The sequence below is a fragment of the Lolium perenne genome, chromosome 4 (genome assembly GCF_019359855.2).
Source record: "Lolium perenne isolate Kyuss_39 chromosome 4, Kyuss_2.0, whole genome shotgun sequence".
Lineage (NCBI taxonomy): Eukaryota > Viridiplantae > Streptophyta > Magnoliopsida > Poales > Poaceae > Lolium > Lolium perenne.
This window is the reverse complement of record NC_067247.2, coordinates 241,020,246-241,092,334: the sequence shown is the minus strand read 5'-3', so window position 1 is coordinate 241,092,334 and position 72,089 is coordinate 241,020,246. Positions and strand designations below refer to the sequence as shown.

Here is a 72,089-nt window from a genome sequence, read left to right as displayed (position 1 = left end):
GGCATGTGAACTGTTCAGAAGATGGCAAATCCCAGGAAGCGGGTGACAATGTGAAGGGTCAAAATATCCCATCCTGTGGTGCTGAATGTGGCAACGCAAACGAGACCACGGAAAATGCAAGTACTGGACAAAGCCGAATAGGCGAAGATGATGATGGTAAAGCTGAAGATGCTGAGCAGAATATGAAGGTCAAAGTTGATGCAGATTCAAGCAACCATGGTACTGCTGAGGACAATGCGATAGCTAATGGCGACGGCCAAGCCTAGGATCCAAAGGTGGTGAGAGGGTTGTAGCCGAGGGTTGTAGATGTAGGCTGTAGTAGTAGAGAGGTCCAGCTTATGCTGTGTTCTTGTTTCGGCAGTAGTCACCACGTACTCCAGTAGGATGTAGAGTCTGAGGTTTGGCTTCAAACTGCATCAGTTTCGGAGATTGTAGTGTAAATTATGCAGCATGTATAGAGCTTGGACATGTAATCCGGTAGGGTTGTTGTACGAACAAGAGTCTGTATCAGCCATGTTTAACTTGATGAGTATCGGTTCTGTATATTCAGTGTTCTTGAGTTTAGGATTTGCTCTTTTCTTCTTTAGAACTGCTTCATGGATAAGGGTTTTCTTGGTTGCTGGTTGCCTAGTCCTTGTCCACACTCCAGCGTGGTAGACCATGCACCGTCCCACGTGTCACTGGGCCCACACGGACGGCCTGGATATGTCTGACGTGGAGGTAATCAACGGTTGTCCACATGACAAGTGGCACACACTTATCGACTAAGGAACGGCAGGCTCCTCTCCACGTTCACAGCTCGATCCGTTCTTATCCGCGCAATCCAACGGACCCGGCCATTCCCGACCACCCTCTCCATGGCTCCACTCTCTCCTTGTTGCACATAATCTCTCAAGAACACCGACGCCTCGACACTTTTTTCAAAATTTTCGTTGGTTGGTAGATTACACTGACTCGTACACTCGTGCCGAAAGCATGATCGGAGTGGTTTGATGTGACCAGCTGTTTGCTCTGCTCTCTTGAGCCTTCTCTGTTTCTCTGATTTGAGGCAGAGGAGGTAGAAGAGAGAGTGGGGGCCATGCCGGACTCGGACAACGACTCCGGCGGGCCGACTGGCGGCGAGCTCTCGTCGCCGCGCGAGCAGGACCGCTTCCTGCCCATCGCCAACGTGAGTCGGATCATGAAGAAGGCGCTCCCGGCCAACGCCAAGATCAGCAAGGACGCCAAGGAGACGGTGCAGGAGTGCGTGTCGGAGTTCATCTCCTTCATCACCGGCGAGGCATCCGACAAGTGCCAGCGGGAGAAGCGCAAGACCATCAACGGCGACGACCTGCTCTGGGCAATGACCACGCTCGGCTTCGAGGACTACGTCGAGCCGCTCAAGCACTACCTCCACAAGTTCCGCGAGATCGAGGGCGAGAGGGCGGCCGCGTCCACCGGCGGAGGCTCCACTTCCAGCACGCCGCAGCTGGCCGAGTTGCCGAGAAATAACAATGCCGGCGGCTACGTCGGGTATGGCGGCGCCAGCCCTGGCACCGGCCCTGGGAGCGGCATGATGATGATGATGGGGCAGCCCATGTACGGTTCACCGCCGCCGGCACAGCAGCAGCAACAACAGCATCAGCAGCAGCAGCAGCAGCAACACCATATGGCAATGGGAGGGAGAGGTGGCTTTGGCCATCACGGAGGCAGCGGCGGCGCCGGGTCACATGGTAACCAATAGTTGTTTTCCGGTAATTAATTGTTTGTTACTTGATGATGTACGCATGAGAAACTGCTAATCTGAGGCCTGAGTTTTGCTTCAAGTTTTGTCCAAGATTCACGCTGCCCAGTTCGAATCTCTGAGTTCAATGGTTCGCTGTTGCAGTGCTGCTAAAGCCGTTGTATTTCTCTCTTATGGTCCTGAACTTGGTTCCTGCTCTAAGGGCACGCCAAATGTAATCCACAGTGCGTTTACTGTCACACGTGCAAGTGGGATGGCAAGGAATAACTAAATTCTTATCGGTTTTGCTATTCGTGTATTGTCTGAAATCACCCAAGGCCGGAACTGGCCTCGAAGAAATGTGCATCTTTTTAGGCCTTTAGCACGTCGACATAACACAAACATACTCACATAACATACATTAAAGATCGAAGTGAATAGAGCTTCAATATCGACAAAGACACTACAAGCGTCTCATTGTCGATAGGAACCTATACACACAAGACGTCAACAACAAAATATTGTTAATGCCCAAGTCCGGAACTGGCCTGGAAGAAGTGTGCATCTTTCTAAAAAAAAAATCCTAGAAACATACTTGCACAATACATGGTGAAGACTGAAGTTGTGGACCTTTCATTTTCTTTCACTCGAAAAGGAGGATAACCATGACATTACTTGATGCGCACAACCATATTAACAAATTCACTACAAGCACCACATTGTCAATAGGAACATCCCCGTCAGACACACAAAACAACGATAACAAAATCTTGCTGATGCGGCTCACATGGTGTGGGGTGTCGTTGAGGCTGCCTTCAAAGGCGGAGCTAGCTCCCGGCGACCCTGGGCAGCTGTGCGAGCTCAGCTGGGAAAGTTGCAAAGCCCCAACGGTTCTGTTGTGCATGCCAGTCCCTCAATTTATCGGGTTTCCCCTGCGAGCGGCAAAAGCGGGTCTTCTCCCCTCTTCGACTTTGCCACAAGGTCGACGATGTAGACTTCCATATTCTAGCCGATCTAGGTGGAGAAAGCATCTTGCAACACATGCTGGTATGTGCAACCCCCTTCTTCAATTTAGGAGGAAATATGCGGTGACCCCACTGCATGTTGTAGTATGCAAGTCGTTGACATAAAACTAATGAAACACCGTTCCACTTGTATTACATCCATCGGAGTGGTACAACAGAAACATTACGGGTCCAAGACATGTCTATAGGATTACACACATGCTCTTTATAAAAGATCAACATAGCCTCCTACTTTACAATTAGGTAAAATTGCAAATAAAATCGAGAAGAACAACTAGTAAGCTAGACCTAGTACTAGCTCTACCTATAGAGATACTTGGCTTACTAAAGAAATACTAGATGAACGCTAATTATTTAGGTGCTAGAGGGTTAGTGAACTATTTCCTTTCTACTACTAATGTAGGTTTCCACCATGGAGCATGTAATAGTTGACTTTGTAGACTCCTCTGACTAGTTCTTGCCCTTGTAGTGGTTGACTCCTTCGTCTTTGAGCTTCATGGTAACTTCTCTTTTGATGCCTCCAGATCTAAGCAGGAGTTTCAAGAGGGAACGGGTGAGTACGAGCGTACTCAGCAAGTTCAATAATAGAAATAGGTGTATCATGCACTAGCTACAGCCATAGATCAGAAAGTCATAGGCAAATGCAAGTTTTCGTAATCATTTCTTCAAAAGGTTGATTTTATTCTGTAAAGCTATGTTTGTCAGCCTTCACCGGGTGTATAGAATTTCATGGAGTTCCTTTTTGGTCGCGTTCGTAGTTCCTTCTCGGAACAGGGAGTGACAAGCCACAATTTGATACACTCTGCAGAGGTGTGTTACTTTACCCATAAGAAAACTTATCATTGTTGCCAACCGGGCGAATCATTCCCGTCCACACTTCCTTGGTGTGGGGCCCGCCAGTATAAGATCCAATCTAATCATTGTTCTTCTCCACGACCCTGCATACCCACCCTTTTGTGAGTCTATCATGTCCTATATCCTATAAGTACAACCAAGGCATATGTCCTCCCCTTTACCCTAATGCTAGACCGTTATGGACATCCACATGCCCTGCCCTATAATCTATAGATAGCACGACCCAGACCAACCCTTACAATCCATCATAGACCTCTGACAAGTATGCCCTCCCATGTATCTATAGGTAGATCGATCTGGACCGATGTCCTCCCCTTTACACATTATATATATAACGATCCATACAACCCCTATTAATGGCCCGGTGATATGCGAAAGGAAAAAAGATACAACCGACTTCTCCGTCCCACTCCAAATCTTATGGTTTGTACGAGAATTACGGTGCAAGAATCACTGGACAAAATTTGTTGTTAATCCTATGTGAATATAAACCCAGATGCAATGGAACCTCCACCACACTCATATCATGGTTCCATTGCCACCACATAGTCATATTCATAATGGTAAAAGTAATACTTTGATTTTAAATGCATGAATAAATACTATTTTGCAAGTAATTTTATAAAAAATAATCAAATGACATGAGCAAGTGATGAACTTGCCTTTTTGACTGCAAGATTATGCAGGCAAGGACTTCGATACGTGATAACTTCAAATTCTGAAACAGCATAATCATCCGTTAAGGACGATGTTTAAAGAATTGGCAAATATGCTATAATGCATAAGTATGAGATGCAATCATCTTTCAAGGTTGTTATTTGGATATTATCCATGTGGTGTTTTAGAAATTTTATTTAGTTCCATGACAAGCTCTAGCTCATCAAAAACGGATTTGGCATGTATCACTCGTTGAGTTTTTGAGTTTGGTGATTTTCTCGGTTTCTCGTCTTGAGGGGTTGCACCTCTAAAATTCATAGAAAATCACCCCCACTTTTTTGGGGGTATCTCTTGTCATCCTATTTCCAACAAAATTTGTTTCACTCCATTCGGAGTTCTCTAACTCAAGATATCGTGTTTGCAAGTTTGCTCTTATTCGTTTTGAAAAAAAATGATAAGGAAGTTCGCTACTGACATAGGCATCCCAAATGGGCCTGCTGAAGATAGTACCCGGGGTTTACTGAAGGCCCACTACCCGAAGAATAAGAAGATTCGGAAGCCCAAGATATTACTAAGGAAGGTTAGAGTTGTAATAGGAAGCATTATTTGTAATCTGGCGGGATGAGTTAGAAACCGTCCCGGACTCTGTTAACTTGTACAACACGAATCCCTCGGCTCCGCCTCCTATATAAAGGGGGAGTCGAGGGACGAGAAAGGCATCGAATCATTGTCTACAAACCCTAGTTTTCATAATCGTCGAGTACTTTTCGGCTGAAACCTTCGAGATCTACTTGCCCTCTACTTCCAATTAAACCCTAGCCTACAATCCATAGGCATTGACAAGTTGATACCTTGTCAATTGGCGCCGTCTGTGGGAACTAGAGGCGTAAGGATCTGATCTCGATGGCACGTTCAAGATCTTCGACATCGTCAACCGCAAGCAACGCAATGGATCGAGGTAAACAGATCGCTGCTGGTCCTGTCGATTTTGTTCCTCACCCACCCTCCCGTTTGGATGCATATGCGTATCTGGCGGAGCCTATGGAGATGACATTTGGGAGGTTTCGCTTTCGCGTCGAGAAGGAAGGATCGTATCGTGTCGAAATTCCGATTTCGTCGGGATCGTCGGCGGTCGATTCCGATTTTTCAAGCTATACATCGTCAACCGAATCAGGAGAAGAAGAAACTTCGTCGACACACTACGTCAGCACCAGGGCAAGAGAGAAACTCGTCAAGATCTTCAGCGACATGTCGTTTGAGTCATCTGCGGACTCATATATAAGCGATGACTCAAGCAGTGTCGACAGCTACGACTTCATCGACAAATCTATTACAGTGGGCAAGGTCTTCATCAATCTCAACGATGGTGTCACCAAACCCAACATAGATCTGAATACAAATATCATCAGATTTATGCCATTGAAGATCAAGAGGAAACATCTGAGGCTTTCGACGATCTGGGAAATCCATACGTCGATCCCTCCGATCTGCGACGAGGCCTGGGCAATAAATACGTCGGGCCACAGCCGCGAGACAGAGTTCAACTTTCGCAAGCAGCGTGGGATAGAGCCGCGAGAGCTATGAACGGTTCAGAACCAATGGCCACCACAGCCACACCAGAGGAATTGCAAGCATATCAATATAGGCTCGCACGAGCTGCAAGAGAATTGGAAAAACAGACAGCTGAGTTAAACAGAAGAAAGGAGGCAGCTTCTGCATCCAGCAGGAGAAGGGCAGATTTGAGTCGACAATCTAGAACTTCGGGTGATAGCCACAGGGAGGCTCGGAACAGAGGAAGATCAAGGTTACAACACATACCCGAAGCAGAAAGAGAGCACTTGATCCAAAACCTCGACATGTCCTTTATGTCGATAGATACAAGAGGGAACATCATCCCTAAGACACCAGAGGCTGGGTATATGGCGACACAAGCTTTTATCCTCGCGTCTAAACCACCTCCAGGAGATCCAAGGGAAACACTATACAATATGGCGATAGCAGGAGTTGGAGCTATGGGGACAGCGTTTGTATCAACGCCTCCTGAGGGAACGGCAAGGCAAAATAGTCCACGACCTGCAGCAGCAACAGCGGCAGCCCCTAAAGGACCAAGCGGAGCAAGAGACACGACAGCACAAGCAAGGGTCGACAGAGCGCGACAAGGCAGAAGGGAACATCGGCAATCCCCAGAACTTAACGACGAGGATATGTGTGGCTTGCCATGCTTCACGAGGAGAGTCCGAAAAACTTGAGTCCCTTCAGGATTCAAGTTACCTGACAACTTCAAGAAATTCGACGGCCTTCAGGATCCAGAGGACTGGCTAATTGATTATCTCGAGACGGTGAAACTCACAGGAGGAACTAGGGCAACAGCTATGCAAAGCATCCAGGTGCATTTGAGTGGAGCCGCACGATCTTGGATAAAGAAACTTCCTCCAGGATCTATCGACAGCTGGGAAAGCTTCGAGGACGTGTTCGTCAAGAACTTCCGATCCACATGCAAAAAGCCTGCGTCGTTGGAGGAGTTGAGAGCATGTCGACAAAAGCCGGATGAGCCAATGAGAAAATATATCCAAAGGTAGAATATCATCAAAAACTCAGCAGAAAATATATCTGACGAGAGAGCGATAGATGCGTTTGTCGCAGGAATCAGGCGTGGAGATTTTGTCGAGGACTTGGGAAGGACCAACCCAAAGACAGTATCCGCGTTAATGGAAATAGCCAACAGATGGGCAGATGGAGAAGATGCTGTCCACAACAAACGGCACAGGTCGCCAGAGGAAGACCGTGGTCGAAATTATCAACCGAGGCGACGATTTCCTCGGCAGTACCCGAACTATGACGCTCCAGGGCAAATTTCGGCAGGTTTTCGGGCAAACACAGGAGGAAACAATAAAGATGACTATCAGAGAAGCAGTGAGCAGCGAGGCGATAACAGGGATGATTCTCGCAACAACAGGCAAAATAGCGGGCCTAGGTTCCCGAGGCCTTTCGTTTCCCCCGAAGAAATGATGAATGGGCCGTGTCAGATGCACTTTTTCCTCGATAGCAACGGAAAAAGACAGTCAGGGCACTTGCAGAAAGACTGTCGCAATTTCCAGGCCATGCTAAGGTATGCAGAGCACGCTAACGCTCGGGCAGCACAGAGAAATCCTCGAGAACCCAGGAGCGAGATTCACTTGCCACCTCCTCCCGCGATTACAGAAGACAATCGACATCAGCTCAGAATAGCGGCAGCACCTCCACCACCACCTTATGTTGATCCTAACTCTAACAGAGCAGTGTCGATGATTCAGAAGGGAAGGCCATCCAATAGAGCTCAGAAAGTAATCTCACGACAGGTGTTTATGGCAGAAAAAATGCCTCCACCAACTGTCGAGTATCTTAATTGGTCAGGGCAAGATATTGGCTTCACCATAGCAGATCATCCGCAGCAAGTTCCTCGACCAGGGCAGTCAGCACTTATTTTGCCAGCAGTTATTGCGGGATTTGATGTCTCTCGAGTGTTCATAGGCGGCGGCAGCAGCTTAAACCTTATGTATGCAGATACATTGAGGAAGATGAACATATCCCTAGCAAACTTGAAGCCAATAGACACAAGGTTCCACGGTATCACACCGGAGAAACCAAGTTATCCATTGGGGAAGATCAATCTCGACGATCAGTTTGGAACCCGAGAGAATTATAGAATCGAGAGGTTGGAATTTGAAGTCGTGGATTTTCCGTCGCAATATCACGCCCTCTTGGGACGACCAGCATATGCTAGATTTATGGCGGTGCCACATTACACATACCTGTTGTGGAGGTTGCCTGGACCAAAGGGACCAATCACAGTCAAAGGAAGCTTCGCCTTAGCCGATAAGTGTGATAAGGATTTTCATCGAATATCAGAAACTTTCGGGATGCAAGCGGAGTATCTGGCGTCAAGGAGTATGACTGACTACGATGTGCTGCCAGACGTTGGGAGGCCAAATAAAGAACCAACTTTCAACACCGAGAAAAATTCTAAGGAGGTGCAAATTCACCCGACAGACCCGAAAAAGACGACGTCCATCGCAAACGACATGGACCTCGCATAGGAAAGCGCGCTCGTCGAGTTCCTCCATGAGAACTGGAAAATCTTTGCATGGTGTCCAGCCGACATGCCAGGAGTACCCAGGGAACTTGCCGAGCACCACCTAAACTTGGATCCATTAGCGAGACCAATCAAACAACCCTTGCGGCGTTTTTTGGAACCAAATCGCAAGGCCATGCTGTCAGAAATCGATCGATTACGAGAAGCTGGTTTTATCAAAGAGATATTTACAGAAGCCACATGGGTAGCAAATCCTGTGTTGGTGCCGAAGAAAAACACTAAAGTCCTTCGCATGTGCGTCGACTTTACGTGTCTCAATAAACATTGCCCAAAGGATCGCTTTCCCCTCCCGAGGATCGATCAAATTATCGACTCCACGGCTGGATGTGAACGTCTTTCCTTCCTGGACGCATATTCTGGTTACAACCAGATCAGATTGAAAGAAGAAGATGAAGTAAAGACAGCGTTCATAACACCTTACGGCGTGTTTTGCTACAGAACAATGCCCTTTGGTCTAAAAAACGCGGGAGCAACATATCAGAGGATGATGCAGAAGTGTTTGGCGACACAGATTGGGAAAAACGTGCAAGTATACATCGACGATGTCGTCATCACATCAAAAAAGGGGGCAACACTGATCGAGGATCTCAAGGAAACCTTTGACAACCTCGACAAATTCTGCCTCAAGCTGAACCCGACGAAGTGTTCTTTTGGCGTCCCAGCAGGAGAACTTCTGGGGTTCCTAGTTTCAGCAAGAGGAATTGAAGCGAATCCCGACAAAATACAAGCTATCGTAACAATGAGGAAGCCAACAAAGTTGAAAGAAATACAGCAGTTAACTGGGCGAGTCGCAGCTTTGAGCAGATTCGTCGCCAGGCTGGGAGAAAAAGCGTTACCATTTTACGCTCTGATAAAGCAAGGAGAGAAATTCCAGTGGAACGAAGAAGCCGACAGAGCTTTCGAGGATTTGAAGCGAACAATTTCGACACCACCAATCTTGGTGGCGCCGAAAGAAAAGGAACCTCTCCTGCTGTATATTGCAGCCACACCCCAAGTGGTTAGCACGGTGTTAGTTGTTGAAAGAGAAGAAGAAGGAAAACTCCATGGAGTGCAGAGGCCAGTATATTTCATCAGTGAAGTTCTGTCGCCTTCCAAAGAGCGGTACCCGCAGTACCAAAAACTAGCATATGGAGTAATTGCAACGGCAAGGAAGTTGCGCCACTATTTTTCGGCACACCCGATAATAGTAGTCAACGAAGCACCTCTTTCAAATATACTGAATAATCCAGAAGCTACAGGGCGTGTCTCCCTTTGGGGAATAGAACTTTCCCCTCGGGACATCACGTACGAAAAAAGAAAAGCAATCAAGTCGCAAGTTCTGCCAGACTTCATCGCAGAGTGGATGGAGCTGCAAAACACAGGACCCCCAGATTTATCGAGAACCTGGACCATGAACTTCGATGGGTCCAAGAGAGTAGAAGGAGCTGGCGCAGGAGTAGTACTTATATCACCTGAAGGCGACAAGTTGAAATACGTCCTTCGGATGACGTTCTCTAATGCATCCAATAATGAAGCAGAATATGAAGCCCTCATACACGGGATGAAGATGGCGAAAGCTTGCGGTGCAACTCGACTAAAAATCTTTGGCGACTCACAATTGGTGGCTCAGCAAGTTATGAACCAATGTGACGCAGTCAATGATAGCATGATGGCATACAAGGAGGTGTACAATGAGCTCGAGAAGCTGTTTGATGGATGCGAGGTAAATCACATCAGTAGATTGAGCAATGATGAAGCCGACGTTCTCGCAAACATCGGGTCGCAGTGCCTCCCAATCCCGCCAGGAGTATTTTGGGAAGAAATAGCGGAGAGATCCACGAAGCCAAAAAAGGTGCAGAAAAAAGCAAAAGAAGAGAAAACTTCGGCACCCCTCAAAGAAACCACGGAGGATGAAGAGGACCAAGAGCTTGTGATGATGGTACAAATTCCTTGGATGCAAGCATATATATCATATATCCTCAGGAAAGAAATACCCGACGATCCAGTTGAGGCAAGGCGAGTTATTCGACGATCCAAAGCTTTCACAGTGATCAAAGGGGAATTATACAAGTGAAGTATTTCAGGCGTCCTACAAAGGTGTGTCATACCCGAAGAAGGGAGAATAATTCTGAAGGATGTACACGAAGGAATATGTGGCCACCACGCAAGTAGTCGAGCTATTGCAGCCAAGGTTTTTCGAGCAGGATTCTATTGGCTGTCAGCAATCGAGGATGCCAAGGAAATAGTAAGAACTTGCGACGCGTGTCAAAGATTCGCCGCCAAACCTCACTCTCCAGCGGCGGAATTAACACCAATACCATTGTCGTGGCCCTTTGCCCAATGGGGACTTGATATGGTGGGCAAGTTGCACAAAGCTTCGCCAGGAGGATATGAGTACTTGCTGGTTGCTGTCGACAAATTCACCAAGTGGATAGAAGCAAAGCCGATAAATTCACCAGATGCAGCATCAGCAATAAAATTCGTGAAGGACATCGTTTTTCGATTCGGAGTACCTCACAGCATCGTCACAGACAATGGCAGCAACTTTACGTCAAAGGAGTTTAAGGCGTACTGTGCAGAGGTAGGCATCAAATTGCACTTCGCGTCAGTTGCACATCCTCAAACTGAAGGAGATATGCCCTAGAGGCAATAATAAAGTGGTTATTATTTATATCTTTATGTTTATGATAAATGTTTATATATCATGCTATAATTGTATTAACCGAAACATTAGTACATGTGTGATATGTAGACAACAAGAAGTCCCTAGTATGCCTCTTAAACTAGCTTGTTGATTAATGGATGATTAGTTTCATAATCATGAACATTGGATGTTATTAATAACAAGGTTATGTCATTGTATGAATGATATAATGGACACACCCAATTAAGCGTAGCATAAGATCTCGTCATTAAGTTATTTGCTATAAGCTTTCGATACATAGTTACCTAGTCCTTATGACCATGAGATCATGTAAATCACTTATACCGGAAAGGTACTTTGATTACACCAAACACCACTGCGTAAATGGGTGGCTATAAAGGTGGGATTAAGTATCCGGAAAGTATGAGTTGAGGCATATGGATCAACAGTGGGATTTGTCCATCCCGATGACGGATAGATATACTCTGGGCCCTCTCGGTGGAATGTCGTCTAATGTCTTGCAAGCATATGAATGAGTTCATAAGAGACCACATACCACGGTACGAGTAAAGAGTACTTGTCAGGAGACGAGGTTGAACAAGGTATAGAGTGATACCGAAGATCAAACCTCGGACAAGTAAAATATCGCGAGACAAAGGGAATTGGTATTGTATGTGAATGGTTCATTCGATCACTAAAGTCATCGTTGAATATGTGGGAGCCATTATGGATCTCCAGATCCCGCTATTGGTTATTGGTCGGAGTGAGTACTCAACCATGTCCGCATAGTTCACGAACCGTAGGGTGACACACTTAAAGTTGGATGTTGAAATGGTAGTACTTGAATATGGAATGGAGTTCGAATATTTGTTCGGAGTCCCGGATGAGATCCCGGACATCACGAGGAGTTCCGGAATGGTCCGGAGAATAAGATTCATATATAGGATGTCATTTTATGTGAATTAAAATGTCGCGGAAGGTTCTATGGAAGGTTCTAGAAGGTTCTAGAAAAGTCCGGAAGAAACCACCAAGGAAGGTGGAGTCCACATGGGACTCCACCTCCATGGCCGGCCAACCCTAGTGGGGAGGAGTCCCAAGTGGACTCCCCCTTAGGGGGCCGGCCACCCCCCATATGGGAGGTGGAACTCCCACCTTTGGTGGGAGTCCTAGCTTGGCTAGGTTTCCCCCTCTTATGGAAGGTTTTTGGTTCGGGTCTTATTCGAAGACTTGGACACCAACACTTGGGGATCCACCTATATAATGAGGGGCCAAGGGAGGGGGCCGGACACCCCAAGACCACAAGCTGGCCGCCCCCCCTTGAGTGGCCGGCCACCCCCTCCCAAACCCTAGCCGCCCCCTTTCCTCCATATCTCCCGCGTAGCTTAGCGAAGCTCCGCCGGACTTCTCCACCGCCACCGACACCACGCCGTCGTGCTGTCGGATTCAAGAGGAGCTACTACTTCCGCTGCCCGCTGGAACGGGGAGGTGGACGTCGTCTTCATCAACAACCGAATGTGTGACCGAGTACGGAGGTGCTGCCCGTTCGTGGCGCCGGAAGCGATCGTGATCAAGATCTTCTACGCGCTTTTGCAAGCGGCAAGTGATCGTCTACCGCAGCAATAAGAGCCTATTCTTATAGGCTTTGGAATCTCTTCAAGGGTTAGTCTTGATCATCCCCTCGTTGCTACCGTCTTCTAGATTGCATCTTGGCTTGGATTGCGTGTTCGCGATAGGAAATTTTTTGTTTTCAATGCAACGTTATCCTACAGTGGTATTAGAGCCGTGTCTATGCATAGATGGTTGCACGAGTAAAACACAATGGTTTGTGGGCGTTGATGCTTATGTTATCTTTAGTTTGAGTACTTTGCATCTTTGTGGCATAGTGGGATGAAGCGGCTCGGGCTAACTTTACATGACCGCGTTCATGAGATTTGCTCCACGCTCGACATGCAACTTGTATTGCATAAGTGGCTTTGCGGGTGTCTGTCTCTCCTACTATAGTGAAGATTCAACTTACTCTTCTATTGACAACACTAGTATCACCGTTGTGGTTCATGTTCGTAGGTAGATTAGATCTCTCTCGAAAACCCTAAACCACGTAAAATATGCAAACCAAATTAGAGACGTCTAACTTGTTTTTGCAGGGTTTGGTGATGTGATATGGCCATAATGTGATGATGAATATGTATGAGATGATCATTATTGTATTGTGGCAACTGGCAGGAGCCTTATGGTTGTCTTTAAATTTCATGTTGAGTAGTATTTCAAAGTAGTTGTAATAGTTGCTACATGAGGTGAACAACCATGAAGACGGCGCCATGAACCTTGATGCTACGCCGACGATGATGGAGATCATGCCCGTTGATGATGGAGATCATGTCCGTGCTTTGAAGATGAAGATCGAAGGCACAAAGACTAAAGGGCCATATCATATCAAATATGAATTGCATGTGATGTTAATCCTTTATGCATCTTATTTTGCTTAGATCGCGACGGTAGCATTATAAGATGATCCCTCACATTAATATCAAGATAATAAAGTGTTCTCCCCTCGTATGCACCGTTGTACAGTTCGTCGTTTCGAAGCATCTCGTGATGATCGGATGTGATAGACTCAACGCTCACATACAACGGGTGTAAGCAATGTTGCACACGCGGAATACTTGGGTTTGCTTGACGAGCCTAGCATGTACAGACATGGCCTCGGGACAACGGAAACCGAAAGGTTGAACACGAGTCATATGGATGATATGATCAACATGTTGATGTTCACCATTGAAGCTACATCATCTCACGTGATGATCGGTTTTGGTGTAGTGGATTTGGATCGTGTACCACTTAACAACTATGAGGGATGTTATATTAAGTGGGAGTTCATTAGTAATTAGATTAAAACATGAACTAATTATCATAAACATAGTCTGAGTAGTATTTTGAATTAATTTTGTAGTATTGGCATCCGTTTTCTACCATGCGCTAGTCTTGTTATTGAGATAGAAATACTGTTAAAATCTGACAAGAAACTTTACGGTTTGGTACCGTATTGTTAAAGAATCAAGAATTGATTAAGTCCTATTGCAAACTTTTAGTAAACCTCACATTGTTGATTCAAAGAGCTATGGTTTCAATTAGTACCCAAAGTTATCTTGTCTCCGTGAAACTTGAAGTTCAAATCTGTTTGAAAAGTAAGGAGCTGAAAATTTAGTTTTCAGAAATAATCAAGGTATGAGATATATGTGATATCTAAGACCTTATTGCAAGATGATAGAATATAATTTGGTGAGACTACATAAACTCATAAGTTTTATGGGAATGTATGAAGGTTGAAGACGCCAGGCGTCACAATCCTCCAACTATTGGGGCACTAATAATATTCGCATATCCATGAAGTTATCATCCTTAGTATGCACCGTTGCTAAGACTCGTCGTTTCGAAGCATCACGTGATGATCGGGTGTGATAGATTCTACGTGTGCATACAACGGGTGCAAGCCAGATTTGCACATGCGAATACCAAGGTTAAAACTTTACGAGCCTAGCATGTACAGACATGGTCTCGGAAAGTCGTCATGATATAATGGATAAAATTATGAGTGAAATTGTTCATCATATTACAAAGTTACTAATAGTGAAATCTGAAACACTTGTCATATGATGATCAAACTTAAAGTAAGAACCTCAAGGTTATTGGTATTTGACCAACAAATCTAGAAGTTAATAATGTTAAAGTGTTTCTCTGAATAATGTGGAAAGCTAAAAGAGAAACTGCAAAAGATATTTTGGCAAAAAGAAAAGAAAAGACTAGAAGGTCTAGCTCAGGTGTATATAAATGATATACATGTTATGGTTGTATTCCTAGTTAAGTCACACTATGAAATTCTTGGGTATTAGTACTACATTGGTTGGTATGAAGTGTCATACAAAACAACGCAATACAAGAATACAATGGCCTAAGTGACTGACAAGGAATATGATAGGAATACACGTCTAGGAACAAAATAAAGTGTTATTATGTTCGTCGTTGGCATTCTATCTAGCCCTTAGAATTTATAATAAAGAACTTAATAATTGTTATTTTGCTCTGGTCAAATGAAAACAATGAGTTGTTCAAATTATGACATTACTCCATGTGTGATGGATAAGTTATTATAAATCTTAATGGTGAAACACACACACATAATACTGACGCTAAAATGCCATAAGGCAAATGATTTGAATTCCACTTATTTGTGGAACCGCCATTTAGGTCATGTTAGAAAGGAACGCATGAAGGAACTCCACGCAAATGGATTTTTGGAGTCATTTGATTTTTGAATCATTTGGCGCTTGCAAATCTTTTCAAAAGAGAATGATTAAAATACCGTTCATAGGCCAAGAGTTGAACGGGCAACAAACTTAGTGGAAAAATACATAATGATGTATGTGGTTCACTGAGCATAGTTGTGTGCGGGAGATTTTTCTACTTCATGAAAACTTTCAACAATGAATTGAGTATATTTGTGGATATATTCAATAAGGAAGAAGTTTGAAACATTTGAATGGATTCAAATAAATTTCAGCATGAAGTGGAAATCATCGTAATAGAAAAGTCATATATCTATGATTGGATCATGGGGGAAATATTTGAATTACGAGTTTTAGCGAACATCTAAGAGAGTTATGAAATTGTTCTACAACTCACATTTCTTGGAGTATCATAATGATGATATAGTATCCGAGATATGTATCCAAACCTTGTTGGATCAATGATGAGATAAAATATTGATGCCATTATATTTTTGTGGATTATGCTTTAGTGACTACCGCTTTTACACTGAATAGAGCATCATCATGATCCGATGAAATGACATCATACAAGTTATGACATGGGTATAAACCCTAATAGTCTTTTCTATAAATTTTTGGTCTAAGAGTTTACAACCAAAATCGGATGAATGTCTTTGTTGGTTATCCCAGAGATTTAATTGGGAATTCTTCCCACAAGACAAAGACAAAAGTGTTTGTCAATGTTTCTTATTTCCAAGAAATTGTTTCTAGTGAAGTTTTTGAGTGGGAGGACAATATAATTTGATAAGGTTTATGAACCTGAGCATAATGATCAGAGTAGCGCAGCATCGGAATTGGTTTCGGAAGCGGCCACGAAGATCATGGCTCCCATGACTACAAAGTGTTTTAGCCATAGAGATCGAAATACATATTGAACCTTGTAGGTATGGTTTACTTTGTGATCAAATAAATGATTTGTGAACAAAGGATTGATTTTGAACAATGATAAACCAACTACAGACAAAGAAGTTATGATGGGCCCTGACTCCGTTAAAATGGCTATACGCCATGAAATCCAAGATAGATAAATACTTTTTGAAAGTAAATAGATCTATTAAATTGATGGACTTGGATGAAATATCCTTAAAAGAAGCTCGACTTGTCGAAACATTGTTTACGACAAAGTTCAAAGAGTTGACTATGATAAGATTAGATCTTCCGTAGTAATGCTTATAGTCTATATGGATTATTCTAGTAATCACTACATATTTCTTTTATGAGATATGTTAGTAGGATGGCAAAATACACTGCTTAACAGAAGTGTGTATTAAAGGTGTATACTAGATACAACCAATTGTTTTGCTAGTCCGTAGAATACTAGATAGGTATACGAACTTCAATTGGATGAAGTGAGTATTACGGAGTTGGAATCTTCACCAGATGAAATAGTCAAAGAGTTTTTGATTTCATCAGAGACGATGAAGAGGCTTGCGTTTGCAAGAAATTAAGTGGGAGCGCTGAGACATATTTATAATACTTATGTAGATGACATATAGTTGGTTATAAATGATGTAATTATATACTTGATTAAAAGGTTTCATTGAGAAATTAACTTCAATGAAAAGATAATGACTGAAACAAATTTAATGTCAAGATCTATGAAGATAGATTGAAACACAAAATAAGTTTAAGTCAAAGTACATAGAATGGATATTGAAATAGTTCAATATAGAAATATTAAGAAGATGTTCTTGTCATGTGAAGTTTTAACAAGACTTGAGTGTATCTGACACTCAATGAGTAAAAACACATGAGTGATTTTAGATCATGAATAATATGTACACAATCAGATATCTTGTGCTCTAAAATGTTATGAGCATATACCAGAATGATTCATGAGATGATCATTGAAAAACAGTAAGAATATTCTTGAAGTACTTAAGAAGAACCAAGAATATATATAGTTTTGTATGGAGAAATGACAAACAAATCGCTGTAAGATGTTGCACCGATATTTGTTTTGTCACATATGAAAATAAAATTTCAATCTCAAATTAGACTAAGTGTTGTTTTAAAAGGTAGCACAATGAGCTAGAAGTTGTCTATGCTAGATTTAGAATAGTTCTAAATATTGTGACGGATTCTACAAAAGGAGGCAGAATATGTCATTGTTTTGACAAATGACAAAGGATGTTAAAGTCAAGAAGTTCTTTGAAGAACTTGGTGTAGTTCCGACAGAGTCAGAATTTTGAAGCTATATTGTGTGTGACAATATTAGTGACATATTTCAGACAGCGGAATTAAGGTTCCACCAGAAGATCAAACATATTTAATGCCGACTCATTTGGAAATGAGTGATGCGTTGAGACGCAAATGAATTACAAAATACATACGTTTCTGAGCGTTTCAGATCCGTTGACTAAAAACCTCTCTAGTGAGCAATACATGATAAAACACCGGAAGGCCAAGGTGTAATATCTTTACAAATGTAAACTAGATTATTGACTCTAGTGCAAGTGGGAGACTGAAGGAGATATGCCCTAGAGGCAATAATAAAGTGGTTATTATTTATATCTTTATGTTTATGATAAATGTTTATATATCATGCTATAATTGTATTAACCGAAACATTAGTACATGTGTGATATGTAGACAACAAGAAGTCCCTAGTATGCCTCTTAAACTAGCTTGTTGATTAATGGATGATTAGTTTCATAATCATGAACATTGGATGTTATTAATAACAAGGTTATGTCATTGTATGAATGATATAATGGACACACCCAATTAAGCGTAGCATAAGATCTCGTCATTAAGTTATTTGCTATAAGCTTTCGATACATAGTTACCTAGTCCTTATGACCATGAGATCATGTAAATCACTTATACCGGAAAGGTACTTTGATTACACCAAACACCACTGCGTAAATGGGTGGCTATAAAGGTGGGATTAAGTATCCGGAAAGTATGAGTTGAGGCATATGGATCAACAGTGGGATTTGTCCATCCCGATGACGGATAGATATACTCTGGGCCCTCTCGGTGGAATTTCGTCTAATGTCTTGCAAGCATATGAATGAGTTCATAAGAGACCACATACCACGGTACGAGTAAAGAGTACTTGTCAGGAGACGAGGTTGAACAAGGTATAGAGTGATACCGAAGATCAAACCTCGGACAAGTAAAATATCGCGAGACAAAGGGAATTGGTATTGTATGTGAATGGTTCATTCGATCACAAAGTCATCGTTGAATATGTGGGAGCCATTATGGATCTCCAGATCCCGCTATTGGTTATTGGTCGGAGTGAGTACTCAACCATGTCCGCATAGTTCACGAACCGTAGGGTGACACACTTAAAGTTGGATGTTGAAATGGTAGTACTTGAATATGGAATGGAGTTCGAATATTTGTTCGGAGTCCCGGATGAGATCCCGGACATCACGAGGAGTTCCGAATGGTCGGAGAATAAGATTCATATATAGGATGTCATTTTATGTGAATTAAAATGTCGCGGAAGGTTCTATGGAAGGTTCTAGAAGGTTCTAGAAAAGTCCGGAAGAAACCACCAAGGAAGGTGGAGTCCACATGGGACTCCACCTCCATGGCCGGCCAACCCTAGTGGGGAGGAGTCCCAAGTGGACTCCCCTTGGGGGCCGGCCACCCCCCATATGGGAGGTGGAACTCCCACCTTTGGTGGGAGTCCTAGCTTGGCTAGGTTTCCCCCTCTTATGGAAGGTTTTTGGTTCGGGTCTTATTCGAAGACTTGGACACCAACACTTGGGGATCCACCTATATAATGAGGGGCCAAGGGAGGGGGCCGGACACCCCAAGACCACAAGCTGGCCGCCCCCCCTTGAGTGGCCGGCCACCCCCTCCCAAACCCTAGCCGCGCCCTTTCCTCCATATCTCCCGCGTAGCTTAGCGAAGCTCCGCCGGACTTCTCCACCGCCACCGACACCACGCCGTCGTGCTGTCGGATTCAAGAGGAGCTACTACTTCCGCTGCCCGCTGGAACGGGGAGGTGGACGTCGTCTTCATCAACAACCGAACGTGTGACCGAGTACGGAGGTGCTGCCCGTTCGTGGCGCCGGAAGCGATCGTGATCAAGATCTTCTACGCGCTTTTGCAAGCGGCAAGTGATCGTCTACCGCAGCAATAAGAGCCTATTCTTATAGGCTTTGGAATCTCTTCAAGGGTTAGTCTTGATCATCCCCTCGTTGCTACCGTCTTCTAGATTGCATCTTGGCTTGGATTGCGTGTTCGCGATAGGAAATTTTTTGTTTTCAATGCAACGTTATCTTACACAAACCAATGGTCAAGTCGAGAAAGCCAATGGCATCATCTGCAATGGCATCAAGAAACGCCTATTAGGACCACTGGAAAAAGCTCGACATACCTGGCCAGAAGAACTACCAAGTGTGTTATGGAGCATCCGCACAACACCAAATACAACGACACAGGAGACCCCGTTTTTCCTTGTCCATGGAGCAGAGGCAGTACTGCCAATAGAAATAGAGCACGACTCCCCCAGAGTCACAGAGTATAATGAAGAAGCTTCCAGGAAAGCATTGGAAGACGACGTCGACGCACTTGATGAAGCTCGAGACGAAGTATTATCAAGGGTAACCAAATATCAGCAGGACCTGAAAAATTACCACAGTCGACGTTTGAGACCAAGATCTTTTCAAGTCGGAGACTTAGTTTTGCGACTCAATCAAGAGCGCACTGAAAAACTCGAGTCGCCATGGCTTGGCCCCTACGTCATAACGGAAGTAATTGAAGGAGGAGCGTACAGGATAAAAGACAAGAAGACAGGGGTTCCCGAGAAAAGCCCCTGGAACATAGCATAGCTCAGGCGGTTCTACGCTTAGAGTCAAAATATAGTCCTTCTCTGTAAAAATACAATGTACTGAAATGCCCGCGAGTTTTCAGACGCACTCTTTTCCTTTTCGGGGCACCGAGTGGGGCCGAAAAGGTTTTTAATGAGGCGGGCTCGCGGTGCTGCAATATAATAAAGATAGTGGAGATATATTTCTTATTCTTCGATACGCTCGGGGGCTCAACGCTTTCAAGTTTCAAAATACGTACAATATAGACATATTAGACTTACCAAAATATTTCGCCTTGGTACACTAAATACCTCGCCAAATATCGGAAGCTAATAAAATTACAAATATAGTGTACACGCCAAAAAACTTACTGCTCTGGTCCAAGAACCTCGCAACAAAATATAGAACTTTGACACCACACCACTCGGGGGGTTTTTAACCCATCAATGAAAAAACAGAGATATCTTATTATGAGAGGAAGGAAAACCTCCGAGATAGAAAAACAGTATAGACTCCAGCCAAAAGCTCGGGGGCTCAGTGATCAAAAATACAGCTTGACAATATAGATTGTGTTTACAAATATACAAAGATGTATCAATGATAGAAATACAGCAAAGAAGAGGAAGAAGTTTTCAAGGAAAACCTAACACATGATCTATGGTTATCCGTTCAGTAGAAGGACGAGTACTATGTTCAGCATAGCTTCCCTTCACGAAGAATTCAGAATCCATCCGAAGAAGCTCATCCATCATATCTTCAGCAACAGGAGTCACCAAATCGTCAATCTTGCCCATATTTCTCTTTTTCTTTGCCATCTTCGCCAAACAAGTAGGAACAATTTGATCTATGGGCAATTTTGGATGACAAATTTTTATCATCATCATGGCAAATCTTGCGCCAGCAGAAAGTTGAGCTCGCACAAAGCCATGGATTCGAGGAGCATCTCGAAATTTCTCCATTAAAGCTGGAAGGGTTTCTGGCATTTTGTTCCGAGGGAACATGGTTCCATAAACTAAGAATAAAGTCTTCGTACAGAAGTCAAGGAAATCGCGGACCTGAGCCGCACGATCTTGAAATCTGACGATTTGGCGGGTGCGCTCAGGAGTAACCCAAAAATTAGACCCATGCTGCGCAGCCAGTCTCAGCAAAACAGTGGTTCGAGCTTCAACACGTTGGTCTTCGGCAGCAGCATCCAGAAACAAGCCTGACACATCAAACAAAAAATCAAGGAACAAATGGTGAAAAATAATATCCAATATGGTTACGAGCGGGAAACATACCTGTCATGTCCAAACTGGCATCAGTCATTAGCTGAAGCATATAATTCTCGCGAGAAGAAGCTTCAGCAGCCTCAGCAACAGCAGCATCCTTCGCAGCGATGGCCTCTTTTGCCTGTTGAAGAGCAATTTCCTCTCTCTCGGACGCTTGTCGAGATTTTTCCATCATCGCAAGAGTTTGTTTCTTCATGGATTGAAGTTGTTGTCGAAGTTCTTGCAAATCTTCCGACAAGTGTTTGCTTGAAGAACCTTCGAGAGGGTTATCATCGATTAGCATTTTCTTCGAGAAGGAAGAAGCAGGTGAAGCGTCGGCAGAACAAGGATTGGTCGAATAGTTGTCAAATATTAACTGGAAAAGAAAGCGCCAGGATCAATGATAGTGCCAGAGAGAATTTCATTAATTTCTAGACAAATTTACATAGACATTACAAAAGAAGTTTCTCCGAAAGGACTACCAGGATAATGGTCGCCACAGCTAAATTGGCGACAGGGGCAAAAGAGACAGAGAAAGCAAAAAATAAAGAGGCATGCAACTAGACCTCCGGCCTTGATGAGCTAGGAGTTGAACCTGGTTTGATCCCGAGATAGGCCAGGATTTTCTTCGTGTTGGGCTTGGCTGCCTTAATCAACGACCTCCATCTTGACTGCTTTATCTGATCGGTGTCGCCAACCTTCATCCAATCAACAGTTTGTTGGTATCGCCGACCAGGGCAACAGTACTCTCGACAGCAATCTTCATGTTTTCCTGGCGCATCTTCAGTCCAAGGTCCTCTGATGAATTGAAGCTCTGGGCAAGGGCAAGGAAAGTCTTGGGCTCCTCTTTCTTCGGGAAGAAGTAGGGGAACAGCGTCGACAGTCCCGCGTCAGCATTCACCACGCCTTCACGAATTTCGGATCCATGTAACTCCAGATAAGAAAGTGCGTCAAGGAGAGGATCATTGTCGGGATTCTCCAGATCAAACTCTTGGTTTGTTTGGCCTGCCACAGGAAATAAACGTTGGTCAAAAACAAGAAACAGCAGGTTCCATAAAAAATACAAGGGATCGATAATATTACCCTGAATGCGTCGACTTTGCGATTTCAGGCGCTTGAGGATCCCTTGCTCACGAGTGGCCTGTGCGGCTTTGTGCTCGTTTAAAGCAGTTTCAGCATCTTCAAGTTTCTTCTGCAGATCCTCGACACTAGCAGCTTTTGCTTTGGCTTCATCAGCCTCTGCTTTGGCTTCGCTAGCAACAAGTTCGGCTTTCTTGCGGGCCGCTTCACTTTGCTCTAGTTTTTGAGCAAGTGCGTCGGCACGTTTGTTGGCCTCTGCAAGTTTCTCTGTCGAAATAAAAAAGAAAGGTCAAAAATTGCGACAAACGACAGGAGCAAGAAGTTAGAAACAATAATAGCAAAAAAGTTATTACCTTCAGTTCTGCTGGCATACTCACGGTACCCAATGAATTGGGATCCGATGCGGATAAGCTCTTTGATCATGGGCTGTCAAAGAAGAACAAAGAAAGAGAAACATCGGTATGAAAAAAAAGAGTGAAGGCGTGAAAAAGCAACATAGAGGAAATATAGATATCGGCAAGACAATTAAAAAACTTACATCATCCAAGAGTAGAGTAGAAGAGCTACCCAATTGAGGGGCAGGCTCAATGATCGTTTCAATCCTTGTCCTTTTTGGTGAAGGAGCAAGGGGGCTTGATGGCGGAGTAGTGGTGATGACGTTTCGTTGAGGAGGCGAGGATTCTTCTCCTTCAACTAACGTATCAGAGGCAAGTAAAGTATGTGACGTGCTCGTCCGAGGAGCCACGTCAACAGTTGGCATTTCTTCCTCATCATCGCTGTGATTAAAAATCGACAGCATAAAAAGCAAGACAAAAAAAACACTTCGAGTACAGAAATAAGGAGAAATAAAAATGACTTACGAGCTGACGAGGGATTCAAGATAAGGATCGTAAGCTGCCTTCTGATGTGAAGGATCAACTTCTTCGGCTTTGGAAGTGCCGGAGTCTTCGACATCATTCCTCTTCCTTTTGCCTTTCGGGGAGACAGCGGGAGGAGGAGATTGTGCCGACGCAGTACCTTCGGAAGAACCCGCAGATTTTCGAGAATCCACGGGTTCATTCACAAAAGATGGAGCTTCCTGATTGTCATCAGTGACAATGGCCCTTTCTTCGACTTCTCCACCTTCAGGGAGAGGAGGAAGCGAGACAAGGTCTGGATGATTCTGTGCAAAATAAAAACAGGGACCGATATCAGAAATAAAGTTACAAAAATATAGCAAAGCAACAACAAGACAATAGACAAATATTACCTCGGGAAGTGGATTGGCGGCGCTGAATGGCGTCACTCGACAAGAAGAAGGGATAGCATCTTTTTTGCTGAGAGATGAAATTTTTCGGACAAGTCTTTCTAAATCCTTGACCTCCAAATTCACCGACAGCCGATCTACGTCCTTGTCGCCGGCATATTTCCAGAGAGGATGTTTGCGAGCCTGAAGCGGCTGCACCCTAGTCCTAAGAAAGTATGCAGTGATTTGGATACCCGATAACTCCTTGCCGCGAGTATTTTGTAACTCGTGGATACGAGCCATCAAAGTTTCTGTCGACGCCCTTTCTTCTTCGGTGGCCTCCGCGTCCCATGAGCGGTGGCGAAAGATTTTTTCGGCGCCATCAAAAGGAGGGATGTTGTCCTCCGCACATCCATGGTTCTCCTCCTGAATATACAACCACTTCTTGCGCCATCCTTGAACTGAGTCAGGAAGTTTGACGTCGAAGTAGTCGACAGTGGGCCAAACAGAAATTACAACGCCGCCTATATTATAGGCGACATTGGGCGAGCCATTACGGAGGCAGAAGAAAATGCGCTTCCATAACGCCCAGTTAGGCTGGACGCCAAGGAAGGCCTCGCACAAAGTGATGAAAATGGAGATGTGGAGGATTGAATTCGGCATGAGGTGGTGGAGTTGCAAACCATAGACAAAGAGCAGTCCGCGGAGAAAAGGATGAATAGGGGCGGAAAGACCGCGGATGAGGTGGTCGACAAAACTTACCCGGTACCCCATTGGAGGGGTTGGGTAGCTCTCCTCACTGGGGAAGCACAATGCCTTGGGCTTCTTGCTGATCCCCAGCTTCTTCAGCATATTGACGTCTTGAGTGGAAATTTTGGATCTTTCCCACTCCGCCGTTCCAAGATCCACGGCGGCCATGGAGGATTCCGGCGTGCTGTGCCTTGTTAATCGACGCGGTGGCATCAACAATGGTGAAGGGTTTGCAGCTTGGAAGCGATGAGCTTAGGAGATTATGGATCGCAGGAAGAAATTTGCAGATGAGAAAAGGTGGGACGGCACGAGCGGAAGTGTTCGAGGAGGAAGATGATGATCTTATATAAGGGTGCGGTGAAACGACGAACCGTTGGATAAGGAATATGTGTGATAGATGATAACCACGTGGCAACAAGGGTAAAAAAGTAACTTAACACTGGGGAAGTTATGGTGCGTGTGCCCGAAAAAGCGGAGGACGTGTGTCCCCCACTTGCACGACGTGTCAAGAAAGTGGATCAATTGGGCCCGCATGGCAGCGAGAATAGACTTGTCGAAAAATTATGACTAGCAATCGTGGCTATCGTCAGCATTAACGTCATCTTGGCAGAAGGAAAAATTCGATGTACACAACTTCATAAAAGTTGACATGGAAAAATAATGCTGAGCCTTTGATCAAATACAAGTTTTTGACCAAATGCTCGGGGGCTACTTTGGAAAAAAGGAAAAAAAAAAGAGATCTAGAAAGACAAAATAGAAATGGTGTGAGCCTATGACCAAATACAAATATTTGTTCATAGCCTCGGGGGCTACTTCCATCGGGAGCGCTGTTCGCGCACCCGAGAAATTATAAAACTTCGGGAGATAAAAGGAGAATATAGCGGCATGAGGCGTGGAGCCTACAACCAAGAACAAGTCCTTGGCTGTAGCCTCGGGGGCTACTCCCATCGGGAACGCTGCTCGCGTGCCCGATGAAATTATAAAGAAGAAATAAAAGAAAGATAGAAAGAAAGATAGAAGAGCAAAAGAGTATATTTCGAGTTAAAATTAACTCTACATATACTCCCATCGGGAGAACAGTATAAGTCATCTTTGACTCGATAAAATGTGCCATTCCAACAGCCGAAAAAGCACTCGACAATATATTCTCAGAACGCCAAAGTTGCGATCAATTTCTGAATGCCGCAAATTTGCGAAGGTAAGACCCCAGATCCATTCTGCTGGGCGTGGCATCGCCGAAGACTGCGCTCTGCTACTTTTATCCGTATCAACAGATACGAAGAAAAATCCTAACGGACGCGTTAGGTACCCGATAAACTTTACTGGGACTCGACAGAATGGTAAGACCTTAAGCGGCACCTGTCGAAGTTTACACCGGTATCCCGAGGTCATGTCCAGGGACGTGATCTTGAAGTAGGTTTTTGCGGATTGCCACTAGAGCAGTTAACTAGTACCTGATCCGTCAGATGAACTAGCCCCAATTATCATTATCCCTGTACAATATAGATGTTTATGAGAAAAAATATAGAAAAGTCAAAGCTGTCGAATAAAAATAAACAGTGTAGATTTTCCTTGACCCTACGATTCAAGCAAAATCTCGGGGGCTACTGACATAGGCATCCCAAATGGGCCTGCCGAAGATAGTACCCGGGGTTTACTGAAGGCCCACTACCCGAAGAATAAGAAGATTCGGAAGCCCAAGATATTACTAAGGAAGGTTAGAGTTGTAATAGGAAGCATTATTTGTAATCTGGCGGGATGAGTTAGAAACCGTCCCGGACTCTGTTAACTTGTACAACACGAATCCCTCGGCTCCGCCTCCTATATAAAGGGGGAGTCGAGGGATGAGAAAGGCATCGAATCATTGTCTACAAACCCTAGTTTTCATAATCGTCGAGTACTTTTCGGCTGAAACCTTTGAGATCTACTTGCCCTCTACTTCCAATTAAACCCTAGCCTACAATCCATAGGCATTGACAAGTTGATACCTTGTCAGCTGCCTATGAGCAGGCCGGTAGTACCTCCCTTCCTGGGCCGGCACTACTGGCTTTGCAGCGCTGCACTGCCGGGACGCCCGAGGCCAGTGCTACTGGGCCACTCATGGACGACGCCCGGCTTGCCTCGCCCCTGACAGCCTCCCACTCACGCCCAGTCGCTCCTTCACGCGCGTTGACTCTGCCGTTGCTCCATCGATGCTTGCCACCCGCGCCCGCACACCTCGTTGGCTCCTGATCTCTCTCTTGGCCCCCACTCCTCCCGGTCCCCTGGAGCTGGCCGCGTGCGGGCTGGGCGGTAGTACCGCGCCTCCCAGGCCGGTACTACCGGCCCAAGCCGGTTTTTGGCCCCCAACGGGCAGAAACTTGGGTGCCTATATTTAATCCTCATTTTATCTCTCTTTGTACCACTTCTTCTTCCTCAACTTTCTCTCCACCATTCTAGACATTTGAGAGCTCCCTCTCCCCCTAATTTTTCCATGATTCTTGCTCATATTTGAGGAAAAGTGAGAGGAGATCTAGATCTACAATCCCACCAATCAAATTCCTCTCTTTGTGAGGGAATCCCTAGATCTAGTACTTGGAAGAGAAATTTGGTGTTCCTCATCCTATTTGTTCTTCCTCTATTATTCCCCCAATAGGTTTTGTAACTTTGTTGGAATTTGAGAGAGAATGACTTGAGCATCTTTGTGGTTTTCTTGCCATTGCATTTGGTGCATTGGTTTGAGTTCTCCGCGGTGATACGTGGATGTGAAAGTTCGTGAGATATTCACTTTGGACCCTAGACAACTTAGTGGTCTTTGTGGTGCTTTTGGGATCTCCAATTAAGTTGTGGAGATTCCTCAAGTGCAAGGTCTTTGTAGCGGTATATTTGGAGCTTTCAATTAAGTTGTGGAGATAGCCCCAAGCTTTGTGCGGGTTCGGTGACTATCCTCAAGGTCCCATACTGGACGAGGACTTCCCTTTTGGTGGGAAGGCTCGAGGAGAATATGGTGAGACCTTCGTGGTCTTTGTAGTGCTTTGTCCTCCAAACCACTCCAACGGAGAGTAGCACTCACAAGAGTGTGAACTTGGGCTACATCGTCATCTCCGTGCCACCTCGGTTATTTCTAAACCCGAGCTCTTTACTTATGCACTTTACTTTGTGATAGCCTTCGTGCTTGAAGTTATATATTTTGTTATCGCATAGTTGTGTTTCTTGCTTAGGATAAGTTGTTGATGCACATAGGTGAATCCTAGTTATATAGGTTTTGTGATTGGCAAATTAAACGCTATTTTTATTCCGCATTTGTTAAGCCATATTCGCAAAAAATTAACCGCCTATTCACCCCCCTCTAGGCGGCATCCATGTCCTTTCATCTCTTCCCTAGGTTTTCCTTTTCTGGCATTCTCACACTGCTAGTTTAGCATGGTTCTATTTTTATTCCAAGCATATGTGTAGGAGAATGTAGACGAGGTGTGGCCGCATCTATCTAGTGCTATGTACTATCAAAATGTAAAATATAATCTAATCGAATACCTCCCTTTGTAGCACCGATGTACAATATTGTAATAACCCAGAACATAGGATCAACGAAGGGTAGATTTAGAAATGGGATGCGCATTTCATCGCAAAATGGGGGAAATTTTCGCGCCTTATTGCAACTAAACCTAAGAGGGATCAAGGATCTATCTCGAATTGCAATTAGGGTTTGGCAAGTCGAGATGTGAACTTTGACATGATCTCTTTTGTATCTTGTATATTTTGGGAGTTGATTTCATTTGACAAGTAGTATTCAATTGATAATTCAATAATAAACAATAAGTAATAATGAATATGAAAAAGGAATTCAAAATTTAAACACAATTCATGAATTCAAATGAATTTGAATTCTAACTTGAATTATGAATATGACCATTACTTAGAAATAGAAACATTACATAGACCAACAAGCTCATAAGCAAAACTTGAGCTTTATTAATCACACACACATTTTACAATGTCTTTACAATATTCTTATTACAAGAATTAAATGAATAATAAACAGAAATGAAGAGAAGATTACAATATTTGATCCTAAACTAAGATCCTAGACAAAGAACTTGTAAGAAATGCTTCCATGGCCAGATTCATCTTCAAAACCTGAAAAATAAAGCAACAATACTCGCCAGAGGGTTAGTGAATCACATATATTCAGTTTGGACAGTAACTAAGTGTCATTGACACTTGTGTCTGTCCAAAGACCTGGACAGTACAAGGATAAGAGCAGCAGCAGACCAAATCTGAGCACACCAGGGCTCAAGTTTCACCACAGCACATGTAGGTGCTGTGCAGCAACAGCACAACACACATAGATGAGTCACTAGACAGGCCAGGGTTGTAGGGATTCGTAGCATAGAAAACAAAAAAATTCCTACCGCGAGAACGCAATCCAAGCCAAGATGCAATCTAGAAGATGGGAGCAACGAGGGGATGAACGAGACTAACCCTTGAAGATTTCCAAAGCCTACAAGAGGAGGCTCTCGTTGCTACGGTAGACGATCACTTGCCGCTTTCAAAAGCGCGTAGAAGATCTTGACGGTGCCACAATCGGGCAGCACCTCCGTACTCGGTCACACGTTCGATGTTGATGACGACGTCCTTCTCCCTGTTCCAGCGGGCAGCGGAAGTAGTAGATCCTCCTTGGAATCCCGGCAGCACGACGGCGTGGTGGCGGTGATGATGGAGAACTCCGGCAGGGCTTCGCCTAAGCGTATGCGGGAGTTGTATGTGGAGGAGAGGTAGCTAGGGTTTGGGAGAGGGGGCTTGGGTGCCGGCCCTCAAAGGGGTGCGGCCAAGGTGGTGGCTTGAGTGGCCCGCCAGCCCCTCCCCTCCTCTCTTTATATAGGTGGAAGCCCCAAGGATTAGGTCAAAAGTCTCCGAATAAGACCCCAACATAAACCTTCCATATGACCAAACCTAGGGGGAGTGGGACTCCCCCCTTTCCTTGGTGGGGTGGCCGGCCACCATGGGGAGGAGTCCACTTGGGACTCCTCCTCCCGTAGGCTGGCCGGCCAAGGTGGGTGGAGTCCCTCTGGGACTCCACCTTCCATGCTGATTTCTTCCGGACTCTTCTAGAACCTTCTAGAACCTTCTAGAGAAAATACCGGATCAATTTCAAACCTAGAAAATGACTTCCTATATATGAATCTTATTCTCCGGGCCATTCCGGAACTCCTCGTGATGTCCTGGATCCCATCCGAGACTCCGAACAAAACTTCGAACTCCATTCCATATTCCATATCTACTTAAACGACATCAAACCTTAAGTGTGTCAACCTACGGTTCACGAACTATGTAGACATGGTTGAGACTTCTCTCCGACCAATAACCAATAGCGGGATCTAGAGATCCATAATGGCTCCCACATATTCAACGATGACTTTAGTGATCGACTAAACCATTTACATACGATACCGATTCCCTTTGTCGCGCGATATTTTACTTGTCCGAGGTTTGATCATCGGTATCTCTATACCTCGTTCAATCTCGTCTCATGACAAGTAATCTTTACTCGTACCGTGGTATGTGGTCTCTTATGAACCATTCATATGCTTGCAAGCTATTAGACGACATTCCACCGAGAGGGCCCAGAGTATATATATCCGTCATCGGGATGGACAAATCCCACTGTTGATCCATATGCCTCAACTCATACGTTCCGGATACTTAATCCCACCTTTATAACCACCCATTTACGCAGTGGCGTTTGATGTAATCAAAGTACCTTTCCGGTATAAGTGATTTACATGATCTCATGGTCGAAAGGACTAGGTAACTATGTATCGAAAGCTTATAGCAAATAACTTAATGACGTGATCTTATGCTACGCTTAATTGGGTGTGTCCATTACATCATTCATATAATGACATAACCTTGTTATTAATAACATCCAATGTTCATGATCACGAAACCATGATCATCTATTAATCAACAAGCTAGTTATACAAGAGGCTTACTAGGGACTCTTTGTTGTTCACATAACACACATGTATCAATGTTTCGGTTAATACAATTATAGCATGGTATGTAAACATTATCATAAACACAAAGATATATTATAATAACCATTTTATTATTGCCTCTTGGGCATATCTCCAACAGTCTCCCACTTGCACTAGAGTCAATAATCTAGTTTACATTTGTAAAGATATATCACCTTGGCCTTCCGGTGCTTTATCATGTTTTGCTCACGGGAGAGGTTTTAGTCAACGGATCTGACACGCTCAGAAACGTATGTATTTTGTAATTCATTTACGTCTCAACGCATCACTCATTTCCAAATGAGTCGGCATTAAATATGTTTGGTCTTCTGGTGGAACCTTAATTCCGCGGTCGGAAATATGTTACTAATATTGTCACACACAATATAGCTTCAAAGTTCTCAAAGTTCTGACTCTGTCAGAACTACACCAAGTTCTCAAAGAACCTCTTGACTTAACATCCTCTGTCATTGTCAAAACAATGACATACTCTGCCTTCTTTTGTAGAATCCGTCACAATATTTAGAACTCTTCTAAATCTAGCATAGACAACTTCTATCTCATTGTGCTACCTTTTAAACAACACTTAGTCTAATTTGAGATTGAAATTTTATTTTCATATGTGACAAAACAAATATCGGTGCAACACCTTACAGCGATTTGTTTGTCATTTCTCCATCCAAAACTATATATATATATATATATCCTTGTTCTTCTTAAGTACTCAAGAATATTCTTTACTGTTTAATATTTCTATATTGAACTACTTAAATATCCATTTTATGTACTTTGACTTAAACTTATAATGTATTTCAATCTATCTTCATAGATCTTGACACTAAATATGTTTCAGTCCATATCCTTTCATTTGAAATTAATTCTCAATGAAACCTTTTTAATCAAGTATATAATTACATCATTTATAACCAACTATATGTCATATACATAAGTATTATAAATATGTCTCAGCGCTCCCACTTAATTTCTTGCAAATGCAAGCCTCTTCATCGTCTCTGATGAAATAAAAAACTCTTTGACTATTTCATCCGGTGAAGATTCCAACTCCGCGATACTCACTTCATCCAATTGATGTTTGTATACCTATCTAGTATTCCACGGACCAGCAAAACTCTTGGTTGTATCTTGTATACACCTTTAATACACACTTCTGATAAGTAATGTATTTTGCCATCCTACTAACATATCTCATAAAAGAAATATGTAGTGATTACTAGAATAATCCACATAGACTATAAGCATTGCTACGGAAGATCTAATCTTATCGTAGTCAACTCTTTGAACTTTGTCGTAAACAACTTTTCGACAAGTCAAGCTTCTTCAAGGATATTTCATCCAAGTCCATCAATTTTATAGATCCATTTACTTTAAAAATATTCATCTATCTTGGATTTCATGGCGTATAGCCATTTTAACGGAGTCAGGGCCCATCATAACTTCTTTGTTTGTAGTTGGTTTATCATTGTTCAAAATCAATCCTTTGTCCACAAATCATTTATTTGATCACAAAGTAAACCATACCTACAAGGTTCAATATGTACTTCGATCTTCATGGCTAAAACACTTTGTAGTCATGGGAGCCATGATCGTCGTGACCGCTTCCGGAACCAATTTCCGATGCTGCGCTACTCTGATCATTATGCTCAGGTTCATAAACCTTATCAAGTTCTATTGTCCTCCCACTCAAATACTTCGCTAGAAAAAAAATTCTTGGAAATAAGCAAGTAACATTTAACAAACACTTTTGTCTTTTACTTCATAGTGGAAAGAATTCCCTATCAATTCTTTGGGATAACCAACAAAGACAATCATCCGATTTTGGTTATAAATTCTTAGACCAAAATTTAAAGAAAGGACTATTAGGGTTTATACCCATGCCATAACTTGTATGGTGTCATTTCAACAGATCATGATGATGCTCTATTTAGTGTAAAAGCGGTAGTCTCTAAAGCATAATCCACAAAAATATAATGGCATTAATATTTTATCTCATCATTGACCCAACAAGGTTTGGATACATCTCTCGGATACTTCATCATCACTATGATACTCCAAGAAACGTGAGTTGTAGAACAATTTCATAACTCTCTTAGATGTTCGCTAAAACTAGTAATTCAAATATTTCCACTATGATCCAATCATAGATATTTCACTTTTCTATTACGATGATTTCCACTTCATGCTGAAATTTATTTGAATCTATTCAAATGTTTCAAACTTTTTCCTTATCGAATATATCCACCTATATATACTCAATTCATTGTTTGAAGTTTTCATGAAGTAGAAGAATCTCCCGCACACAACTATGTCCAGTGAACCACATACATCATCATGTATGTTTTCACTAAGTTAGTTGCCCGTTCAACTCTTGGCCTATGAACGGTATTTTAGTCATTCTCTTTTAGAAAAGATTTGCAAGCGCCAAATGATTCAAAAAATCAAATGACTCCAATAATCCATTTGTATGGAGTTTCTTCATGCGTTCCTTTCCAACATGACCTAAATGGCGGTTCCACAAATAAGTGGAATTCAAATCATTTGCCTTATGGCATTTTAGCGTCAGTATTATGTGTGTGTGTTTCACCATTAAGATTTATAATAACTTATCCATCGTACATGGAGTAATGTCATAATTTGAACAACTCATTGTTTTCATTTGACCAGAGCAAAATAACAATTATTAAGTTCTTTATTATAAATTCTAAGGGCTAGATAGAATGCCAACGATGAACATAATAATACTTTACTTTTTGTTCCAGACGTGCATTCCTATCATATTCCTTGTCAGTCACTTAGGCCATTGTATTCTTTTATTGCGTTGTTTTGTATGACACTTCATAACAACCAATATGGTACAAATACCCAAGAATTTCATTGTGTGACCAAACGAGGAATACATCCATAACATGTATATCATTTATATACACCTGAGCTAGACTTTCTAGTCTTTACTTTCTTTCTGCCAATATTCTTTTGTAGTTTCTCTTTTAGCTTTCCTCATTATTCATAAAAACACTTCAACATCAATAACTTCTAGGTTTGTTGGTCAAATACCAATAACCTTGAGGTTCTTACTTTGAAGTTGATCATCATATGACAAGTGTTTCAGATTTTACTATTAGTAACTTTGTAATATGATGAACAACTTCACTCATAATTTTATCCATCATATCATGACGACTTTCTGAGACCATGTCTGTACATGCTAGGCTCGTAAAGTTTAACCTCAGTATTCGTATGTGCAAATCTGGCTTGCACCCGTTGTATGCACACGTAGAATCTATAACACCCGATCATCACGTGATGCTTCGAAACGACAAGTCATAGCAACGGTGCATACTAAGGACGATCACTTCATGGATATGTGAATATTGTTAGTGCCCCAATAGTTGGAGGATTGGTACGCCTTGCGTCTTCAACCTTCGTGCATTCCCATAAAACTTATGAGTTTATGTAGTCTCACCAAATTATACTCTATCATCTTGCAATAAGGTCTTAGATATCACATATATCTCATACCTTGATTATTTCTGAAAACTAAATTTTCAGCTCCTTACTTTTCAAATAGATTTGAACTTCAAGTTTCACGGAGACAAGATAACTTTAGGTACTAATTGAAACCATAGTTCTTTGAATCAACAATGTGAGGTTTACTAAAAGTTTGCAATAGGACTTAATCAATTCTTGATTCTTTAACAATACGGTACCAATCCGTAAAGTTTCTTGTCAGACTTTAACAGTATTTCTATCTCAATTACAAGACTAGCGCATGGTAGAAAATGGATGCCAATACTACAAAATTAATTCAAAATACTACTCAGACTATGTTCATGATAATTAGTTCATGTTTTAATCTAATTACTAATGAACTCCCACTTAATACAACATCCCTCATAGTTGTTAAGTGGTACACGATCCAAATCCACTACACCAAAACCGATCATCACGTGAGATGATGTAGCTTCAATGGTGAACATCAACATGTTGATCATATCATCCATATGACTCGTGTTCAACCTTTCGGTTTCCGTTGTCCCAAGGCCATGTCTGTACATGCTAGGCTCATCAAGCAAACCCTAGTATTCCGCGTGTGCAACATGGCTTACACCCGTTGTATGTTGATGTGCAACATGGCTCACACCCGATCATCACGAGATGCTTCAAAACGACGAACAGTGCAACGGTTCATACGAGGGGAGAACACTTTATTATCTTGATATTAATGTGAGGGATCATCTTATAATGCTATCATCGCGTTCTAAGCAAAATAAGATGCATAAAGGATTAACATCACATGCAATACATGTGATATGATATGGCCCTTTAGTCTTTGCGCCTTCGATCTTCATCTGCAAAGCACGGACATGATCTCCATCATCAACGGGCATGATCTCCATCATCGTCGGCTTAGCGTCCATGGCGCCGTCTTCATGGTTGTTCACCTCATGTAGCAACTAAAAAGACAACCATAAGGCTTCTGCCGGTTGCCACAATACAACAATGATCATCTCATACATATTCATCATCACATCATGGCCATATCACATCACCAAACCCTGCAAAAATAAGTTAGACGTCTCTAATTTGGTTTGCATATTTTACGTGGTTTAGGGTTTTCGAGTAAGATCTAATCTACCTACGAACATGAACCACAACGGTGATACTAGTGTTGTCAATAGAAAGAGTAAATTGAATCTTCACTATGGTGGGAGAGACAGACACCCGCAAAGCCACTTATGCAATACAAGTTGCATATCGAACGTGGAGCAAGTCTCATGAACGCGGTCATGTAAAGTTAGCCCGAGCCGCTTCATCCCACCATGCCACAAAGATGCAAAGTACTCGAACTAAAGACAACAAAGCATCAACGCCCACAAAACAATTGTGTTCTACTCGTGCAACCATCTATGCATAGACACGGCTCTGATACCATTGTAGGGATTCGTAGCATAGAAAAAAAATTCCTACCGCGAGAACGCAATCCAAGCCAAGATGCAATCTAGAAGATGGGAGCAACGAGGGGATGAACGAGACTAACCCTTGAAGATTTCCAAAGCCTACAAGAGGAGGCTCTCGTTGCTGCGGTAGACGATCACTTGCCGCTTTCAAAAGCGCGTAGAAGATCTTGATGGTGCCACAATCGGGCAGCACCTCCGTACTCGGTCACACGTTCGGTGTTGATGACGATGTCCTTCTCCCCGTTCCAGTGGGCAGCGGAAGTAGTAGATCCTCCTTGGAATCCCGGCAGCATGACGGCGTGGTGGCGGTGATGATGGAGAACTCCGGCAGGGCTTCGCCTAAGCGTATGCGGGAGTTGTATGTGGAGGAGAGGTAGCTAGGGTTTGGGAGAGGGGGCTTGGGCGCCGGCCCTCAAAGGGGTGCGGCCAAGGTGGTGGCTTGAGTGGCCCGCCAGCCCCTCCCCTCCTCTCTTTATATAGGTGGAAGCCCCAAGGATTAGGTCAAAAGTCTCCGAATAAGACCCCAACATAAACCTTCAATATGACCAAACCTAGGGGGAGTGGGACTCCCACCTTTCCTTGGTGGGGTGGCCGGCCACCATGGGGAGGAGTCCACTTGGGACTCCTCCTCCCTTAGGCTGGCCTGCCAAGGTGGGACTCCACCTTCCATGCTGATTTCTTCCAGACTCTTCTAGAACCTTCTAGAACCTTCCAGAGAAAATACCGGATCATTTTCAAACCTAGAAAATGACTTCCTATATATGAATCTTATTCTCCGGACCATTCCGGAACTGCTCATGATGTCCTGGATCCCATCCGAGACTCCGAACAAAACTTCGAACTCCATTCCATATTCCATATCTACTTAAACGACATCAAACCTTAAGTGTGTCACCCTACGGTTCGCGAACTATGTAGACATGGTTGAGACTTCTCTCCGACCAATAACCAATAGCGGGATCTGGAGATCCATAATGGCTCCCACATATTCAACGATGACTTTAGTGATCGATTGAACCATTTACATACGATACCGATTCCCTTTGTCACGCGATATTTTACTTGTCCGAGGTTTGATCATCGGTATCTCTATACCTCGTTCAACCTCGTCTCATGACAAGTACTCTTTACTCGTACCGTGGCATGTGGTCTCTTATGAACCATTTATATGCTTGCAAGCTATTAGACGACATTCCACCGAGAGGGTCCAGAGTATATCTATCCGTCATCGGGATGGACAAATCCCACTGTTGATCCATATGCCTCAACTCATACTTTCCGGATACTTAATCCCACCTTTATAACCACCCATTTACGCAGTGGCGTTTGATGTAATCAAAGTACCTTTCCGGTATAAGTGATTTACATGATCTCATGGTCGAAAGGACTAGGTAACTATGTATCGAAAGCTTATAGCAAATAACTTAATGACGTGATCTTATGCTACGCTTAATTGGGTGTGTCCATTACATCATTCATATAATGACATAACCTTGTTATTAATAACATCCAATGTTCATGATCACGAAACCATGATCATCTATTAATCAACAAGCTAGTTATACAAGAGGCTTACTAGGGACTCTTTGTTGTTCACATAACACACATGTATCAATGTTTCGGTTAATACAATTATAGCATGGTATGTAAACATTATCATAAACACAAAGATATATTATAATAACCATTTTATTATTGCCTCTTGGGCATATCTCCAACAAGGGTAAGGTGTCAAGGCCAGAGGAGAACCACAACAGTAATAAATAGGATAGAAACCCTAGAAAGGATGCACAGTCGACCAGAGCATCATTCAGCAAGCAACAACCAAGAACATCCATTGTTCTTCACTGTTCTTGCTCAAGAACATCACAAACCATCACCGAACCAACCAATCACCATAAATCATGGTGACCTAAGGAGGAGACCATCCAGAAGTCTGCATCATCAAAACATTTCTTTCTAGGAGCTGGAACAAGGTATACCTAGTTCCTGGAGTGGATCCAGTGGATCCAATCCATTAATCATGCATGACATATGTCATGGGCTTGAGCAGATGCTCAAGGGGTCAACATCACTTGGTTTTCACCAAAGATCACTAGCAGAACATGAACCACTAAAACTAAAATCATCCAGATACAGATCTTGTGCACATAAGCTAGAGTACATGCACAGATAGCATCAGTAGATAGATTACTAGGAATAGCAGCTACCAAGAACTATCCAGTGAGATCCTAAGCAAATAACCATCAGGAAAACCCAGATTTCTTCACGGGCAAGCATATTGGCATTCATAGTAATTATGATCCCCAAATATGCAAGCAGAGATGAGTAGCCAATATATCTAGTCAATTGTATGATGCAACCAGATGCAGTAGACAAGTACTGAGGTCACAAATCATCAAATCATGCAAGCAAAGCCAGACAGGCAGTTGACATCATCACCACACAGGTTCAGTCAAGAATTTGTATTCCAAGATGCTCTTGGAATTCATTTAAGGCAACAGCTTAGGCATTGAATCATAACCAGATATGGTTCATCAAGGATAACTGATAGAAATGAAAACCTGATAACAGCATGACATGCACAGGAGGATTGCTGAAGCATATGATTCAGTAATACCTATCTGAATGCCAAGGCTACTGACCAAACAATAAATCATCACTATCCAGTAATGGATTCAGATTCCATTTACTTATTAATTAATCATGAAAAATCAAATCATGCTAAGTAAGTCATTTGATTCACACTGCATAAGTAGTTCATACATAAGTATTTTATTCAAGCATGGAGATACAACAAATCATGCTTGAATAGGATAATAGCATCACTGTGAGGCAACAATAGCAGCACAAGTTATACCAAATGAGAATTGAATTCTCAGATAGCATTACAGGGTAACAATTGGTAACCAGCAAGTCTGGAGTGTCTAGCCCAAGGCTAGAACATAGCCAAGCAATTTATACACAGCATCCATGCAAATCTGATGATCCAAGGGATCAATTGGATCATGCAAAGAGTACTGAGCACATCACTAGCAGCACATCATGACTGTAAGCATCACCAACAAGCACATGCATAGCTATACACCTAGACAAGCAAGGATAGGATGCCAGTAAGCATAAGCAGCACCATAATCATGTACAACATGGCATAGCAAGGCATAACATGATAGAAGCAGTAAGAGAGCAACAATGGCCATGAACTGCAAGCAGTAGACACTTGGCCAGTAACCAGAACTTGGTGGATTGGCCAGGGCTTGCAGAGAAGAGGCATAGGATGCGTACGCAACAACAGCAAGGTCCTGTATGATCATAGGATCATCAGGAAGCTTGAGCGACAGAGGAGGAAGAAGCATAGAAGCATGGGGGCGCACAGACATGGTGTTGAGAAGGAGGAGTAGTAGGAGAGCATACCAGCGCCTGGAAGCAGAAGCCACGGCATGGCGAGGCAGTGCCCGCGCGGCCGTAGTAGCTGCAAGTCCAGGGAAGGCGCCAGCGTTACGCCGACGAGCACACGCACAGCACAGCACCCAGGGGAACGACGGCACAGGTGCTACCAAGGCAGCACCCGCTCCAGATCAGTCCCATGCACACGTTCGCGTCGACGACGAAGATCCCAGCTCGTCGGAGATCACAGATCGTCGTAGGCGATTCTCTGCGAGATCCAGAAGGGTGGCGATCTGACAGAGGAGGAAGAGATCAGCGAAACCGTGCAGGTAGATCGATAGATCGTCGCACGGCGGTTCAGGTGGTGTCGGCGGCGAGGTTAGGGGAGCTCGGAGATGACCGGAGCCGGCGTCGCAGTCGCCAGAGCGTTAGGGTTAGGTCACGAGAGAGAGAGAGAGTGAGAGACGAGTGGGTGGGCCGACGTGGTCGGTGGCCACCAGGGGAATTTGGCTCAGCCAAATGGGCCGACCCAATTGGGTTATTTAGTTTAGTTGGGCCAGGGCTATTTTGGTAATTTCACATTTGAAATAACCCTGAATTTTACCAAATTCCAAATAAATTATTGGAATCTCTAAAAAATCAAGAAAAATAAGATTTATGAATCATAAATTATTCTTAACAAGAATAAAATGAGAAATGAAGTTTAGAACACAAATTCAAATTTTGGAATTTTCTGAATTTAAAATTAAAACTTGGAATTTTAAATTATTATCTCCTTGTATTTAAAAATCAAGGAAAAATCTCAAATGAGTTTAAATATTTGTTTTCAAATATTTCAAAATGAAATTCTATTATTCCAAGTCATTCCTTTTGAAGAAAGATATTTTCCAAAGGAAAATACCCTATTCTTCTTATTCTAAAAATATAGAGAAAACTCTATTATTTCAAATTATGTTGAAATAATTATTTCATTCAAAAGTAAAGTTGTATTACTTTGAACAATTCTTTCTTTATGAAATGAAAGTGTTTTTACAAAAGAGCAAATGCAAATTACTGCCAAAGGCACAAACCCTAATTCAACCTAAATTTTAATAAATAAATGGGGTAAGGGACTCAACATAAAATAATACATTCATGACTGCATTATTTGGATTTTATAACATTATCCTTACTGGACAATGATGCTTCTTTACAGAACCCGAGGTCCAGGTTCCATCCACTGCATTGAACTGCATTACCTCGTAGTCCACAGGCAAGTTCACCTTTGCTCATATCAACTTGAGTATTTTCTATCAATTTACTGCAAAGCTATATACTTACCATTCCTGCATTGAAAATGAAATGTTACTTTTCCAATTATGAATATGACTATGTGGCTGGCAATGGAACCATGGTTGTGTTGATACGGTGGAGGTTCCATTGCATGGGTTCTATTAACCTAGGAGTAATTACTAATGCCGTCCAGTGATTCTAGCGCCGTACATATCGTGTTGACCATGAGATCTACAATGGCTCTAGGGAAGCCAGCTGTATCTTTTCCCTCCTGTATGCCAACGGACTTATAGGGCCTGGCGGGGTGTTGGGAGAACACTATCGTAGGTTGGGAAATCTTTTAAAATCCCCATCCGTGTGGATGAGAGGCTCTACCGTCTATGAAGAATTGTCCATAGTACACCGGGGGTAAAGCCGTATGTACGGAATATGTCTACCGGGGGTGTACGGATGGACAAAAGGGTGGGTTTGCAGGGTCGCGGAAAAGGCGGTGTGGGCTTGGATCTTCTTTCCTGGCCTCACACCAAAGGAAGTGTGAACGGGGGCAGTCCATGCGGATGGCAAAAAGAATGAGATCTCTTATGGAAAAAGTAACGCACCTCTGCAGAGTGTATTGATGTCTACTTTCCCCCTCCTTTCCTGTAGACAGTGTTGGGCCTCCAAGAGCAGAGGTTTGTAGAACAGCAGCAAGTTTTCCCTTAAGTGGATCACCCAAGGTTTATCGAACTCAGGGAGGAAGAGGTCAAAGATATCCCTCTCATGCAACCCTGCAACCACAAAGCAAGAAGTCTCTTGTGTCCCCAACACACCTAATAGGTGCAATAGTTCGGCGAAGAGATAGTGAAATACAGGTGGTATGAATATATAGTAGCAGTAGTAACGGTGCCAAAAAATAGCTTGCTGGCGTGTAGTTGATGGTGGTAGTATTGCAGCAGTAGTAACGCAGTAAAACAGTAAACAAGCAGCGATAGCAGTATTTAGGAACAAGGCCTAGGGATTACACTTTCACTAGTGGACACTCTCAACATTGATCACATAACAGAATAGATAAATGCATACTCTACACTCTTGTTGGATGATGAACACATTGCGTAGGATTACACGAACCCTCAATGCCGGAGTTAACAAGCTCCACAATAATGCTCATATTTTAGTAACCTTTAGTGTAAGATAGATCAAAAGACTAAACCAAGTACTAGCATAGCATGCACACTGTCACCTTCATGCATATGTAGGAGGAATAGATCACATCAATATAATCATAGCAATAGTTAACTTCGCAATCTACAAGAGATCATGATCATAGCATAAACCAAGTACTAACACGGTGCACACACTGTCACCTTTACACACGTGCAGGAGGAATAGAACTACTTTAATAACTTTGCTAGAGTAGCACATAGATAGTAGTGATACAAAACTCATATGAATCTCAATCATGTAAAGCAGCTCATGAGATCATTGTATTGAGGTACATAGGAGAGAGATTAACCACATAGCTACCGGTACAGCCCCGAGCCTCGATGGAGAACTACTCCCCCCTCATGGGAGCAGCAGCGGTGATGAAGATGGCGGTGGAGATGGCAGCGGTGTCGATGGAGAAGCCTTCCGGGGGCACTTCCCGCTCCGGCAGCGTGCGGAACAGAGACTCCTGTCCCCCGGATCTTGGCGTCGCGATGGCGGCGGCTCTGGAAGGTTTCGTGGTTTTCGCCAATCATGTCGAGGTTTTTAGGTCGGGGGCTTTATATAGGCGAAGAGGCGGCGCAGAGGGCTTACGGGGGCCCACACTATAGGGGCGCGGCCCCCGGCCGCGCCGGGGGTGTGGTTTGGTGGCCCTGTCCCCCTTCTCCGATCCTTCCCGGTGTTACGGATGCTTCCGGTGAAAATAGGAACTTTGGCGTTGATTTCGTCCGATTCTCGAGAATATTTCGTTACTAGGATTTCTGAAACCAAAAACAGCAGAAAACGAGGCGGCACTTCGCATCTTGTTAATAGGTTAGTTCAGAAAATGCACGAATATGACATAAAGTGTGCATAAAACATGTAGATAACATCAATAATGTGGCATGGAACATAAGAAATTATCGATACGTCGGAGACGTATCAGCATCCCCAAGCTTAGTTCTGCTCGTCCCGAGCAGGTAAAACGATAACACAGATAATTTCTGGAGTGACATGCCATCATAATCTTGATCATACTATTTGTAAAGCATATGTAGTGAATGCAGCGATCAAAACAATGTATATGACATGAGTAAACAAGTGAATCATATAGCAAAGACTTTTCATGAATAGCACTTCAAGACAAGCATCAATAAGTCTTGCATAAGAGTTAACTCATAAAGCAATAATTCAAAGTAAAGGCATTGAAGCAACACAAAGGAAGATTAAGTTTCAGCGGTTGCTTTCAACTTATAACATGTATATCTCATTGATATTGTCAACATAGAGTAATATAATAAGTGCAATATGCAAATATGTAGGAATCAATGCACAGTTCACACAAGTGTTTGCTTCTTGAGGTGGAGAGAAATAGGTGAACTGACTCAACATTGAAAGTAAAAGAATGGCCCTCCATAGAGGAAAAGCATCGATTGCTATATTTGTGCTAGAGCTTTGATTTTGAAAACATGAAACAATTTTGTCAACGGTAGTAATAAAGCATATGTATCATGTAAATTATATCTTACAAGTTGCAAGCCTCATGCATAGTATACTAATAGTGCCCGCACCTTGTCCTAATTAGCTTGGACTACCGGATCATCACAATGCACATGTTTTAACCAAGTGTCACAAAGGGGTACCTCTATGCCGCCTGTACAAAGGTCTAAGGAGAAAGCTCGCATTGGATTTCTCGCTATTGATTATTCTCAACTTAGACATCCATACCGGGACAACATAGACAACAGATAATGGACTCCTCTTTTATGCATAAGCATGTATCAACAATTAATAATTTTCTCATTTGAGATTGAGGATATATGTCCAAAACTGAAACTTCCACCATGGATCATGGCTTTAGTTAGCGGCCCAATGTTCTTCTCTAACAATATGCATGCTTAACCATAAGGTGGTAGATCTCTCTTACTTCAGACAAGATGGACATGCATAGCAACTCACATGAAATTCAACAATGAATAGTTGATGGCGTCCCCAGTGAACGTGGTTATCGCACAACAAGCAACTTAATAAGAGATAAAGTGCATAATTACATATTCAATACCACAATAGTTTTTAAGCTATTTGTCCCATGAGCTATATATTGTAAGGTGAATGATGGAATTTTAAAGGTAGCACTCAAGCAATTTACTTTGGAATGGCAGAGAAATACCATGTAGTAGGTAGGTATGGTGGACACAAATGGCATAGTGGTTGGCTCAAGGATTTTGGATGCATGAGAAGTATTCCCTCTCGATACAAGGTTTAGGCTAGCAAGGTTATTTGAAACAAACACAAGGATGAACCGGTGCAGCAAAACTCACATAAAAGACATATTGAAAACATTATAAGACTCTACACCGTCTTCCTTGTTGTTCAAACTCAATACTAGAAATTATCTAGACCTTAGAGAAACCAAATATGCAAACCAAATTATAGCATGCTCTATGTATTTCTTCATTAATGGGTGCAAAGCATATGATGCAAGAGCTTAAACATGAGCACAACAATTGCCAAGTATCACATTACCCAAGACATTATAGCAATTACTACATGTATCATTTTCCAATTCCAACCATATAACAATTTAACGAAGAAGAAACTTCGCCATGAATACTATGAGTAGAAACTAAGGACATACTTGTCCATATGCTACAGCGGAGCGTGTCTCTCTCCCATAAAGTGAATGCTAGGATCCATTTTATTCAAACAAAACAAAAAACAAAAACAAACCGACGCTCCAAGAAAAAGCACATAAGATGTGATGGAATAAAAATATAGTTTCAGGGGAGGAACCTGATAATGTTGTCGATGAAGAAGGGGATGCCTTGGGCATCCCCAAGCTTAGACGCTTGAGTCTTCTTAGAATATGCAGGGGTGAACCACCGGGGCATCCCCAAGCTTAGAGCTTTCACTCTCCTTGATCATGTTGCATCATACTCCTCTCTTGATCCTTGAAAACTTCCTCCACACCAAACTCGAAACAACTCATTAGAGGGTTAGTGCACAATAAAAATTAACATATTCAGAGGTGACACAATCATTCTTAACACTTCTGGACATTGCATAATGCTACTGGACATTAGTGGATCAAAGAAATTCATCCAACATAGCAAAAGAGGCAATGCGAAATAAAAGGCAGAATCTGTCAAAACAGAACAGTTCGTATTGACGAATTTTAAAATGGCACCAGACTTGCTCAAATGAAAATGCTCAAATTGAATGAAAGTTGCGTACATATCTGAGGATCATGCACGTAAATTGGCTTAATTTTCTGAGCTACCTACAGGGAGGTGGACCCAGATTCGTGACAGCAAAGAAATCTGGAACTGCGCAGTAATCCAAATCTAGTACTTACTTTTCTATCAACGGCTTTACTTGGCACAACAAAACACAAAACTAAGATAAGGAGAGGTTGCTACAGTAGTAAACAACTTCCAAGACACAAATATAAAACAAAGTACTGTAGCAAAATATCACATGGGTTATCTCCCAAGAAGTTCTTTTCTTTATAGCCATTAAGATGGGCTCAGCAGTTTCAACGATGCACTCGCAAGAAATAGTATTTGAAGCAAAAGAGAGCATCAAGAGGCAAATTCAAAACACATTTAAGTCTAACATGCTTCCTATGCATAGGAATCTTGTAAATAAACAAGTTCATGAAGAGCAAAGTAACAAGCATAGGAAGATAAAACAAGTGTAGCTTCAAAAATTTCAGCACATAAAGAGGCATTTTAGTAACATGAAAATTTCTACAACCATATTTTCCTCTCTCATAATAACTTTCAGTAGCATCATGAGCAAACTCAACAATATAACTATCACATAAAGCATTCTTATCATGAGTCTCATGCATAAAATTATTACTACTCCCAACATAAGCATAGTCAATTTTATTAGTTGTAGTGGGAGCAAATTCAACAAAGTAGCTATCATTATTATTCTCATCATCAAATATAGGAGGCATATTGTAATCATAATCAAATTCATCCTCCATAACAGGTGGTAACAAAAGACTACTATCATTATAATCATCATAAATAGGAGGCAAAGTATCATCAAAGTAAATTTTCTCCTCAATTCTTGGGGGACTAAAAAGATCAAGCTCATCAAAACCAGCTTCCCCAAGCTTAGAATTTTCCATAGCATTAGCAACAATAGTGTTCAAAGTATTTATATCAATAACATTCCCATTAGCATGCATATAAAGTTCCATGGGTTTTTTAATTTTCTCTTCAAACACATCATGTCCTAATTCAAGATAAAGTTCATAAAGATCTCTCATATTTTTGTTGTTTTCCATTATGCCTTACTAGTGTAAACAAGAAACAAAAAGATGCAATTGCAGGATCTAAAGGAAATAGCTTCGAGTACTTACGGCGCCGGAAAATAGCTTAGTAGCCGAGGTCCGGAGTGTGAGTACCTTTTACCTTTCCTCCCCGGCAACAGCGCCAGAAAATAGCTTGATGTCTACTTTCCCCCTCCTTTCCTGTAGACAGTGTTGGGCCTCCAAGAGCAGAGGTTTGTAGAACAGCAGCAAGTTTTCCCTTAAGTGGATCACCCAAGGTTTATCGAACTCAGGGAGGAAGAGGTCAAAGATATCCCTCTCATGCAACCCTGCAACCACAAAGCAAGAAGTCTCTTGTGTCCCCAACACACCTAATAGGTGCACTAGTTCGGCGAAGAGATAGTGAAATACAGGTGGTATGAATATATAGTAGCAGTAGTAACGGTGCCAGAAAATAGCTTGCTGGCGTGTAGTTGATGGTGGTAGTATTGCAGCAGTAGTAACGCAGTAAAACAGTAAACAAGCAGCGATAGCAGTATTTAGGAACAAGGCCTAGGGATTACACTTTCACTAGTGGACAATCTCAACATTGATCACATAACAGAATAGATAAATGCATACTCTACACTCTTGTTGGATGATGAACACATTGCGTAGGATTACACGAACCCTCAATGCCGGAGTTAACAAGCTCCACAATAATGCTCATATTTTAGTAACCTTTAGTGTAAGATAGATCAAAAGACTAAACCAAGTACTAGCATAGCATGCACACTGTCACCTTCATGCATATGTAGGAGGAATAGATCACATCAATATTATCATAGCAATAGTTAACTTCGCAATCTACAAGAGATCATGATCATAGCATAAACCAAGTACTAACACGGTGCACACACTGTCACCTTTACACACGTGCAGGAGGAATAGAACTACTTTAATAACTTTGCTAGAGTAGCACATAGATAGTAGTGATACAAAACTCATATGAATCTCAATCATGTAAAGCAGCTCATGAGATCATTGTATTGAGGTACATAGGAGAGAGATTAACCACATAGCTACCGGTACAGCCCCGAGCCTCGATGGAGAACTACTCCCCCCTCATGGGAGCAGCAGCGGTGATGAAGATGGCGGTGGAGATGGCAGCGGTGTCGATGGAGAAGCCTTCCGGGGGCACTTCCCCACTCCGGCAGCGTGCCGGAACAGAGACTCCTGTCCCCCAGATCTTGGCGTCGCGATGGCGGCGGCTCTGGAAGGTTTCTGTGGTTTTCGCCAATCGTGTCGAGGTTTTTAGGTCAGGGGCTTTATATAGGCGAAGAGGCGGCGCAGGAGGGCTTCTGGGGGGCCCACACTATAGGGGGGCGCCCCCCCCCTGGCCACGCCGGGGTGTGGTTTGGTGGCCCTGTCCCCCTTCTCTGATCCTTCCCGGGTGTTCTGGATGCTTCCGGTGAAAATAGGAACTTTGGCGTTGATTTCGTCCGATTCCGAGAATATTTCGTTACTAGGATTTCTGAAACCAAAAACAGCAGAAAACAGGAACTGGCACTTCGGCATCTTGTTAATAGGTTAGTTCCAGAAAATGCACGAATATGACATAAAGTGTGCATAAAACATGTAGATAACATCAATAATGTGGCATGGAACATAAGAAATTATCGATACGTCGGAGACGTATCATGTATCAAATTGTGGCTGTCACTCCTTGTTCCGGGAAGGGAACTGCGAACGCGGCAGGAAAGGAACTCCAAGAAGTTCTGGTCAACATGTGAATACTGACGGGCATAGTTTTCAGAATAAAAGCAACCTTTTAAAGAAATGTTTTCGAAACATGCATTGACCTGAGATTTCCTGATCAACGGTCATAGCTAGTGCATCAAACACCTTTTACTCTTTTGAACTTGCTGAGTACCTTTGTACTCACTTTCTTTCGACACCCTTGCTAGACTGTGATACGGAAGTGGAGGCCATCGCCGATGGAGTACCGGAAGGAGACTACGAGCTGGTCTACGAGGAACCTGATCTGACCGGAGGAGTTGAAGGAGTAGACTATGGGATAGTCTACGGACTCGACGAGAATGAGGCGGAGGAGTAGTGATATACCCTAGTATCATAGAGCCGAGCAGCGTAGAACTTACCTAAATAAGTTGTTGAGCTCTCTTTCATATATATGTGAGTTGTAATAGTACTTAAGTAGTATCTTAGGGTGTTCTCATCGGACCTGTGAGAATACCAACTTGTTAAGACAATGTTTGTAATAATATTTGGAGTGTTATGACCTGCAATGTTTCTGTGTTACCACTCTGAGGGATATGACAATTGTGAAGAAGCCCCTTCACAAAGATCATATCAACGACTTGTATACTACAACATGCAGTGGTATGCTGGGTCACCGCAATGTTGATCGCCAAAACCCACCGGCGGGCAGCGGCCTATCAACACGGTAGAGCCGGGAAGAGCCTAGAGCTGCGGCTGGCTGAGACCCCTCCGAGCGACGGCCCGCAATGCTCTTCTGGTCACACGCGGCGATGCGAAGTGCAAGGGCGTGCCACCTGACCTATACCTGGTCAGGAAGGTGATGGGGATGCCTCGCTTAGTTCCTGCATGGCATACACGTAAACATTAAATACGAGCCTCGATCGGCTCTCAGGTTATCCTGTGAATCGGCTCAAAGAGCCGATTCACCCATGATTCGTACGGGGTGCACGAATACTTGGTGATCCTGCTTGATCAAGATAAAGCTAATGAGATCTACGACGATTTAGGGTTTTCACCGCATAATCGGATCATCCTACTCCAGGTTGGGCCTCGCGGCCACGCACGGTGCTCATAAGCCGATCCTAAACAAGGCCAAAGAACCAACAATGATGTTGATCCGCGGAACATCCTGTTTAGGACTTGCGAACGCCACCCTACGTGCCACTGGATCCTCCCCCCCTTTGTAAGGCCTAACTATTGCAAATATTAAACTAATCCTTGCATAACAAGGAGCAATCGTAACGGATCAGATCTACTAGATGATGAACAAGCAGGGTGCCGCCCCCACGCCTGAGATAGGCGTGAGGGCGGCTAGACATGCAAGGGTTGCACTACGTAAGCATGTTTATACGAAGAGCCATGCTAACCCTAACACATCTATGATAACTACGTTGCGCGCCATCAAAGACGCTTCAGTACGCGCAACGCATGAACAACGTGGAGCTTGTGCTGCCTAGATCGCAAGATGCGATCTAGGCAGCATGTCGCTTACCTGATTGAAACCCTCGAGACGAAGGAGTTGGCGGTGCGCCGAGATTGGTTTGTTTTGGGGTGAACGTTGTGTTGTTGTTTATTCCATAAACCCTAGATACATATTTATAGTCCAGCGGACTTTCTAATTCGGACGTGCACCTAACCGTGCACGAGTAAAACTCTAACTTTTAATCTAAGATGCGATCTACTATATTACAGATACATGGGCAATTCAGCCCAACTTCGTGTATAAGGCCAATTCTTGTTCTTCCTTCCATGTATATCTTCAAGTCTATCTCAATCGTGGCCCACCTCTGACTCGGTCAAATTCTGGTGATAACACATGCCCCCCTGGTTTTGGAATTGGTAATTCCAAAATCACTCTGTTTTCCTTCGTCGGGTCATGTCGTGGCAGAACCGTTGCAGTATCCTTCATCATGATGCCCTGCCCTCTCAACTTCTCCGCGTGATCTGGCAGTTTTTTCTCTTTAGGCACCACTTCCTCGGAAACTGCTGTGGCATTGAATTTCCACTATATCTCCTTTTATTTAACCGCTACGAACAGTTCTCCTCTGCATCTCCTTCGCACTAGCACTCCAAAAGCCCTCCTGCCACCATGTCTTCTTCCTCCTCTGCTCCATCGGATCCTTCCAGCCAGTCCTCCACATCCCGTGAGCCGACGCCGGAGTACAACCCGGCAGAGGTCCACGCGGCGAACACCCGCCGCGCCATTGCGGCCAGGGAGGAGTCAGACCACGACTTCTCCATCTGGTCCGAGGACGACCAGTCCTCGACGGACGGGGAGAGCGACCTACGCTTCCTTGCCGTTGGGGAAACGGAGGAGGAGAGTGACGACGACAGCTTCTCCTGCGACTTCACCTCTTCCGGGGAGGAGGAGGAGCAGGAAGAGGAGGAGGAGGACGACGACGAGAGCTCCTCCGACGAGCCGCCGGCCAGCGGTTACGCCCTTGGCCGGGCAATCTTAGCGACTTCGACAGCGACGAGGACGACGCTGACGAAGAAGATGAAGACAACGAGGGCCCAGTCGGCGGCCATTGGAGCGACGACGAGCCCGCCGGGAGCAGCGCCGACAGTGGCGACGACGGCGACGACGAGGGCAGTGACGGCCCATAGATAGGACCTCTAGAATAGGGCCAGTAGTAGTAGATGGGGCAATGGATCCCCTAGTACTTCCCTTTTGAGAGCAATTAGCTCTTTATGTAAGAAATCTCATCTGATCAATGAAGAACTTTTCCCCAATTTGATTTTGCCGATTTCTTCTGAGCTTAATCGAGCCGATTCCCTCTTCTACTGACCTTGCCGATTCGTCCCCTTTGCCAATGCGTAATGAGCCGATCGCACCGCATCGGTCCTTTGAAATTCACCCTTCCCTTCTTCAACTGATGATTTTCTAAATCTGGTCGAAAATGCAGGATCTTCAGGAAAACCTTTGAACTTTTCCAACCAAACCCAATAATCCTTTTCAGTACCCATCATCGTGAAGAAAGTTGCAATGAAGGATCAGCCGATGGTATCCCCATCGGCTCTTTAAATAGAGTATCCACTAGGCCTGCTGCCCCCCGAGCCTTACTCGAGGCGAGAATGTCAGAGAGAATGCGCCACAGCCGATCCTCTTTCTTCCTCCGACAGCCGATAATCCTCCGTTTCAGCTGAACTAGCCCCAAAGATTGGAAATCCTTGACAAAAAAGGTTCAGGAACCCGGATCGGCTCGAAGCAGCTGAAGAAGTTTCCATTGTTTTATTCCCTCGAAGCAACAGAAGGCACCACCGCTAGCCTGGATTTGGTGGAAACCCGGATCTGGATCAACTAGAGTCGATGGCTACGCATCGGCTGTTTCTCGATTCTAAAGTCGATGCCCTTGCATCGGCTGAAATTTTTTTTTTTTTTTTTTTACTGGCCGATTTTCTCCTATCGGCCCCCAGTATTTCATTGCACACATGTACCCCTGCATCTGTTCCCGTGTTTAGGTGCCCCCCGAGCCGAATCTGTTAAAGAATGGCAGATATCGGCTCTGTAATTCGCACGTCGGCTCCTGATAGGGTCGAGGGTGAACACAAGCAGAACATGTGGTGAGGATAATTTTGGCCGATTGCTGGGATCGGCCTCCATAATGATTGGAGCGCTGACTGAAGGTTCTGTAATGTCCCTTTATAGACCTTTTGGGCCGATTACAAGGATCAGCCTTGCCAAGTTGCGCATCGCTTTGCTCCAACTACATGGTCAGGCCAGTGGATAAAACCAGCTTAACCCTTCCCTTTGTCACATCAATACGCTCGCAATCGTCCAAGTTGATGCCTGAGAGGGGTTCTTGGCCTGCTGCTTCCCATGCGTTCATGCCAGCCGCTGAAACTTCGACTGAGTCGTCAGCTTGGACGACCTCTACCTCATCTCCATCCCACTGTATTATGCATTGGTGCATCGTGGAGGGAATACAGCAGTTGGCGTGGATCCAATCTCTTCCCAAGAAGACAAAGATAGCGCTCGTGCTATCGACGATGAAGAACGTTGTAGGGATAGTTTTCCTTCCTACGGTCAGATCCACGTTCAGAACTCCTTGTGCCTCAGACGCTTGGCCGTTGAAATCGCTCAATGTTACGTTGGTCTTGATTAGATCCGAGCTAGAGCGTCCTAGCCGACGTAGCATAGAGTACGGCATGATGTTAACTGCCGCTCCGGTGTCCACCAGCATCTTATTCACAGGCCTCCCATCGATATATCCTCGTAAGTATAGGGCCTTCAGATGCCTGTAGCTCTTATCTCGTGGCTTCTCAAAGATAACCGGCCGTGGGCCGCAGTCAAGTTGTGCCACGGATGTCTCATCTAACCCTGGGGCACTGAACTCTGAAGGGAGGATGAACACCATGTTCGTTCCAGCCGATGTTTCATCATCGGCTCTCCTTTGTTTGGGGTGCCACTCCATTTTCCGTGGACGACCCTCTTCATCCAGGGCTCGCTGAACCTTTGCAGCCAGATCGGGCCGTGCCTTTCTTAGCGTATGCAGATATAACCTTTCGGCTTCCTCCAGGCCGCGCAACCGCTGAACCCTGCGTTTTTGTGAACGGCTGAGTCCGTCAGGGCACCACCTTGGACGGTGGTACCTGTCTTCTTCTTCTAGTCCCTCGTCTTCGGAATCCTCAAGATCTGCCCAACGAGGTGACTCAGCGCGTTTGCTTTGTGACGGGAGAGGCCCTAAACGCTCGAACACAGACACGTTGGCTGCCTCCTTCTTCTTCTTGTTGCATTCTGGGCAATTGCCGATTGTAGGCAATCGGCTCATTCCTGAATCCCAGCAGTGTCTGAAGAAAGGGCAATCCCAGTGTCTGGCGTTGTCATCTTGCTCCCTTGATTTTTCCGTGGCACGGCGCTCGTGCTCCTCCTCATCGCGATCCTGCCGACGATGTCTTCTGGCTTCTCTAGCCAGACGATCTCCTTCATCATCATAGTTGGACCGCCGGCGTTGGTCATACTGACTCACATATTTGTTGAGGAGGTGATCAGAGAGAGGTCGTTGATATCTTATATTCTTCACTTCTCCCTCTGTAACGTAGCGCTTGCCATCATGATGGAGCCGATCGCGTGGAGCGGCCTCCTCTGTATCCTTGCTATGAGAGCAGCTGCCCTCATCTCCATCTTTGCCGTGAGTGGTTCCCAGGTCCTACCATGTTGATGTCAACGTGGGACCTGGTGGCAGCCCTCGGGGTAGATGACTTCTACCATGTTAACGGCGGGAAGGGCTGGGTGTCTACCTTCATGGCGCATCGGTTGTAAATTTAACGCCCTTCTCTATCGCCGCTTGGATGTGCTGACGCCACACCCTGCAGTCGTTGGTGGCATGGGAAAGCGAGTTGTGGAATTTGCAGTACGGCTTTCCGTTTAGCTCTTGCGCCGTGGGGAACTTGAGACCTTCAGGAATCGTCAACTGTTTCTCCTTGAGCAGGAGGTCGAAGATTTGTTCAGTCTTGGTCACGTCAAAATCAAATCCCCTGGGCGGCCCTGGTGGCTTTACCCATTTGCAGGACACGGGGGTTCCTCCCCGAGTCCACTCAGCCACTGCTACTTCTTGGTCTCCCGCAGGCACTTCACCTTCCTCTGTATCGACCATGACTACTGCACGCTTGAACTTATCTTGGTACAGGTCTGGGTGGCGCTGTTCATATGCCGATAGTTTCGAACCATGTGCGCCAACGAGGGATAATCTGCTTGGGAGGCCATGTCCTTGAGCCGTGTTGCAAGGCCAGCTATCGCCAACTCGATCGCTTCTTTTTCAGTTATACGAACCGAATAACATCGGTTCCTAAGATTCTGAAGCTGGATGTATTCTCGTCACCGTTTCTCCGCGCTTCGATGTAGTTGTGCTAGATCGGCAATGCTAGACTCGGAAGCTTCGAATGATATTGCATATGGAACTGTTCTTCCAATTGCTTCCAAGACTGGATGGAGTTTGCCGGCAAAGAGGTATACCATCCAAAAGCCGATCCCGTGAGGGACCGTGAAAAGAGCCTCACACGTAGCTGATCCGACATCGAAGCCGGTCCTAGTTGCGCCAAATATCGGCCGATGTGCTCGATGGAGCTGGAGCCATCCGATCCACTGAATTTGGAGAAGTCAGGGAGCCGATATTTAGGTGGCAGCGGGATCATCTCGTACTCGTCGGGGTACGGCTTGGAATAGCCGATTGCCCTCCTTTTCGGCATAATGCCGAACTGGTCTCTCAGTATGGTACTGATCTGATCCGCCGTCTTTGGCTGCAGGAGATGCACTACGAAGATTCGCCGGGTGGCGTACTTAGCCAGCCATGTTTGCTTTTCCAGCTCGAGCCAAGCTGCAGGAGCTGGGCTCTGGAGTTTCGTCGGGGTGGCGTACTTAGTTAGCCACGTCTGCTTCTCAAGCTCGTCGCCGACGTCCCTCCCGTCTCGCGCCGGAGTCCCTGGCGTTGTGGCCTGGTTTGAGAGTGCCCGATTGCCACAATCTGCACATACGTGCACGCGTATCCTTGAGGGATCTCCTTGGCGCCTCAGCCAAGAACTGGTAGTCACTAGGGTCACCACCGATCTTGTAGACGACGAATGCCGGTGTAGCCGGCACTTTCAGTGGTGCTGCCAATGCACATGGCAGCGGTGGACGGACCGGAGTGGCAACTTTCCTTGATGCGTCCCGAGAGCTGGTCCTGACGGCGAGTACTGGTGGCTCATGATCTCCTGGATCACGCGCAGAGCGAGACGCTCCAACACGTTGACCAAGTTTTCAGAGTGGCGGTGTAGCGAGTGAGCCACCAAGTAGTTGATCTCCTGCCGTAGGGCCCTGGTGCGTTCCTCCGACGGGGCAGAGAGATCTATCCCATCGAGTGCACCTTGTGGTGAGAATCCCTTCCATCTGATGCCATGGGTACGGGTTCTCTGAAAAGAGCCGATGAGGTCGGCTTCGAGGGTGGCCTTGATCTCGTCATGTTTCTTCTTGAGCTCAAGCAGCTCCTCGTAGGTGACTGGCGTGCCGTCCGTCGCCATCTCAGATGTAGATGGCGATGTGGTTGATGTAGATGATTGTCCCACCGGGCGTGCCAGAATGTGTTGATCGCCAAAACCCACCGGCGGGCAGCGGCCTATCAACACGGTAGAGCCGGAAGAGCCTAGAGCTGCGGCTGGCCGAGACCCCTCCGAGCGACGGCCCGCAATGCTCTTACGGTCACACGCGGCGATGCGAAGTGCGAGGGCGTGCCACCTGACCTATACCTGGTCAGGAAGGTGATGGGGATGCCTCGCTTAGTTCCTGCATGGCATACACGTAAACATTAAATACGAGCCTCGATCGGCTCTCAGGTTATCCTGTGAATCGGCTCAAAGAGCCGATTCACCCATGATTCGTACGGGGTGCCCGAATACTTGGTGATCCTGCTTGATCATGATAAAGCTAATGAGATCTACGACGATTTAGGGTTTTCACCGCATAATCGGATCATCCTACTCCAGGTTGGGCCTCGCGGCCACGCACGGTGCTCATAAGCCGATCCTAAACAAGGCCAAAGAACCAACAATGATGTTGATCCGCGGAACATCCTGTTTAGGACTTGCGAACGCCACCCTACGTGCCACTGGATCCTCCCCCCCTTTGTAAGGCCTAACTATTGCAGATATTAAACTAATCCTTGCATAACAAGGAGCAATCGTAACGGATCAGATCTACTAGATGATGAACAAGCAGGGTGCCGCCCCCACGCCTGAGATAGGCGTGAGGGCGGCTAGACATGCAAGGGTTGCACTACGTAAGCATGTTTATACGAAGAGCCATGCTAACCCTAACACATCTATGATAACTACGTTGCGCGCCATCAAAGACGCTTCAGTACGCGCAACGCATGAACAACGTGGAGCTTGTGCTGCCTAGATCGCAAGATGCGATCTAGGCAGCATGTCGCTTACCTGATTGAAACCCTCGAGACGAAGGAGTTGGCGGTGCGCCGAGATTGGTTTGTTTTGGGGTGAACGTTGTGTTGTTGTTTATTCCATAAACCCTAGATACATATTTATAGTCCAGCGGACTTTCTAATTCGGACGTGCACCTAACCGTGCACGAGTAAAACTCTAACTTTTAATCTAAGATGCGATCTACTATATTACAGATACATGGGCAATTCAGCCCAACTTCGTGTATAAGGCCAATTCTTGTTCTTCCTTCCATGTATATCTTCAAGTCTATCTCAATCGTGGCCCACCTCTGACTCGGTCAAATTCTGGTGATAACACGCAAATATGATGTTTGGAGAAGGGCTTGTAGATCTAGCATTTCCCCGTTCCATTTGACATTTCATTTTTAGTTTTCTTTCAGTTATGTTTGGCATGATTTTGATGAGTTTGTGTCTTTTAGTTATTGGTTTGCATGCTCAATTTAAAGCTTCACAAGTTAAATACCAAGTAAAACCCTAGATAGAGATTCTTTGATACTTCACTCATGCAAGAAAAACTCGCTCTCTATTTTTTATGAAGTAAAAAATATTTATTTTAATACGAAAACAATGGCACAAGCTTTGGAGACGGAAAAGCGAAAAGGACAAAGTATTGAAAGCCAAGAAATTACGTGCACAAAAGCCACATTCTAGATATGTTTTTATGGGCCTATATCCTCGCGTGAAGTAACGCTTTCACAGTGCTAGCGACAATTGAGAAAAAATGAAAAAAAAATGGTGTGATCAACATGCCACGTTTGAAATTGTCGCACCTAGCCTTTCATCACTGTTTTCTTGTGGAAGGAGGGAATGCCTACATGTCTAGCATGTGTACACTCTTGCCGTATTTAATCAAGGGGTACAATTCATTCACAGCTAGATTTGTCCTCTTGTTTCTTGAGTTGTGGATTGAATTATATTTGATCTTGTGTGACATGTCATATGTGCAATGTTTGTATGTTTATAACTCCTCTTTTATGACGACTTTTTTTGTTATGGCACTCCCATGGCACACAATGCTACCTCTGAATCGGTGGTTGTAGCCACATTCAACGAGCCACAGACGTTAGTTGGACTTCCACATTGAATGTGAGAGGTGAATTACCGTCCCGTACTCCCACGACCGAGGTATTCCTGCTATTTCCAACCTTGAAAATCGCATCGTAAAAATAATCACGAAAAGGTCCAGGAGAAAATATTACATTGATAGACGGCGTATCGATGATATCACCAGAATAATATTCCAAACACACCTAACAGACAAACAAAGATGCAAATATAGCAATGAATATTAGCTATAGCTCATATTGACATGTGAATTCGACCCATTAATGCTATAAACAGCAGTTTATCTTTTCCTTTTTATTCCTTAACCTACATAGAGCATATTGTATTGAGTTAGGTGCTAAAACAGCTATGATCTTGACTGTTGAGGCATGTAATATTGTTATTTCAATTATAATTTCACAAATTTAGCAACTTTTAAGTATGCCAGATAGTATGGGTCCACCACCGACGGCTGGAAATGCATCTCGGGTGCGGTACATGTGTGCTGCCTTCCTCCGAGTATCCGGTTGACAGCTGGTATCCCCGCCGTCGTATATATCGCCTCCCATTTCCGCCTCCTTTCTTTCGTTCCCAGCGCGTCGGGCTGCGTCTGGGTTTCACCGTTCAACCAAGAAAAATAGAAATTTGCGGGGTTGGTGCTCTCTCGCCATTCCTGTGACTCACAACACCAGAGGGAGAGAGAGAGAGAGAGAGGGGGAGGGAGGCCTCTCTGCCTCCGTGCTGCAATCATGGGTATCTGCTCTCCGCTTCTTCTTCCTCCTCCTTTAGCCCAATCCGTGCTTTGCTGCCGGATTCCTTTGTTCCCTTTTTTCTGTTTGGTTCGCACGGTCGGTGGGGTGGCTCCGGGATTGGTTCCTTCCTTTCCTGGCGTACGGCGTTCTCGATTTTTCTCATCGCTTAACTTTTGCGGGCGCTTGGAATTCAGGGATTTCTCGTTTCTGGCTGTTGAGGATCCTGGTTTATCGCCTTCTTGGAAATATTGATCGAATTGCGGAGGAACGGTTTCTTGCATAACTGAAAATTTTCCGCAAGTCCCTTTAGACTCTCCACTCCTCTCTAATTAGATTCTGCGTGGGTTCGTAAATATCCCCTTTAGATTCTTCATTTAAGAAAAAGAAAATCGATGACTGTTTTTTTCACTTCGATAACTGAAAATCGATTTGAAATCGGTAAAGAACCCGATTTTGGGTTGATTTTTCTCCGCGCAATCATCATGTGCACAAGACGGCCTAATTTTGGATTTCTCCCGTAAATTGGATTTATGTGGCACATTTACATGCGTTTTAATTGGGATTTTCTAATCGTTATTTCTCTCTATGGATGGAGCAGCATTGACAGATGGAGATGCGAGTTCTTCTTCGTGCGACGGCGACGATGAGTACCAGAAGTTTATTCAGAAGATGAACCCTCCAAGGTGCCACCGATTTCTCAACGCCCATCAATTTCAGTACTGCAAACTTATTCAATGCTAAATTTTCAAGTGGTATGTATGTATATGCCAATTCAGGATCACTATTGACAACACATCGTCCGCAAACGCGACAGTTGTCCATGTAAGTGCCTGCCAAATTAAGGACTTCCTATAGTCTTGCTCTTGCTTGTTTACTGAATACGATGAGATTTTTTTTTTACTGAACTGAATAGGTGGACAGTGCAAACAAGTACGGGATTCTACTGGAGGTAGTGCAGGTTCTCACTGACCTTAATCTCATGGTCAAGAAAGCTTACATATCATCTGACGGGGGATGGTTCATGGATGGTAGGGTGTCAATTTTGTAACTGCTATTGCAACTGGCACTTCAAAATGATGCCAGTTTTTTTTTTCTAAGTTGCTAAATATATATATTCCACCAGTGTTCAATGTGACGAATCAAAATGGGCAGAAGATAATGGACAAATCTGTGCTGGATGAGATAGTGGAATATATTCATAAGGTGATTGTTCTCATCCTAGTCCAGTTCTTTATTTTTTTCACAGCTGAATTTACTATTGTTTTCCTGCAGTGTCTCGGCGCTGATTCCTTCTTTTCTTCCTCAAAAGCGAGATATGTTGGAGTGGAGCCTTCCTCTGACTACACCTTGATAGAGTTAACTGGAACTGACAGGCCTGGTCTGATCTCAGAAGTGAGCGCGGTGCTCACTGATCTGGAGTGCAATGTGGTAAATGCAGAGGTCTGGACTCATAACAAACGAGCAGCAGCAGTAATGCAGGTCACTGATACAAAAACTGGGTTGGCAATCTTAGATACAGAACGGCTACGCAGAATCAAGGAGCGGCTTCGCTATGTGTTCAAAGGAAGCAACAGGAGCCAAGATGCCAAGACAACGCTTATGATGGGGATAACCAACACAGAGCGGAGGCTGCACCAGATGATGCTTGAGGACCGGGATTACGAAAGGTACGATAAGGATAGGGCGAATGTCAACCCGACACCAATGGTCTCAGTCGTTAATTGGCTCGAGAAAGGTTATTCTGTGGTGACAGTTCGGTGCAAGGATCGACCAAAGCTCCTCTTCGATACAGTGTGCACCTTGACAGATATGCAATATGTGGTTTTCCATGGGAGTGTGGACACCGAGGGCCCCGAAGCTTACCAGGTACGGAGTAATATCTTAACTACTGCTAACATTTCAGCCTCTTCTAATATGCTTCTGATCTTTTATCTTGGCATGGTTGAATAGGAATATTACATTCGGCATATTGATGGGTCACCTGTCAACTCCGAGGCCGAGAGACAGCGAGTTATCCAGTGTCTTGAAGCTGCTATTGAGAGGAGAGTATCCGAGGTAATTGGCCAATGGCTGCACCTTATTGATTTTCATTTCCTATGTCCCCATCGTCTATGTTGCGTATAGTTTGCTTAGCCTTGGGCGGATAGAAACTTCAATGGCGTGCTGCATCACAATAGGAAATAGATTGTGGTTGGAGAGCTGGCATTTTGCATTGTTGTCTGCCACACTTTACTGATGAGCCACCGTCGCTGTCTTGAGTCCTTTCTGTCTTGATGAAGCACATGCTATTTTCTCCAGTGTACAAGAGTGGTGTTGACAAATAACTCAAGCATGTGTGCATGACAAACACAATTGTGCATGTTCATCTGTGCAGTAACCTGGTACGGTATTGATGTATGTCAGGTGTCAGATCATATGAATAACCACTAACTATTGCATGACCATGTTAAATTTTTTTTGATTATGAATTTTGTAAAAAGATTTTTTTCCAACAACTGTGTATTTGACCTGCAGGGCCTGCAGTTAGAACTGTCAACAGGCGATAGAGTGGGACTGTTATCAGATGTAACACGGATCTTCCGCGAGAATGGCTTGACAGTCACGAGAGCGGAAGTGTCAACTAGGGAGAACAAAGCGATCAACACTTTCTATGTTCGCGACGCAGCAGGGAGATCAGACGTCGATCTGAAGACACTAGAAGCTATACGCGAGGAGATAGGACAGACGGTGCTTCAAGTAAAAGGGAACCCCGATCACCTGAAACAACCCCCGCAAGAGTCGCCTACTAGGTTTCTCTTCAACAGTCTGTTCAGACCAAGGTCGCTGTACAGCCTAGGGGCGATCAGGTCCTGAGCTCTGAAAAGTTACGTTCGATCGACGGCTACACAAGCAATGCATGCCCGTAGCACATCTTAGAGTTCGCAGTGGTGGTCTTAGGAAAGGCAGAGGAAACAAGGTGCGGCTGTGCTAGCAGATCATCAGAGGAAGAAGAATTGGCTAAGCTGGCATGTACAGAAGCAGCAGTTGGTGAACCATCATAGAAGGTTCTTTAGAAGCAAGAGCATAGTTGTTTCAATTACCCCCAATCCAATGTCAGTCCACAAAGTACCTAGGCTGATTGTACTGGTGAAAACGGTGCTGGTTTCTATCCATCCATGATCCACCGGCCTACATTCATGTCCTAGTCAGTTCTCTCGCAGTATATGTGTCTCACCGCTGGAGCTGGAGCTGGAGCAGGATGAGCAGTGACGGGTTGTGGTGTCTGTTGACTTGGCTTGCTTTGCCCCTTGGGGATCTTTACGGAATTACTGGGTGTGTCCAAGGAGTATCAGGACCGACGTTGATGGCTCGGTGTCGAAGACGACGACGGTGATGGTGACGGCCGCTGTCATTTGCGCTGGGCGGCAAGCATATGGGGCAAATGGGTGCCAGCTCGGCAGGGTCCTACGTGCAGGAAAATGGAGTCCCCTCTCACCCTGCACTACTTGTTGGCCAAGGCGTACGGATGTCCCCATCATGTTTTGCAACCTTTTGGTCCTGCCATGTCATGTCTCGTTGCCTAGTTCTAGTGGTATTCCGTGTATATATCTTTGCCTAGTTTTGTACATAGTTGAATGATATGCCATTTGAAGGAACGTTTGTGCGTCCAGAAATGTTGTAATGCAACCTCTGTTTCTGCGCTATGTTTTCTTGTGCACATGCAATTCGACAGAGAAATCAGGAACATTCAAATGCAGGCTGATATGAACACGGCAGGCTAGAGCACCTCCCAACCAATTGAAAGTACTTTCGGCTTACAGGAAGCATATTTCACATCATCTCACAGGAATGGCACTGTTTACGGCGCAGAAACTGATAGTACATGTCAACTGACAATTTGCCGTCGCTGCCAATAATCGCTTGAAATCGAAGGCGGTGTGAGCTGTGATGCTCTGTTGTGATGGTCCGAAGCAACTTTACATTGGGATCTCCGATCTTGCTGCTCTCACGCCACACACATTTTCAAGTATTGTTATCAAGTCACAGAAGAAATATGATCCCATAGAAAATGCTGCAACATCGATCATAGTATTTTCTATCTCTGTTTCCTTATCATACATGATGTTTCCTTATCATATAGGAAGTTATATATTGATACTTTTGCAGAAGTCCTTTCCAGATGTATCAGTATCTTTCATGTGAAATAACCTGCCTATTTAAGAATTATGGGTGACCTATTTTCCCATGTGGGGTAATAGGTTATCTTGTTGAATCTGGAGACAAGCATGGTCAAGGTTATTGCTTGGTTTCGGAAGACCCGCGCGTTTCTTTCCTTCCAAATTTTTCATGAAACCAACATTGCAAGAGAAGCCATGGCCTTCCTCGACTCTTCCCTTTTGTGGATTACTTGAACCCGCCAATCTTTGACGGTATCGATGGGACGCCAATCCCGTGGCTCAATGTCATGGAGACCAAGCCAAACTTTTAAGGAGAACCAAACTCTAGTGGTGAAACGGCACTGAAAGAAGATGTGACTGGCCAATCTCTCTTATTTTCCCACTACAGAAAGCTATACTAGAAAGATTTGAAAAAATGTACAATTATCTAAAAGTCCATGGCAATATTTGTGACTCCATGCACCATAAAGTAAAAAACTTGTATCTCTGGATACCGAACTTTTCACTACCCAGTTTTGTACTGATTTCTTATATTTGCAGAACCCATTCGATCATTTTTCTTGGGGGTGTGGGGGGGGGGCTTTTTTAAAAAGAGGATTGTCGACTGATGCACAGAACATAACATCCATGCGTTTCTTCAAATTCTTCCAAGAGGAAACATAACATATTTTGTGAGTCGGCTCTCGTAAGTGGTTATGTATGTGTAGAGTGCTGTCTGAATTTTCGCGAGAAATTTCCAACCAACGGAAAGAAAGAAGGGTTGCATTGGAAAGACAATATTAGAGTTTTAGTTCTCAATATTGTCTTTAGATTCACGTTGCTATGTTGTATCTGTTAGCTGCTTCTTTTTTGGGTTTCTCTTCGTTTTTTTTCGATAAGGTCCGCTTTATTACTCAAAAAGTTTTAAGTAATGCACCCAGCCTCTGCATAACCGGGATGCACGCGGGGGGGGGGTTAAAAGAGGATTGTCGACTGATGCACACAACATAACATCCATACGTTTCTTCAAATTCTTCCAAGAGGAAACAGAATATATTTTGTGAGTCGGCTCGTAAGTGGTTATGTATGTGTAGAGTGTTGTCTGAATTTTCGCGAGAATTTTCCAACCAACGGAAAGAAAGAAGGGTTGCATTGGAAAGACAAGATTAGAGTTTTAGTTCTCAATATTGTCTTTAGATTCACGTTTCTAGTTCTCTTCGGGTTTTTTTTCGATAAGGGGCGCTTTATTACTCAAAAAGTTTTAAGTAATACACACAACTTCTGCATAATCAGGATGCACACAGCCGTTCCGAAGTCTAGGAGCCAACAAAATGCGATAAAAAAGATAAAAGCCAACTACTATGACACTCCGTTGGCTTCAATTCTCTTACTATGCAGCCACCCATGTTGGGAAATAAACTTCGTGGCCGTGTTCTCCAATCGTGTAGACACCTCCATAAAGAGATCCTCCAAACGCTGAAGTGGTGACCATGAACGGAGCAAAGCCGTACACCGGTAGATGACCTGCATAAAAGAAGATTTTTTGTCATTAAAAACCTTGTCATTCCTACATAGCCAAAGCGACCATGCAACCGCAATCGGTCCCACTCTGATAATCGTTTTGTACCTAGAATCCACCCCATTAAGCCAATTGCCAAAAAATGTTTGCAATGCTATGGGGAGGATATAAGGTGGAACCTATCTGAATGATTAGCAACACGATAGTCGAAGAAAATGTGTTTTATTTTCTCTTCGTTTTTGCCATCTCGGCAGTTTGTACCCCTATTCTATTGGAAAACGCTCTCCTTCCCCCGGGGGATCGCGCGAACCGATCGTCCGCCTCGCTGGCACCGGCTGTCGCTAGGCCTAGAGAATCTGGAGAGATCGGGATGGTTGGGGGCCCACCACGTGCATAGTCTTTATCTTCTCTCTGCCCAAAGGCTGCCGTCTTCGACACCCATCGTAGTGACCGCAGCGCCTCTTCTCCCTCTTCGCCTGATCCTCCGCCATAACCGTCTCCTGGCGGCCATGGGCTACCTTTCACTGCGCCCGTTGTTTGCTACCGCACAGCCACCACGAGGCCGAGCTCCTCTGGCCGCCATAACTAGCTACGGCCGGCCTCGGCGGCGATGCTACCGAAGGCGGCGGCGCGCTACATCCCTCCGGTGGTCTGCTACCAAAGGCCGGCGGCGCTGCAAGCGGGGAACGCTGCTATGTCCGGCCGTGGCGGGCTGCTACCAAAGGCGGCGACGCTCTGCAAGCGGCGGGGAAGCCTTCTACGTCTGGCCGGCGGATTTGTTGCAAACGGCGGTGCTGCTACTTTCCCCAGGGGCGGCTGCTACCAAAGGTCGGCGGCTCTGCTCCAAGCGGCGGCGGTGCACACTCGTCCGTGGTCCGAGCTGCTACCAAAGAAGGTCGCGGTGCTACCATGGGAGGTGGCGGTGCTACCATGGCGAGCACGGATGCTACGAGAAGAAAGGCATCGCTGCTACCATTGGTTGCGGCGTTTTACGCTGCCGGAGGTGGGATCTTGCAAGGCGGAGGTCTCGCCGGAGTTCGGAGCGGAGGTGCTACCAACGAACGATGGGTTTGCTACCAAGGAATGAAGGTTGTGCTACCCAAGGAGTCGACGTCGCCGGTGAGCCTGCCGATGCGGCGGAGGTGCTTTCGGGCAGCGCGGTGCTTCGTCGTCGCGGCGGCAGCGATTCCGGGAGGCGCGGTCTGGCCTTCGTCGGCGACGGCGATTCAGGAGGCGCGGTTGGAGACTTGGAGTGTTTCAGTCGTGGCTTCGTGGGATGTTTTTTTCCTTTTTTTTAAGGTGCGGGAGTGACTCACGATGTACGGATTGGATGCATGGCAACGAACGGCTGGCGACCCGGGGGATCCGGGATTTGATCCCCCGGGGGACGCTCAGCACGCCCCTATTCTATTTCAATGAAAAGCAGCCAATCTGCCTTTTCGTCAAATTTTTTTTGTCTTTGGGGTTTTACCCTAAACCCGCTTTGCAAGTGGTGGCAAGGCAGCATGAATCTTGGCGGGAGTGGCAGTACGTACGATTGATAACTGAAACCAAACCCAACAAGTTGGAGCCAATGAGGGGGCAGCAATGTGACTATGTGAGTCGTCCGTCCCATGTACTCCTGTGCTCATAGGACCAAGTAGGACACTCCGGTAGCTAGATGGCCGGCCTCTGCATAAACATATGGCACTGTGCGTCTGCCGCGCACCGGCGGCACCGCAGAGCGGCCATAGGCATGCGCGATTCAAGTGGCCGCGATCTTCGACAGTGCGATGCCTTTTCTTCCGCTCGCTGCTTACTTGTCCCCATGGTTGGTGAAGATGGGAAACGTTTCCTCCTTTGACAGATAGCACTAGCAGTGGCGGTCGGTGATAACATAATAATTGATCATCGGATGATCGATCCAGGGTTTTATTTCGAAGACCAGCTAATTAGCGTACCAATCAAGGCGAATCGATGTGCTAACAAACCTTTTAAGATCCAAGATCCCCAGCCCTCCATATGGGCTCCCCTCTTCTTCTTTTCTGCCCTCTCTGTAGGAGTATAGCCAGGGAAATTATGGAAAGGTAAAGTGCCAAACACAATCGAATCTTCAGCAGACACACCAATTCAGAATAGCTTGCCGGATGCAGTACAGTACTGCAGATATACATGCAGAGATGGTTGCTGCAAGCTTAAGCAATGTTGCGACACGTGATAGTTGTGCAAGCTAGTGAAAAGCTGGGCTGGTCCTTCGCATGGAGTGGGGTTGTGAGGTAGGAGTATGGCCCTGGACCCTGGTACCAATCTCAAGAGGGAGCAGAGGAGTACAGTACTCCAAGTGACTATTAACCACGAAACCAAACAAAACAAGCTGAGCCTATTAGGGGGCAGCAATGTGTTGTGTCGCAGAAAACTCCTGTACAAACTTTCATGTAGGGGGCTGTGGCTTGGCCGGTCTCTGTGCATAGACATGTGGCGCTGTCTATTTCAGATTGCACAGCAGCCGTGACGCCATGTTTTCAAAGCACAAAGAGTTCTTGATGAGATTCGCGCTACGTCCCGTGTTGAGGCGTGTACAGTTGGTTGCTACGACACAAAAGGCGTATTGATAGTGTGGGACGAAATTTGTATTCCGTGGAAGCAGGTTTCGTGGCTGTTAGCCTGTTTTAAACGAGTTTCGGACCACTTTTAACATTTTATTTGATAGCCTGAGCTGCGTCGAGTAAATTACATAAAAGTACCATAATTAGAGTTAGGTTAAGTGTTCAGTACCAATTTTAGTATTTTTTTGTAAAATATTACAAGACCGAAGCAGATCGTACAAATCACACCAATAATAGTTTGACACAGATCTGGTGGCAAATCTCAAGTTGGCAGCACATGTGGCGGCGGTGGCTGCTCAATCCAGTCGGCCAGAGATTGGGTGGGGCAATGTTGCCAGCGATACATGGGTGCAGGTTGCGACGGCGGGGAGGAACCTTTGACGGCCGGGGGTAATGTGGCTTGCCCCCGGGCCGGGACGGGTTCCCGTGGCGATGGTGGAGGCCTAAGATTCGTCAGATTCTTGAGGGAAGGAGAGACAACTAGGAGGAGGAGAAGGGGAAAGAAGATTAGGGGCCTAGCATGTGGGCCCCACCTCCACATCAGCTCTATGTCCATACCAATCAGGCCTCCTGTCAAAATGGTTTTAGACGGGAATTAGCGCAATTAGTGACTTCATTCCTTAGAATTGGTAGTTTTTTTTTAAATAACAAAACAGGTACCGGCATGTTAACCTAGCTCCAAATATGGTAGTTTTATATAATTTACTCGGCTGCATCCAGTGGTACGGAAGTGTCATGGAGAAGAGAAGCCGCAAACATGTTAGATGAAACACCACTCCATCAACATATCCCTCCAGTGATCATGTGTTCCAAGGAGATGCCCCCAAGAGGGACACCGAAAGTGGCGCCGTCGTCCAATCGGGGAGACTCGGATATAGGGTTTCCCCATAATATCTTGGCTGAAAGTGGGAGTTCATACCAAAGACACCCGAGGCCACAACCATTGTCGGCTCTAACCGCATCGGAGCCTACCTCTCACCAGACGACCGCTCGCCTCCTTCCCGCAATGCAGCCACAGGGGCCACGTAGTTCGCTAAGGATTTGGCCGGAGAGGTGACCAAGCCATCCCCCCCGTCGTCGAAGAGATGCCACATTAGTGTACATCGCTCCCTTGAGTCCCGGGCTCTAAGTAGATGCAAACCATGACTCCAACTGTTGTCTAGGGACTCCTCGTGCACCCCAGCTAGTGCCTCTAAGGAGGGAATGACGCCATAGCATAGTGAGTGCCTAAACCAGCAAGCTGGATCTGAGGTTTCCCCCATCGCACGGGAGGGGGCATGAATAAAAAACCCTAGATGATGCCTTCGAGAATTGTGTTCGTCCAAAATCACATAGGTATTTCTTCCAGCCGTAACATTAGCCCCACTGTCCAAAAGAACAAGCCAACTGGAACCAACTGTCGGACACACCACCGATGCGAGGCCAACACTTGTCACCAGCGAAGGAGGTGATGACCCCCACAAGAATCATCCAGGCTAGCCCAACAAGCTACATGTCCTTCTTCAATGTCCCCGTGTTGGTCTGGAGGATGCGGCACTCATATGGTGGCGCCAATCTTCTCCCTCCAACCACAACCCCTCGCCTAGCCTCATGCTGCAGTTGCAGCTGCCCCTCCGCTTGACCAAATTCATCTAACGGAAGGATGTGACACCCATACCGGTGCCATTCATGTCCTCACATTGCTAGCCCATCGTGAAAGATCGAGATGTCGCCTAGAGGGGGGGTGAATAGGCAATTAAAACTCTTACAGATTTGTCTTGTAAGAATGCGGAATTAAACTAACATTTAGATTACAAGCACAAACCCTAAATATGCTAAGCTCAACTAAGTGTAACAATAGCAACTAGAGCTAAGCAAGATAGGCACAAGATATATGTAGCACAAGTGATAGCAAGATATATGTACTTCAAGCACAATGGCTATCACAAGGAAAGAGAGCTCGGGTATATCAATAATCGAGGCACGCGGAGACGAGGATGTATTCCCGTGTTCCCTTCCTTTGCAAGAAGGTACATCACGTTTGGAGGAGTGGAGGTCCCACGAAGGATTCCCCGCGCCACGAAGGCTCACCCTATTCTCCGAGCCACACCCACGAAGGATAATGTCCCTTTCCTTATTGTTAGCTTTTCCTCCACTCCGGAGATGGCAAGCTCCACAACCACTTCACATGCTCCATGAAGGAGAAGCCCGGGCCCCTTCACAATCTTCCACGAAGAGATCACCGGGGCACCAACCAAGCCAACTAGGAGGTCTCCCTCCAAGAGTAACAAGCTCACGGTCTCTCACTCCAACTAATCGTGGTGGAGAGCTCAACACTATGCAATGATGCAAAGCAAGAACACTAGAGGTGTTCAAGTCCTTCACACTCAAATCCCACCCAAGAAACAAATGCTAGGATGAGATTGGAGAGGAAGAACAATGGGAAAAGTCAACAAAAGACTCCAAGATCTAGATCCAAAGGGTTCCCTCACTTAGAGAAGAAATTGATTGGCGGGGATTGTAGATCTAGATCTCCTCTCTCAAATCCTTAAGAATGGGCAAGACTCATGGGAGGAATCAAGAGGGGAAGGTAGTTCTTCGAATGGAAACAATGGAGGTGAAGAAAGGGGAAGAACTAGTCCAGCTCAAGGTGGAAGAAAGCTATTTATAGCAAGGGAGAGAAAATAACCGTTGGAGGAAAAGGACACACAAAAATCGCGCAGAAAAAATAACCCAGCCGGTCCACAGGCCGGCTGACCGGAATCTGAGCTGAGGAGGCCGGCCTGGAATCCGGCCCAGTCGGAGCAGCAACCGGATGGGGGTCGTGGGCCGCACGGTGGAGATTGGCCCAGCCGGGGCAAGCTGGCCGCGGTGTGGGCTGCACTGTGGAGAGAGGCCCAGCCGGCGGTGCGCCCGGTCGGGCCGAGCGGCGCGCTGGGCGGTCCGACGCCAGCCGACACCTGGGCCGGATCCGGCCGGATGGGCCACTGGATTGGCCCGGCTGGCATCAGCGCCAGGGCCGGCCTAGACCGGGTGGGCCGGCGTGTGGGCCGGCAGGCTGGTCGGCCGGTTGGCCGCTCCTTCCCTTTTCTTTTTCTTCTTATCCTTTTCCTTTTTTTATTTAATAACAAAAGCTCCCGAACTCCGAATTGAATGAAACCAATTTTGTTTGAGAGATAAGAACAAATGCTATCCTATGGAAAGTGAAAACACAAGAATCTGTAGGAGGGGATTTTATCATGAATATAAAAGGTAGAACCTTATATCATGAATAACCAGTAAAATCACCCAACCTTGAAAATGCCATAGAGGAGTCATACGAACTCCGTTTTCGATGAACTTGGGCTTGTTGTAAAGCAAGCAACAAGCTCAAGAACCTCACACAGAGAAACACCAAGAAGCAATAGGGATATGCAAAGGATTGAGCTCCCTAAGACGATGTGATCAAGTTACCCAACCGAAAGCCCCTCTTAATAGTGCGGCTATCTATCCTATCATCCGATCTCCCATCAACCACCTTGAGACCGGTAAAAGGAAAACCTATCAAGGCCATACCTTTGCCTTGCGCATCCCGCTTGATCTTGATGATAGCTCTTCAACCTCTACTCAAGCCGGAATGCCTCAACTTGATCATCGTTGCTTCGTGAAGACTAACAAATGCTCCCCCATACACCATGATGGGAAAGCTCCATTGATGCACATCTTCACATGTCCATTATCACCAAATGGATGGCAATCTTCAAGTATGTGATCTACTTGAGATGCTCATCTTGAATTTGCACGACTCAACCTTGTATCTTCTCATACTCTATCATACTATCTTGAGATGTATAAATAATTCTTCACTTGGAATAAAGCTCTCAAGATCTTGATCATCCATTGCTTATCACATAAGATAGAGTATGGCTAATATTGAGTTCCACATAAGAACTCCATCTTCATTTCTTCTTCTTGATCATATCACATATATATATATATATATCTTTAAATTGATGATCTTGATGCCAATACACAAGGTGTATCTTTATCTTCATGGCATCCATACTTGAATCCAACACATGGAATACAAGTAGTACCTATGGAATATTACTTCATATAAACTCAATGAAAACATTAGTCCATAGGGGTTGTCATTAATTACCAAAACCACACATAGGGGCAATATACCCTTACAATCTCCCCCATTTTGGTAATTGATGACAACCACAATAAGAGGGTTTATATAATGAATATTAGAGACAAGTACACAACTTATCCGAGAATAAGTTGCATATAAGAGGTTGTATTTGATATGGTCAAGTAACACAAAGCTACTATCCCATATCAAAACCAACTCTACTCACACAACTACAACTAATGCAAGGGATGTGAGTAGAACCAATATATATATAGAGCAAACTCCCCCACAATGTATGCACGTGTGATGAACATGAATTCATTGCATACATTTTCAAGATAAACCTTTGGGACAATTTCCACTATATATATACAACCATGCAAGACATATAAATATAGAATGCATGAGAGGCAAAACTGAAAGGACACGGATGTCGGCTAGAGGGGGGGTGAATAGGCGATTTAAAACTTTTACGAGATGGGCTTAACAAATGCGGAATAAAACTAGCGTTTACTTTGTCAAGCCCAAAGCCTATATACTATAGTTCACCTATGTGCACCAACAACTTATTCTAAGCAATGCAAGCAACTTATGTGATAGCAAGATATATATATATATATATATATATATATATATATATATATATATATATATATATATATATATATATATATATATATAAAACTTCAAGCACGATGGCTATCACGAGGTAAAGTGCATAAGTAAAGAGCTCGGGTATAGAGATAACCGAGGCACACGGGAGACGAAGATTTATCCCGAAGTTCACACTCTTGCGAGTGCTAATCTCCGTTGGAGAGGTGCGGTGGCTTAGTGCTCCCGAACGCCACAAGAGGCTCACCTTGAGGTGTGGTTGCTCGATGCACACCAACGCCACAAAGGCCTCACCCCAAGATGCGGTACTCACACCACACACCGAACGCCACGAAGGCGCCTTACCTAAATCTCCGGTGACCCTCGCCACAAAGGCCTAGGTCACGGTTCCACTAAGGGATTTCCTTCGAGGCGGAAACCGGGCCTTACACAAAGCTTGGGGCACACATCCACAACTTAATTGGAGGCTCCCAAGAAATCTCCAAAAAGGCCTCAAAGCCGTCTAGGGTCCAAAGACCCAAGAGTAACAACCTTGTTGCTTTGACTTCCACGAATCACCGTGGAGAACTCAAACCGATGCACCAAATGCTATGGCAAGAACACCACAAAGATGCTCCAATCCTTCACTCTCAAATTCCAACAAAGCTACTAAAGCTATTGGGGGAATAGGAGAGGAAGAACAAGAGAAAAACACAAAGTTCCCCAAGATCTAGATCCCAAAGAATCACTCACAAAGAGATGATTTTGTTTGGTCAAAGAGTGGATCTAGATCTCCTCAAACTTTCTCTCAAATAGATGCAAGAATCATGGGAAGGGGAGAAAGATCTCAAGCTTCAAAAGGTCAACAACAATGGAGGAGAGAGGCTTGAGAGAGAGGAGGAAGAAGGAGTGCCAAGAGAGAGAGAGAAAGAGAATCTTAAAAGGGGGGCACAATTTCTGCCCGTTGGGGCTGCCTCCATTTGGGGCCGGTAGTACCGGCCAGCTAGGGGCGGTACTACCGCCCGTGAGAGCTGCGCGTGAGAGGGAGAGCGAGGCAAAGGAGCAGCGGGCCGGAAGGGGGAGGCCGGAGCCTCCAGCCGAGGTACCGGCCGGGGTACCGGCGAGCGCCCCAAACTCCCTGGAAACCATCTGCGAGGCTTGGCCTATTTTCCGGTACCGCGGGCGGTACCTCGGGCGGTACTACCGGCCGTGCACGGGCGGTACTACCGGTCGTGCTCGGGCGGTACTACCGCTCAGCCCAAACTCCTCTCTTTGGGCAAACTTAGAAAATCAATAACTAGAGTTTGGAAACTCCGATCGATATGAAACCAATTTTGTTGGAAAGAGGACAACAAGAGATACCCCAACAAAGAGTGAAAATATGAAAACTAGGTGGGGATGATTTTCTATTATTTTTAGAGTGAAACCTCTCAATACGAGAAATCGAGAAAAACTCCAATATCGAAAACGCAACAAGTGATTCATGCGGAATCCGTTTTCGATGAACTCGAGCTTGTCATGAGAATAAACACAAGCTCTAAATCACCTCATGGATAAGATCTAAATAACAACCAAGAAAGATGATGATGAACCAAACTCGAAAACGCAACAAGTGATCTATGCGAAATCCGTTTTCGATGAACTAGAGCTTGTCATGAGAATAAGCACAAGCTCTAAAACATCACATGGATAAGATCCAAATAACAACCAAGAAAGATGATGCAAGGATGCAAAGGTTTGAGCTCTCTCCGAACGATACGATCGAGTTACTCACTCGAGAGCCCTCTTGATAGTACGGCAACTAAACTATAAACCGGTCTCCAACTACACCATGAGACCAGTGAGAAAGAAACCCTATCAAGAGCAAACCTTAACCTTGCGCATTCCACTTGAGCTCGATGATGACGATCTTGACCTCAACAAGATGGAATGCCTTTCTTGATTGTGCTTGCTTGACGAAGTTTTGTGGATTGCTCCCCCATAATCCACCATGGGAGAGCTTCTTCTTTGGCGCATCTTCACATATCCATGATCACCATATGGATGGCAAGACTCAAGCAAAGGATCTCTTCGAGATGGCTCATATTGAACTAGCACTTCATTTCTCCATGGCAAGCTTCAAGCTTATGATCTCTTCGAGTTGGCTCATCTTGAACTTGCACTTCATTTCTTCATTCTTCATCATGTTGATGTCTTGA

At 44.7% G+C, this 72,089-nt stretch overlaps 3 protein-coding genes across 3 annotated transcripts in view; all 3 read left to right on the top strand.

Annotated features, from left to right (window-relative positions):
- Nucleotides 1-564, top strand: part of LOC127332477 (uncharacterized) — a 4,740-nt gene extending 4,176 nt beyond the window's left edge. The window contains exon 9 of the mRNA XM_051358782.1: nucleotides 1-564. This exon is cut by the window's left edge and continues 963 nt beyond it. Within this exon, the coding sequence (XP_051214742.1) occupies nucleotides 1-266 (266 nt within the window). The 3' untranslated portion in view covers nucleotides 267-564.
- A 266-nt stretch (nucleotides 565-830) lies between these two features.
- Nucleotides 831-1,805, top strand: LOC127332478 (nuclear transcription factor Y subunit B-3). The gene has a single exon (XM_051358783.1). It carries the CDS (start codon nucleotides 1,079-1,081, stop codon nucleotides 1,721-1,723), a length of 645 nt encoding a protein of 214 aa, XP_051214743.1. The 5' UTR covers nucleotides 831-1,078; the 3' UTR covers nucleotides 1,724-1,805.
- Nucleotides 1,806-56,799: 54,994 nt separating this feature from the next.
- Nucleotides 56,800-60,647, top strand: LOC127332480 (ACT domain-containing protein ACR4). The gene is made up of 8 exons (XM_051358784.2): nucleotides 56,800-56,965; nucleotides 57,563-57,647; nucleotides 57,741-57,786; nucleotides 57,878-57,992; nucleotides 58,088-58,167; nucleotides 58,237-58,830; nucleotides 58,915-59,019; nucleotides 59,479-60,647. The coding sequence occupies exons 1-8, from the start codon at nucleotides 56,962-56,964 to the stop codon at nucleotides 59,815-59,817; spliced, it is 1,368 nt and encodes a 455-aa protein (XP_051214744.1). The 5' UTR covers nucleotides 56,800-56,961; the 3' UTR covers nucleotides 59,818-60,647.
- Nucleotides 60,648-72,089: the final 11,442 nt, after the last annotated feature.

Excerpts from the sequence above, each read along its gene's own strand:
- LOC127332478 (XM_051358783.1), top strand. The coding sequence starts at position 1,079 with ATGCCGGACTCGGACAACGACTCCGGCGGGCCGACTGGCGGCGAGCTC.
- LOC127332480 (XM_051358784.2), top strand. Across the intron at positions 58,831-58,914 it reads AGGGCCCCGAAGCTTACCAG|GAATATTACATTCGGCATAT; the intron begins GTACGGAGTAAT and ends ATGGTTGAATAG. Across the intron at positions 59,020-59,478 it reads TTGAGAGGAGAGTATCCGAG|GGCCTGCAGTTAGAACTGTC; the intron begins GTAATTGGCCAA and ends TTTGACCTGCAG.